The 72,089-nt window shown below is 40.4% G+C and overlaps 1 protein-coding gene across 1 annotated transcript; it reads right to left on the bottom strand.

The window, feature by feature from the left end:
* Window positions 1-13,243: 13,243 nt before the first annotated feature.
* LOC124147081 lies at window positions 13,244-39,279 on the bottom strand. The gene is made up of 5 exons (XM_046517694.2): window positions 39,107-39,279; window positions 17,127-17,253; window positions 16,862-17,007; window positions 16,076-16,211; window positions 13,244-14,412 (listed from the first exon to the last, which is right to left on the bottom strand). Exons 1-5 carry the CDS (start codon window positions 39,150-39,152, stop codon window positions 14,175-14,177), a joined length of 693 nt encoding a protein of 230 aa, XP_046373650.1. The 5' UTR covers window positions 39,153-39,279; the 3' UTR covers window positions 13,244-14,174.
* Between the last annotated feature and the right edge of the window lie 32,810 nt (window positions 39,280-72,089).

The raw sequence follows: 72,089 nt of genomic DNA, 5'->3' as shown, positions 1-72,089 counted from the left end.
CAAACGCATTTGTGTGACATGAATAACCAAAATTAGCGAATTGTGAGACGATGTTTGAACTGTGAAACCGCACGGCAATGGTCTCTTCTCTTCTCCTATCTTGGTCTTCTTGGCCTTTCTTTAACATCGACTTTCTGTGTTTTGTATTCACTTTAAAAGCAGGGTTTATACGGCAAAGTTACGGTAGTGTCGTCTATGTCGTCTATGAACATGCCATCTCTTTATTATTTCCCGTTAGACAACTTTCTTGAAGTTTACTGAGTAATAAAAGCTACCAGCTTATTATAACTTTGCACGCGTTTCTATATTATTATAATCTAACAGTCAGGTAAGAGGAAGGGGATTATCCGTGCAGACAACCCTGCCCTATGCTTTTTTAAGGTGTGTAACAGACAAATAAATATTATATATTTCGTTTCACCGCTGTACATTAAAAAAAAACATGCATAAAATAGACGTTTATACATAAAAATGATACTACAGTCATTAGGGACGATACAAAACTATGTGATATATACCGATAAAAATTCTTTACCTATATAACAAATGCTTTCTGTGCTGTAATATTAAAAAGCAGATTTTGGCAGGGAAATATACCTTATGTTTAAAAAGGACACACAATTTCTCATTACTTAACAGGTTTAAAAAGTTGGGCATTTTTGCCGTTATACTCCTTATAAGACCGTCTTGTAATGGACATTGAAATAAAACATGTTCTTCATTTCCAAAACGATCATTACATTACTCTGGGGCATACAGCTCTTGAAATAGTTTCCACAGCAACAACAATCTTTAAAAATCCTATACGAACGGAGTTTGCTTGTACCAGTATGAATATCATTTTTCCATTAAAGGTCCTGTCAGCTCATCTGATATTTCTCCATAAAACATCTTGTATTATGCTGGAAATAGTTTTCTTATTTAAACCAGTGGTGATGTTAATTATATGCTGCATGTGTGAGTGCAGCGTGGGAGGACATCATCTAAAGTGTTTACTCACTTAATGAGACATTAACAGTGCAGTGCAGTGCAGTGCAGTGCAACAGTGATTAATACAAGCAGGATTTGACATATTTGGGGATGTACATTTCAGCAACTGTTGTATTTTATCTTTGGAATTTGCCAGTATCATTCAGGAAAATATTCAACTCTATGTTTTAAACTTTAGACATAATATTATGAAATGATACTCATCGTCGATATCATCATCATATATATATATATATATATATATATATATATATATATATATATATATATATATATATATATATATATATATGTATGTATGTATGTATGTATGGATGGATGGATGGATGGATGGATGGATGGATAGATGGATCGATAGATAGATAGATAGATAGATAGATAGATAGATAGATAGATAGATAGATAGATAGATAGATAGATAGATAGGAGACAATCTAAGTAAGGTAATAATATATTCTTAAGTTAAAATATCTAAGTCCATTTCCTAACCAAAAACAGCTTAGACATTACTATAAAGAAAAAAGCTTTGATGATTTAGAGAGATAGTTTTCTATGTGTCGTACGTTACATAAGCTTTGTATAGACAAAAATTGGACATATACTTAAAGAGTAACGTCCATCCCTAAGACGGTAAAACATATATACATAAAACATAAGGGTACTGTTCATATCCTTTAGAAAACAGTATTATGCATTGTAATATATGGTTTTCTGATTTTAAAAGATGGATAAGTTTGTTTAAATCAATCAAATTTGTAAAGAAAGGGTGTGATAACATACAATGTTTAAAAAGTGTGTGTCTGAAATCTTCATGAAAAGGACAAACGGTTTTTATCTTATAAATACTTATTGACAAGTGATTGTAACATAGATATCGCCTCTGTTGTGAAATGTCCCTGTTTGAATCCGAAATGCGCGTCTGATATCTTAATATGCTTGGTAGTCCGTTCTCCAACACTGTAGCAAACAACTTAAGAAACAGATGTTTCGGTAGCATTATCCCCATGGGTCGTTTCAAGGCAAGAACTCAGATATGCCGTTGTTAACTTTAATACCGGTTTTAATACCGAATATTGTGGATAAATGATAAAAAATACCATGGACTCCACTTCGTTGTAGTTTTAACCACAGTCAGCTCCCATACCTTGTCAAAGGCTTTAGAGAAATCAATAAAAGCGGAATACAATTTTCTTTTGAAATTTCAATATTTGAGTGAGTTTGTGTGGAACAAAAACATTATGAAGTAGAAAAACCTTTTCGGAATCCTACATCTGTGGGAGTTACGATTTCATTTGAATCGATTCTTCTTTTGGAAGAACTTTCTGATGAATTCGGAAAGAGTTGTGACGCTTGTATTTTATCTAAGCCAATATGTAAGTAAACACAGAAATTTTACTCAAGCAACTTAAAATCTTTATTGGTCTATGACTAATGGGGTCCATGGCATTTCTTTTCTTTTTGTAATTAAGTTTAACAGAACAGAACAGAACAGAACAGAAGTTTATTCAATATTTTAGGCCATATGACCTATAGTACAGTAGTGTTTGTTTTTTGTATCAACATTGTACAGTCACGTGTAGGTAATAATAAGTTTACATAAAATATTAACGTCTAATTTCAAAAATCTTCTTCAGGAATATTGACAGAGATGATATTGTATTTGCATTGCAGGAGTTCAACAAATTTCTCATCAGTTGTTCATCTTTGTACATAGTTGAAATCATAGGGAGGTATCTATTTCTAAGAAACTGATAATGTTTACAAATGAGAAGTACATGAAACTCATCCTCAACATAGCCTTCATTACAATAACGGCATAAACTACTTTCTTTATCTTGTACATGTTTCTTTCTGAGATTGTTAACATTAAAATTATGTAATGATATACGTAGTTTACACAAAGATCTTCTCAAAGTTCTATCCTGAAGTACAGATACATATTTTTCAGGAACAAGTAAAGATTTTATATTCGTATAATGGCATAAAAACCTTGAGGATGATATTTGACAGTGCCAATCTTGTGAAAATATATCAACTAATCTTTCCTTAAGCATGAAGATAAATAGTTTATCATTTCCAACATCTTGAGATATCCATGCAAGAGAAAAACCAGACATACAAAGAATATTTCTGATATCAGACACCCATAAACAATATTTACCCTTTTCATCCAAGGCTTTTAACATATTATAACAATGAAGAGGAAATCTATTTGAATTCATACGAAGTAGCTTTATCCAATATTTAACTGCCCGTAGCTGGGATGAAACAAAAAGACTGGTACGACCAGTTTCTCCTAGAATGGCTTTGTTAGAGGCATATTTACCGACACCTAAAAAACGTTTAAAGTACATGGCATGAATTTTTTCAATGGAATCATTATAATGACATCCCCATATTTCTGAACCATACAGCAGAATTGGTGCTATTTTTCTGTCAAAAATTGTAATTAAGTTTAACAACCCCCACCATGAATCCGGGATCAGTCCTGATTAAAAGAATAATATTATAGTAATGGTGTTAGCAATTGGGAAGAATCAATCAAATAGCCATTTCGAAGAGATCAATACCCGATGTCTTTTTACTTAACAGAGATTTAATAACATGTATAAATTTCATCCTGTGTTATATCATTATCTCTATCGTCATACATATACATTAAACTACGTTTATAACGAACACGCTTACAACGAACTTCCGCATATAACGAACATTTTTTTGGTCCCGACCATTTGATATATATATCTATTAGTTATAATGTACAATCAAGTGAAAGGCAGTTATTTTGTATAGTCTGTTCAGGGATTACCACTGTTAGGGTTAACATCGTCAGCTGATACATGCTTCATGTCTATGTTATTGCGGTAACATTCACCAGCTGGACAGAGTTTACGGACCACAGCACCGGAGTTAGTATTGTTATCATTCCAAAGCTCTTCTGCTGAATGTTGCCTATTATTACGAAAGAGTTTTGTCGGACTTCGATCTCTATATTCAGAGTTTCAGGACAATTTGTCAAAATTAAAGGCAAATGTCATCTGAAGATTTCAGTATGTGAAATGCTGGACTTACTCATTGTTAACATGTGTGTACAATTCACGGATAAGACATTCAGACAAGAAATAGACATCTCAGTGGGCATGTCGGATTGGCAAAATCTAAAACGGGGCATTTGGCCAAGATATTAACTTAAGTTCCAGGTATATCGATGATCTGATCAGTTCAATAACAGTTCAATAGCCAATTCCCTTCCCCTGATTTACCCACCTGAACTAGAAGTAAAGGAGACTAGCGAGACCAATTCATCTGTTTCATACACTGAACAACAAAAGTTCCTGTGACATTGAATAAGATTTAATGCAAAGTTACGTTTTTTACCAAATCTGAAACAATTTCGGTTTGCAACAGATAAAAGACTCATGTAAGTGTTCAAATGGTTTAATTTGCCATACTGACTTCAGAAAATGCGTGATTTCATTTAAAAAAACACGAACATGCCAAAATGTCAGTTTACAAATCAATAGCGTGTGTGTCCACCTCTGGTTGTGATGCAAGCAACACATCTTCGTCTCATGGAATGGACGAGGCGTCGCACAAAGTCCTGTGGGATATCTGTCCCTATCTGCTAGAGCATGTTTCGAAGTTCCTGGAGTGTCCGTGGAACACGTGGTTGACGTCGAAGGCGCCGGTCCATCTCATCCCATATGTGCTCGATTGGTGAGAGATCAGGGGAGCGAGCCGGTCAGGGGATGACATTGTGAAGATATTCGTCGAAGGCCAGGGATGCTTCCTGCAGTCACTGTTGCTGGCTGGAATCGATTTCGTAGGTGTTGTTCGAATCCAGTTGTCTTCTCGATCATTGGTTACGCGTGGCCTGCCACTCCGAGGATCGTGTCTGACTGCATTCGTATGTTGCTAACGTTGCCATAAACACCAAATGGTGTTCTGTGGACGTTAAATTGTCTTGCAACATCACGTTGAATCGATCCTGCTTCAAGCATACCAATGGCTCGCAGATGCTCATTTTCGGACAGGCGTGGCATTTTGAAATGTTGAATAATTGGGTAATTTTGTTGTTTTTCTGAGTTGTTGTTGTCAGCACGATGCTAAACAATGCATATGGAATCCCGTTAACACACATGTTTTTATACCTATTCTTGGGTAGTGAAATGCATGGGGCTTGCATAAAAGTCAACTTTTGTATGGAATGCATGCTTTTCTGTAGCAGTTGCGTTTTTGTGACTTGATTCCATACATGAACTACAATATTGAAAACCAAATTTTACTTGTTTGAAAAATACACTAAAGTATTGGTGGACATAAGGAAATTGTCATCACAGATGTGAGTATGCCATGTTTCCGAACAGGTCGTTCCTGTGTGTTAGCAGTTCGCGCACACACTGCTTTACTTCGCGGAAATAGATCTAAAAAGCATGAAAAAAGCATGCATGTGTGCCACGTGTCGACAACCATGTCATTGTAATACAGTTTGGCATTAGGATTAGGATAGGCAACATCGTTCGACAGAGTAGTCATTTAGTGATGGGGATAATAATAGAAATTTGGAAAAAAAGAAACTTTGTAAATGTAAATTGAAGTACAACAGTAATTCTTGTCTGTATTAAAACCATCGTAAATAAATTAGTGTCTTTGCCTGTCTGTTGCACTTCTTCTATTTCTGCTGACCAATTGGTGTCACGGGAACTTTTGTTGTTGAGTATATTTAGATCGATGCATAAAGATTCAGAGTCTCCACAAGACTGTATGACGTGAGGGATGGCTTCATCTTTCAAACAGTCAACTTCCCCTTCATGTCGAGCAATATTCCTGCAGCTCCATCCTTTGATGTCTACATTTCACAACTTTTGAGGTACAATCGAGCATGCTCTTTCACCCAAGATTTCAAAGAACGTCATACGACTCTTGCTCAGAAGTGGTGTGGTCAGGGTTACAACATTCAATGCCTCAGTAAAGCTTTCAAAAGGTTTTATGGTAGACATCAATGACAAAAATGATGTTCGATGCAATTCCCTATTTTGACTTATAACATGACTTTTGACCACATGTTCCAGTGTTTTAGAAGATCGACACTTGACTTGCCTTTGCATGTGTTTGTGATGGTATACCAACGATTGGGCATGATACGCTCACTGTTTCGCAAACAACCGGCACCATCACTATTTGATAGTTATTCATAAACACATGCTCATGATATAGTGGTAATCGTACAATCGACTCTGCTTTTGGCACGTAATTCTTATGAATATGGAATGAATTGTGTGGCCTATACTGTTATGTTGCTATTGTTTCGTAAAAATATATTGGTTTCTAACGTTTTTCCTTTCATATTCATTTTTGCTTTTCGAACTTCTTTTCGTTTCAATCGACATGCAAGCCATTCCTTGTTTTCGGAGTGAGTATTACCTGTCCTCCATCTTAGTTTACCTTCGTCAGCGCTATCTCGTTTTACCCCAGACGTTGCACACGCAGTGTCTCGTCCACGATGGCAATTGATCGCCTAGAATATTTACTGTGGGGAGGTCAGGCTGGCCTTCCAGTGCAGGTTTTGTTAGCGTGTTTGTCTGTGTTTACCTCTCTATTTGCTCTGGGGGGCACGGGTTACCCAGTCGTCTAAGGCACCGCGAGTCGCCGTTCAGAGTTGCGTCCCTTGGGCACGTCAGAGACCTATAATTGTGGTTTCGAATCCCGGTTCGCCCCGATTATGTTTCTAGGTTTGTCAGCACCATACCCGTGCTCGTTGGTTTCGCCGAAGCGGTAAACGTCTGAGACCTGCATCACTTCGGTCTTTCCTCCCACATTAAGCTGACACGCCGCGATATAACTGGAATACTGTTAAAAGCGGCGTTAAACCCAACTCACTCACTCACACTCTATTTGCTCTGAACAAATCACCTGTCTTAGATTTCTTGGCATTGTTCACGTATATCCATATTGTTGCAAGTATAGTTAGTGCTAGCAGTAGGTCATTAGCAAAATTGTTTTCGGTGTAGCTAGTGCTAGCAGTGGGTCATTATCCATATTGTTTTCAGTATAGCTAGTGTTAGCAGTGGGTCATTATCCATATTGTTTTCAGTATAGCTAGTGCTAGCAGTGGGTCATTATCCGTATTGTTTTCAGTTTAGCTAGTGCTTACAGTGGGTCATTAGCCATATTGTTTTCAGTTTAGCTAGTGCTAGCAGTGGGTCATTATCCATATTGTTTTCAGTATAGCTGGTGCTAGCAGTGGGTCATTATCCGTATTGTTTTCAGTATAGCTAGTGCTAGCAGTGGGTCATTAGCCATATTGTTTTCAGTTTAGCTAGTGCTTACAGTGGGTCATTAGCCATATTGTTTTCAGTTTAGCTAGTGCTAGCAGTGGGTCATTATCCATATTGTTTTCAGTATAGCTGGTGCTAGCAGTGGGTCATTATCCGTATTGTTTTCAGTATAGCTAGTGCTAGCAGTGGGTCATTATCCATATTGTTTTCAGTATAGTAAGTGCTAGCAGTGGGTCATTATTCATATTGTTTTCAGTATAGTCTGTGCTAGCAGTGGGTCATTACCCATATTGTTTTCAGTATAGCTAGTGCTAGCAGTGGGTCATTAGCCATATTGTTTTCAGTATAGTCTGTGCTAGCAGTGGGTCATTATCCATATTGTTTTCAGTATAGTAAGTGCTAGCAGTGGGTCATTATCCATATTGTTTTCAGTATAGTAAGTGCTAGCAGTGGGTCATTACCCATATTGTTTTCAGTATAGCTAGTGCTAGCAGTGGGTTAAATCGATATTGTTTTCAGTATAGCTAGTGCTAGCAGTGGGCCATTATACATATTGTTTTCAGTTTAGCTAGTGCTAGCAGTGGGTCGTTATCCGTATTGTTTTCAGTGTAGTTAGTGCTAGCAGTGGGTGATTATTCATATTGTTATCAGTATAGTCTGTGCTAGCAGTGGGTCATTACCCATATTGTTTTCAGTATAGTTAGTGCTAGCAGTGGGTCATTATCCATATTGTTTTCAGTATAGCTAGTGCTAGCAGTGGGTCATTATCCATATTGTTTTCAGTATAGCTAGTGCTAGCAGTGGGTCATTATCCATGAGTGGATATCACTTTAAGGAAATGGTTATAAAGTTGGTTATGTAATCTGAATATAAAGGTAAAAATCCATTATTTCCAACTCGCGACAAAGTAGTTAGCATGAACGGGATTCAGTGACATAATCCATACACTTTTGTCTCAACATGTAGTACCTCCAACGTATTTATCATTTCTTTGTAGACAAACGATAACGTACTTTTATGAATATCCATTGATTTCAGCTCATTGCTGTTCGTTCCAGATATATCTTCTATATTTCTTTGTTTTAATAGTCCCATATTTGCAAGGATAGTTCCCGGATGGATATCTACATTTAATTTTTATCCTCTAACTCCTTCCATTCATATAATTGTCGTAAGAGGCGACTAACGGGATCGGGTGGTCAGGCTTGCTGACTTGGTTGATGCCTGTCATCAATCCAAATTGCGTGGATAGATGTTCATGATGTTAATCACTGGATTTTCTGGTCCAGATTCGATTATTTGCAGACCGCCGTCATATGACAGACAGACGGACAGACAGACAGACAGACAGACATGTTTATTCAGTAAAGGGCCAATGGCCCAAAATACAGACATGTGAGCATGGCATTTACAGGGCACAGAATTTATCATTAATTATCTTGTGAGCATAGTATAAGAATTTACAAACTAGAAATAATGTTTGCTCATTATAATTACTAAGAATATTTATTACACGAGAATTACTGTAATGAGTAGGCATAGGAAGATTAACAAGGTATTTTTGTCTTAGGGCAGAATATAAATTACAATTAAAGAGTACATGAAATTCATCCTCAATGACATTAACTCCCTTACTACTACAATAGTTACAAAATCTGAGTGAACGGTCTGTTTTACTATATCTGCCAGTTTCTAAAGCTATTTTAAAATTTGAACATCTGAATTTAGTAAAAACAATTCTTAAATGGGTAGGTAGTGGACATGACAAGTATCTTTCAACATTTAACATGGATTTAAAATGCTTATAAAGATCACATTTTGGAGAAGAGTTTACAGAAGCACTCCAGAATTGCTGTAAATTATCTTTGAGCCTTTGCTTAAAATGGAGAATAAAAGCTTCAGAGTTACCCACCTCTTGATTGAGCCATACAAAACCAAACCCAAATTGGAATAAAATATTTCTAACTTTAGTCGCCCAAGTTACCCGCCCAACATCATCTAAAGATTTAAGCATTAAATAGCATTGAGAAGGTAATCTGTGGGGTTGAAGATGTAAGAGCCTGCACCAATATTTAATTACTTTAGTCATGTAAGTGAGTTGTAAAGGCAACCTCCCACATTCCCCTAAAACCATATTTGAGCAGATTGATTTGTTTACTTTAAAATAATGCTTACAAGAGGCGATTTGGACAGATTCGTTTTTTTTACAATAGCAAGTACCCCAAATTTCAGAGCCATAGGTTAAGATGGGGGTGGCCATAGAGTCAAAAACCTTAAACAGATCTGTACAGGTGATATTACCAATTTTCCTTTGAAAAGAGTTAATGGCTAAAATTGCTTTGGTGGCTTGGGATGCTAGAGTAGTTTGTGCCTTACTCCATACAAGCTTAGGTGTAAACATTAAGCCAAGATATCTATAACTTGAAACAGTTTCAATAGGTTCACCATGATAAAACCACTTTTCATAACTGCGAAGATGGCCACCTTGCCTAAATACAATTACTTTTGTTGTTTTTTAAGTTAATTTGCATGCCTGTTTTATTACAAAATATTTCCAAAGCATTAATTTTCTTTTGAAGCTGGGCACAACTATCTGAGAGAGCAGAAACATCAGTATACAAGACCTGACTGACATGGTCAATCAGAGAGTCGGGCCCAGATCATAGACAGAAGCGGGTCTCTGTGCCGGGAACATTGGCCGCTCGGTCCCGGTGTCCGTTCTGTCACATTATCATCCACCTGTAACCTTGGGACTTATTTCAACCCATTACCAATAAACATGGCTGCTGTCGTCTGACACTTCATCACTTCCATCATCAACCTGAACTACCATCAGAGGGCGAAACAATGCCCTTGGACACTATTGTTCTCAAAAACAGGGATGTTGTGATATCCCGGGGATTTCATAAATACAACTTCCGTTCATATTGTAGCATATGAATATTGCAGCCTGGTGGTACCCTCACTGGGCTACAGACACGAAGGTTGCGTGTTCTATCCGCGGGAATATCTTGAAAATATTTTACATTTGATTTTACATTTCATTACATTGTGTTCAAATTCTACACTAATTTCTTGCTGGAACAGACGGGCTGATAAATCACAATGCTTTTAAGAATGTCTTTTCCAAGAACCGTATTCCAGCAACAGATATTTTACGCCGGTTTCCTAGGCTCATGGAAAGTGTGCTTGCAACATGTTGATAAATGTTGTGTTAAGTTTCCTTTTTCGGTTTTAAGTTAGTTAAAATATGTACCCTCATCCTCAGTTTTCTCCCTTGGATTCTGGTCTTAAGTATCATAAAAACCCTCTGAAGGTCTTATCCTACACATAAACTATATTGGTCAGACTTGTCTTCAATGGCCACCAGGGCGGTGTTTGTAGATGTATGGACATCGGGGTCCATGCTTACACATTCAGTCAGTAGTCATAAGACATTCTACATCATTATTATTAGCCAATAATAACAATAGGCAATTTATATTGCGCATATTTCCACTCCACTCGGGCATGCTCAAAACGCTATTATTACCCCGGCCACTGGATTAGTGTGCATTCAAGAATCATTCTCATCTCCCTGGGGAGTATACAACGCAAGCTGCCTGTTTTGCGCTGGAAGGTTAACATCTCATCCTACCGGGTACCCATTCACTGCTGGGTGAACAGAGGCACATTTCGAACAAAGTCACTTGCCTGAGGAGACGCTTCAATGTCTGGTCAATGTTTAGTTTAATCATAAATTTTGTCAGCTACTATAGAGTCAATGTTTCAGCGTTCAGTTTCATAATTATTAGTAAATAATTAAATATTAGTCAATATTCAAATGATCAGCATCAATTACAGATCGAAATTGTACAGCAGCACCCTGGACAGTAACCTGATCAGTACAGTGACTTGTTAACTAAACAATGTGTGATGTCTATCCATTTAACGGATGTAACATTTCTGTATCAAAACATTCGGTTTTTAACCACGGATTTCCGATTGGAGAATTGCTAATTGTGTAATTAGGATTTCCTTTCAAAAGTTAAAATGTTGAATTCAATGTTCAATTACATTTAAGTCTAAGAGGATATAGACATTTTGGCCTAGGCGGAACAGACACATGTGACAGAGATTATGTCGAGAGTTAGAGGAAATGGCTTCACTTAAACAACCGAGGTCGTTAAAGATACACCCGTGATGTTTAAGTTAAATTTGAGCAGCCTTTGCCGTCGGACCAGACCAAACACATGTAATAGAGACTATGTTGAGTGTCTAGAGTCAAACAGGTCTTAACTTTAACCAATGTGTTAATACCAATGCTTTAATACGAGAAGCTTATAAAGTGGTATTTAGGTAGATATAATAGTCTTTATATTTGAACACTTTCCATGATACATATGTGCATTGAGGGTGTTTTACACTTGAGATACATCCGATTGCCTTGACCCGCATTACCCAGGAAATACCCGGAATAGAAACAATTTTCATGACAATCAGGCGACCATATTGTGAGAGTTTCTCAATTTTGTATAAGCAGGTAAGAAACACTAAAATCATGAACCCTACAAATTGAGTGAGTGATTGAGTATGGTTTTACGCCGCTTTTAGCAATATTCCAGCAATATCACGGCAGGGGACACCAGAAATGGGCTTCACACATTGTACCCATGTCGGGAATCGAACCCGGGTCTTCGGCGTGACGATCGAACGCTCTAACCACTAGGCTACCCGACCGCCCCCCTACAAATTGATCAACACCGAGTTGCACATATGAAAATAATACGAAAATGTCGAGTGCTAACAAACCCAGGAAGAGTAGATCATGACTTTGACGGGGGGGGGGGGGGGGGGGGGGGGGGGGGGGGCGACTTGGAACAGAAAACTGCTGCGGCGACAGACCACTGGGCCACCGTACGTCCTTGACACAGACGTGTCAATGACTGTTTGTTGTTGAACGCCGCACTCAGCAATATATTCACTTATCGAGCCTGGACCAGCCAATCCAGTGATTGATATAATGAAAATCGATCCACGCAAATGGGATACGATGACATGCAACAACGAACACAGCGAGCCTGACCACTCGATCCCGTTTGTCGCCTCTTACGACAAGCATGGGTTTCCGAAGACCTATTCTAACCGGGCTCTTCACCGGTATCGCAATGACTGATCAAACTGTGTGGTTGAGGGTGACACCACGTTCTGTGTAGGCAACCTTCCACCTCGCGCAGAAGGAATTCCAAAGTCGCTGACACACAAAAAACGTAAAAGGATTTAAGATACAAATTTATTACAAAACGAAGCGTTGTTAATGAAGGTTATTCGGGACACACTGTCCCATAACGGGCAGACTCATTTTGAAGTTGAAGATGAAACTAAACCAAACTTTATCTACATGAATACTGTGAATGAGATGTTAAACAAAAACATGAAAGTAATACTTGTGACAGCAAGAAAAGGCTCATGAAGAAAGCACTACAGTTGACATTCACAACGAAACTCACTTGGGTCAAAGGCACATAAGAACAGAGCACGCATCACATGTATTGATACGTTCAACACCTACGTACGTAGCGCAAATGAAACAAGTATAGGTAGCACTGTATGGTTGCACAAGTAGAGCGCCATGCAATAAAGTTAATATGTAGCTCATTGAAATAAAGTCGACGTATGGTCGGCGAGAGCCATGAAATAAAATCGACATGTGGTCCGCGAGCGCCAGGCAATTAAGTCGACGAATGGTCGGCGAGCGCCATGCAATAAAGTCAGGGTATTGCGAAGTGAGGTTTCACAAAACCGGCGTATGCGGTGAGCTCTTGTCACGACTTAAGTATAAGACATTGTATAAGTATATGACATACAAGTATAATTGAGTGAGTGAGTTGGGTTTAACGCCGCTTTTAACAGTATTCCAGTTATATCGCGGCGTGTCAGCTTGATGTGGGAGGAAAGCCCGTGGTGATGCAGGTCTCAGACGTTTATCACTTCTGTGAAACCCACGAGCACGGGTATGGTGCTGACAAACCTAGAAACATAATCGGGGCGAACCGGGATTCGAACCCACAATCATAGGTTTCTGGCGTGCCCAAGGGACGCAACTCTGCACAGCGAATCGCTCATACAAGTATATCACAGATTATGGGGTTCATTGGCGCGGAACTAAACCTCTGTAAAATGTCTTTTTGTATGAAACGCGAACAATTGAAAATAAGTCTAGTTCACAATATATCCAAGTTATAACCAGTTCACGCATCCAACATGTACCACTTGTCCATAACAATAAACATCCAAATACATGTACACAATAAAAAACATGACATCAATATCATTCTGCTTGTGACGCAAACGTTAGCATTGTGACCATTACCTAAATGAAAATCATAATTTCCATTTGAATAAATTTAGTATTCTTTGCTTGGCATCCGGTTGATTTAGGGGGAACAAATTGTTGTTGCTTACCTAGAATAAAAACCCTCAATGAAATATCTGCAAAACAATGTGAACAATACTCTATGTCGAAACTGCCACTGAATATATATACTACTCAACATTTGCTAAGGACAAACAGTGACCTTTAGTAAAAGGTGTCTTTGACCTGTGAAGATCCATGGTCTTCAGCAACCCATGTTTGCTATAAAAGGCGACTATGCTTGTGGTAAAAGGCAACTAACGGGGTCGGGTGGTCAGGCTCGCTGACTTGGTTGATGCCTGTCATCAATCCCAATTGCGTGGATCGATGTTCATGATGTTAATTACTGGATTGTCTGGTCAAGACGCGATAATTTACAGACCGCCGTCATATAGCTGGAATATTGCTGAGATCGGCGTTAAACAAGCAAATAAACAAAACAAAAGGTGTCTTTAGCAAATGCTGAGTAGTATGGTTAACATTAGGGCGCCATCTGTAGATGTCTAATCGATCTAAAGCAACTTGGCTGCGGAAATGACAGCGATGATGGAGACGATGCTGTAACGGACGATGGAGGTGCCGCCAATGACGCTGGTCTCATACTCGGTGATGGCAGCCTGTCTCCTTACCGTGTCAAGCTTACAGTAGGGATATTTGACCCCTTCAAACACACGGCCGTAGATGACGCCCACGGGGCTACAGTCGTCCTGGAAGGGGTCGGTGAAGCAGCCGGTGAAGGAGTCGAAGAACCTGAGGGGACAACAAACGATATTTGTTTACTTGTTAATCTCGACCCGTGAAGATCCGGGTAGAATGGGCACTAAAAGGCGTCTATGTTTGTCGTAAGAGGCGACTAACGGGATCGGGGGGTCAGGCTCCTGACTTGATTGATGCATGTCATCGTATCTCAATTGCGTGGATCGATGCTCATCTCAATCACGGGATTGTCCAGACTCGATTATTTCCAGACCGCCATCATATAGCTGGAATACCGCTGCGTGCGGCGTTAAACAAGAAACAATCTTGTTGATCCCGTGTCGCTATATTCGTGTCAGATTACGTGCGTTTTACCAGAGGCGTGGACTATCACAAGCATCAGTGTTAAACCAAATGAAATACGACAGTGCATGTGACCACAGCCACATCTGGGATGTATGGTTGAGTCGGTGAATCTGGTTTTGTCCTGCTCAAAACCAATACAATGGGGGCTGACATCAAGAATGGGCTTGGCACATTGTATCCTTGGAGAGAATCGAACCGTGTTCCAGGCATACCAAGCTACCAAGTAGTTAAAACCCTCACACTGTTGCTGTTAGTGAGGCTAAAAGAATAATAGTCTTGGTTCTCAGCCACCGCCCGCATCATCCTAAAGTCCGCCGCATGATTCGTTTTTATTTCCATTTAAAAAAATAAAAAAATCCCCAATACTTAAAAACAATGCGTTCCAATATACCACACAGTTACTTCCCTTTACAATGTTGATGGCACACAAATGTTTATTTGTTACATACTAGTTTGAACAAGCAAAAAAACAAAACGAAAAACCGCCCGCACTATATTTTCAAACGTCATTGCCCGAGAACCAATTCTTATACTTTTAAAGCCTAATTGCAAAGCATAACGTGTACATAACTTCATTCTGAATATCATTATGTCAGTATCGAAACTAAGGACACTTAAATGGGAGTAGGTATTGCTGTTGAATGGTGACCCAAGTTCGCCAACCTATCCCAGGGATACCATGGAACCAGGCCCCATATAACTGACGGTTCAGGCACACAATAAACCACTGATTACAACATGGTTGTAACGATCTCATTGTGGTAGTGCCCCGTCGAGATTCTGTGTTAGAATAGGACCTCGAGCTGGTCGTAAGCGGCGATCAAATGGATCGGGTAGTCAGGCCCTGTCACTTGCTTCATTGCCTGCCATCGTACCCGATCGCTTGGACCGATGCTCACAATATCGATCACTAAATTGTCTGGTCCAGACTAGATTATTTACAGGCTGCCGTCAAATAGCTGAAATATTGCTAAGTGCAGCGTTAAACAAGAAACAAACAAATCATAGCAGTAGAAGTAGCAATACTATATTCATAACTGTATATATCAGAGCTCCGGAGTCCTTTTTGAGAGGCATTTAGAACTAAGTACTAAGTAAGGATAAGATATATTGATGAACAACTTCTTTATCTGATATCTAATCTACTGTATAAACACTGCCCCCTACATGTATATTTACAAATCAACCATACTCTGTACTTCACTTGCTTGATAACGGTGTTAGAACCTACACCGAAATGTGGCTCCTAATTGTAATAAGGAAGTTGTTCATCCATATATCTTATCATTACTCTGTCGTGCGCTCAATAGGACAACATATGCAAATAAAACTAGAGTGCAGCTAGACTTACTTGCAGACCATGTCCAGTCCAGACTTGATGTCAGTTGGTTCTCCAGCGTTGGTGATGGCAGCGACAGCGTTCTGTAGGCAGTCAAAGAAACTGGACTCCCCAAAGGCAGAGAAACAAGCTGCCTTCTCCACCAGAACTAGATCAAGAATGGTGAAAATGAGGCTCTGATATAACGCAACGGATACGATGTTGTAACTCACCTAAATATTGCAACCTTTAGAATCTCCTCAATGCAAAGAGTGGACGTTTTTGAATGCTATATACCCCACACAAAGGGCATGCTGATCATTAAGTTCTGCTTCACTATCACACTATGTAAGGCCAATTTTTTTTTGTTTCTTTGTTTGTTGATCACCGCACTCAGCAATATCCCAGCTATGTGGCGGCGGTCTGTACATAATCGAGTCTGGACCAGACAATCCAGTGATTGACATCATGAGCATCCATCTACGCAATACGATGACATGTATCAACCAAGTCAGCGAGCCTGACCATCCGATCCCGTATATCGCCTGCTACAAACATGGGTTGGTGTAGACCAATATTAACACTGGTCTTCACGGGTAGCCAAGGCTTAATATACCATATACCTTAGGTTAATGACAGATATTATTGCACAGGCCAGAGAGGTAATTCATCAGAGATGTTATTGCACCCGTAGGGGAGGTAATTCACAAGAGATGTTATCGCACATGTAGGGGAGGTAACTCGCCAGAGATGCTATTGTACATGTAGGGGAGGTAACTCATCAGAGATGCTATTGTACATGTAGGGGAGGTAACTCACCAGAGATGTTATTGCACATGTACAATAGGCCTGCCCTGGTGTCGGGGATGCTGACCAACAGATTCATCAGCTTCATCTCTTTCTGATTGTCGACACAGTCCTGCATGTGTCCTTCCATGCAGTCCACGATGTTGTTCATGTTGTCTCTGAAAGAAGGTATGCTTATAGTTATGCAAGATATTGAAGTCCATACATGTTTCACGTTTTACTTCAGAAGACAGGAATCTACGAGAGGTCGTGTGGGGGACAGGGTAAACCGACCTACCGGCAGAACGTTTGGATGGAGGCCTCATCCTTAGGGGTTAAACTTGGGTTGAAGAGCTCGGACTTGAAGAGGCACTGCTGAATCTTACCGCTGGAAGTGGAATCACAGATGGCGGAGACAGAAGATCCTATAAACAAAGCACCAACAAGGGTTAAGGGGACATTCAGGACTGTGACCACATGGTGACCACATGGTGACCACATGATGTTTGTTTGTTTCTTGTTTAACGCCGCTCTCAGCAATATTCCAGCTATATGACGACGGTTTGTAAATAATCGAGTCTAGACCAGACACTCCAGTGATTTACATAATAAGCATCGATCTACGCAATTGGGATACGATCAACCAAGTCAGCGAGCCATTCGTGACCAACTCGTGTTAATCCGGGACAAGCCGAATAGTGATTCGTGAACCTCTCGTGGCCATTTTTGCGACTGGGTTCCATCTAAGCGCAAACGGGCATAGATAAAAAAATTGTCAACTTGTTGTGTAATGATTCACGATTATTTCACCCATATATTATATATATTCCAGATGCTATTGAAAACAAATCGGGACTTACAGTATTATACAGTGTGATTGAAGACACTTTACTCTGTCTTGGGTATATTTTTAAATGCAAGACATATGTAAAATCAAAAGTTATTCCCGAGGGATTCTTTTGACCGTACCCTCAAAGTCATATGCGCATTTTGATTGTTTTGTCGTTTTTTCGCACATAACATTCATCGATAGGGGCACGAGTCTTCTTGTAGGTTACAGAAAGGGGGGGGGGGGGAGAGAGAGAGAGAGAGTGGTGACGAATGTCAGACAAGCATGGTCAACTGTTATGGCAAGCATTGGTTTTTTGTCTGAATACCTCTTCTAACCCTGATCTTCACAGGTCGACCACATGACCACATGGTGACCAGCGATGGTTTTGTGTGATTAACGAGTAACCCCGCTTTGAGCAGTATTTCCCATGTCACGGCATGACGTGTGTACTTTTATGTGAGATGGCAGTCTTGAGAGGTGTAGGTTGTACACAACTTTCAGTTCGGTGAACTCACTCCAACGGGTTTTCTGGTGATAAACCAAACATCGTAGTGGAAGTGATATCTGTGTGAGCACACCCCGACCTGTTATAATGTTCACCACAAACGTGATGATCTACTGGCGGAAATGAGCCTGTTTGCACCACCTCACTGCCAACGGAACCACCATGAAGTATCCCGCTGAATACCGCCGTTTTTAGCTGCAGATAGATACATTTTGTGGCCCTGGCACAATGGTCAGTATATGTTTTGCTTCATTGTGTGTTCTGAAATAGATTTCATCATGTTTGATAAGCGCTTTTCTCATATCCAACACAATTCTTCTGGGTTATCGGCAGCCATTGTTATATGCATCGATGCGTAGCCTGTCGATAAATTGATGTTTTCATACGCAAGTTTTTTGCGTTAAAAGGCATGTTAATTTTCAGGTATCGAATGGAGTAAGGTGTTTTTAACCCTATTTGGCTCTATGCATTCTTCAGTGTTGTGGTAAAATTGGAACCATCGTGATAGCAGAAGGTCAAAACGATTGTCAATGCAATGTTATTCCACTAAATGGGGATTAAGGTGGGCAATAGTCTGGACAAGATTTAAGCGGGAGACATGACGATGAACGTAGGCAAATTAGACAATAAATCGTTGACCTGTAAGGAAAATGGATCCTTCACGACAATAAGGAGAATACAACATGGGCTAATGTTTTATAATAATCATTAAATACGTCAGAAGAAATCAATCCCATTGTGTAGATGTGTCATGGGAATATCTGACTTCACTACACAACAGAGAAGCAAAACTGAAGACGCTATAACGGTTAGTCAAACATGAACAGTGTTTGATAGCTTGCTTTGTAAATACTGTCCATAAAAACGTCATTGCTTCAGCCCCAGAAGAGTTTCTGGGTCACAATGCCCAAGCAACCTATGTTTGTCGACTATATGGATTAGGCGATCGTACAGCAACTCTGGACAAGGTTTCTGCGAGAGACAATGAACATCATAGCAACATCAGTTAAAATATATTGATCTGCAAGCAAACGGACCCTTCACGACAATCACAAGACTACTACGGGGACCCTTCACCACAATCCCGAGACTACACGTCCAATACCATATGGCAAACATTAAATACGTCAGGAAAATATCAATTCCGCATGATGGTTGTATCCTCGGAATGTTTTACGTCTTTACTCTACAACAGAGCAGCTATTTGAAGATTCCATCACTCGCTACTCCGTAACTACACATGAAATATTCATGTATCACTTCGGGCTTTCCTCCCACATTAAGCTTACACGCCGCGATATAACTGGAATACTGTTAAAAGCGGTGTTAAAAACAACTCACTCACTCACTCATTACAACGTACGACTAACAGGATCGGGTGGTCAGGCTCGCTGATTGGTTGCGTAGATCGATGTGCATGATGTCATTCATCGGATTGTCTGGTCCAGACTCGCCGTAATGTAGCTGGAATATTGCTGAGGGCGGCGTTAAACAACAAGGAAACAAATACATTACAGCGCACCCGACGTGGGTATTCAAACTCTCAGATTCTTAACAATGCCAAAGTAACGAATATTTGAAAAATTGTATTCAATATCAAAGAGGCAAGCCTGGTAACGCTAAATGACGACCTTTTCACAAACATCCCACTGCCTGAGGTTCGAATTCGAAGACTTTATAGATCGGTTTGTCAGGCTCGGTGACTTGGTTGATTGTGCGTCATAGTACCCAAATGGCGTGAGACGTTGCTCACAATATCAATCACTGGTTTGTCTAGACTATTATTTATAACTATCCGTCATATAGTTGAAATTGTGTGAGCACGGTGTTAGACACGAAACGAACAACCATATAGAGATGAAGTGTTAAATGACCCCTACAAGTATGGACTCTGCAAAGAGGGCCTCCGACTTGAAGCCACGAGGATGACCATAGCTGTGGTTGTCGTGGCAGTCACGGACGCCTACACGAGTAAGTGAAACTTAGACAATCAGACTGCAATGCATGAGAGCTCTAAATATAAACATATTTTTTGCATAAACTGGACTGTAATTTGGTAGGTTTTATTGGTCGTGAGCCCTAATTCCTTTTGCTCTTTCTCAAGTCTGCGGTATAGAAAGGAGTCGAAGCAGAAACGGGCAGTTCGCCATGTGATCTGATTTCATGGCCTCATTATTTCAGGCAGAATCTATAAAGTATAGTGAGTGAGTGAGTGAGTGAGTGTGGTTTTACGTCGCTTTTTAGCAATATTCCAGCAATATCACGGCGGGGGACACCAGAAATAGGCTTCACACATTGTACCATTGTCGGGAATCGAACCCGGGTCTTCGGCGTGACGAGCGAACGCTTTAACCACTAGGCTACCCGACTGCCCCCTATAAAGTATAGAGTTGTGAGATGAACTCCCCTTAGGGCTACCACTATAGTAAATCAACGTCACAGTGTAGATGTTACGGCCATCGAAGGGGACACGGGTATCGACAGCTGCCGCATACAAATCACTTCTCAGGTCGAGATGTATTTCAGTCTGAGACGGGGACGGATCTGACAGTTGTGGGAAAAGACAAGCGTCTACAAGTGTTTGTGTTCCCCACTCTCCTGTTTGTTTCTCTCACTCACGTGTTGGTACATGCTTCCCTATGTGACAGAGGATGCCCTCGCATATAAACAGCCGGACACCAAGTGATGTAGCGGGACAACATGGTATCGAATGAGGTCGGTGTAACACAACACACTGTGTAACGCCGACTACGTAAGGCCTTCTGTACAGGTTCACTGAGCTTATTTAGGAGTCGTACATACTAACGCAATAATGCCTCACTTGTGGATCTACGCCCAACAGGTTCCACATTGTCTAGACATCGGTATTTCATACAGCTCTCGCGGAAAAATACACAACCCACAAGGCGTCCCTGCACTAATCACGGTTACTACAGTATACAACCCACAAGGCGCCCCTGCACTAAACACAGTTACTACAGTATACAACCCACAAGGCGCCCCTGCACTAAACACAGTTACTACAGTATACAACCCACAAGGCGCCCCTGCACTAAACACAGTTACTACAGTATACAACCCACAAGGCGTCCCTGCACTAAACACAGTTACTACAGTATACAACCCACAAGGCGTCCCTGCACTAAACACAGTTACTACAGTATACAACCCACAAGGCGCCCCTGCACTAAACACAGTTACTACAGTATACAACCCACAAGGCGTCCCTGCACTAAACACAGTTACTACAGCATACAACCCACAAGGCGTCCCTGCACTAAACACAGTTACTACAGCATACAACCCACAAGGCGTCCCTGCACTAAACACAGTTACTACAGTATACAACCCACAAGGCGTCCCTGCACTAAACACAGTTACTACAGTATACAACCCACAAGGCGTCCCTGCACTAAACACAGTTGCTACAGTATACAACCCACAAGGAGCCCCTGCACTAAACACAGTTACTACAGTATACAACCCACAAGGCGTCCCTGCACTAAACACAGTTACTACAGTATACAACCCACAAGGCGTCCCTGCACTAAACACAGTTACTACAGTATACAACCCACAAGGCGTCCCTGCACTAAACACAGTTACTACAGTATACAACCCACAAGGCGTCCCTGCACTAAACACAGTTACTACAGCATACAACCCACAAGGCGTCCCTGCACTAAACACAGTTACTACAGCATACAACCCACAAGGCGTCCCTGCACTAAACACAGTTACTACAGTATACAACCCACAAAGCGCCCCTGCACTAAACACAGTTACTGCATTAACCTACAAGGCGCCCCTGCACTAAACACAGTTGCTACAGTATACAACCCACAAGGAGCCCCTGCACTAAACACAGTTACTACAGTATACAACCCACAAGGCGTCCCTGCACTAAACACAGTTACTACAGTATACAACCCACAAGGCGTCCCTGCACTAAACACAGTTACTACAGTATACAACCCACAAGGCGTCCCTGCACTAAACACAGTTACTACAGCATACAACCCACAAGGCGTCCCTGCACTAAACACAGTTACTACAGCATACAACCCACAAGGCGTCCCTGCACTAAACACAGTTACTACAGTATACAACCCACAAAGCGCCCCTGCACTAAACACAGTTACTGCATTAACCTACAAGGCGCCCCTGCACTAAACACAGTTGCTACAGTATACAACCCACAAGGAGCCCCTGCACTAAACACAGTTACTACAGTATACAACCCACAAGGCGTCCCTGCACTAAACACAGTTACTACAGTATACAACCCACAAGGCGTCCCTGCACTAAACACAGTTACTACAGCATACAACCCACAAGGCGTCCCTGCACTAAACACAGTTACTACAGCATACAACCCACAAGGCGTCCCTGCACTAAACACAGTTACTACAGCATACAACCCACAAGGCGTCCCTGCACTAAACACAGTTACTACAGCATACAACCCACAAGGAGCCCCTGCACTAAACACAGTTACTACAGTATACAACCCACAAGGCGTCCCTGCACTAAACACAGTTTCTACAGCATACAACCTACAAGGCGTCCCTGCACTAAACACAGTTACTACAGTATACAACCCACAAGGCGCCCCTGCACTAAACACAGTTACTGCATTAACCTACAAGGCGCCCCTGCACTAAACACAGTTACTACAGTATACAACCCACAAGGAGCCCCTGCACTAAACACAGTTACTACAGTATACAACCCACAAGGCGCCCCTGCACTAAACACAGTTACTACAGTATACAACCCACAAGGCGTCCCTGCACTAAACACAGTTACTACAGTATAAAACCCACAAGGCGCCCCTGCACTAAACACAGTTACTACAGTTTACAACCCACAAGGCATCCCTGCACTAAACACAGTTACTTCAGCATACAACCCACAAGGCGCCCCTGCACTAAACAGTTACTACAGTATACAACCCGAAAGGCGCCCCTGCACTAAACACAGTTACTACAGTATACAACCCACAAGGCGTCCCTGCACTAAACACAGTTACTACAGTATAAAACCCACAAGGCGCCCCTGCACTAAACACAGTTACTACAGTTTACAACCCACAAGGCGTCCCTGCACTAAACACAGTTACTTCAGCATACAACCCACAAGGCGCCCCTGCACTAAACACAGTTACTACAGTATACAACCCACAAGGCGTCCCTGCACTAAACACAGTTACTACAGTATACAACCCACAAGGCGTCCCTGCACTAAACACAGTTACTACAGTGTACAACCCACAAGGCGTCCCTGCACTAAACACAGTTACTACAGTATACAACCCACAAGGCGCCCCTGCACTAAACACAGTTACTACAGTATACAACCAACAAGGCGCCCCTGCACTAAACACAGTTACTACAGTATACAACCCGCAAGGCGCCCCTGCACTAAACACAGTTACTACAGTATACAACCCACAAGGCGCCCCTGCACTAAACACAGTTACTACAGTATACAACCCGCAAGGCGCCCCTGCACTAAACACAGTTACTACAGTATACAACCCACAAGGCGTCCCTGCACTAAACACAGTCACTACAGTATACAACCCACAAGGCGCCCCTGCACTAAACACAGTTACTACAGTATACAACCCACAAGGCGCCCCTGCACTAAACACAGTTACTACAGTATACAACCCGCAAGGCGCCCCTGCACTAAACACAGTTACTACAGCATACAACCCACAAGGCGCCCCTGCACTAAACACAGTTACTACAGTATACAACCCACAAGGCGCCCCTGCACTAAACACAGTTACTACAGTATACAACCCACAAGGCGCCCCTGCACTAAACACAGTTACTACAGTATACAACCCACAAGGCGTCCCTGCACTAAACACAGTTACTACAGTATACAACCCACAAGGCGTCCCTGCACTAAACACAGTTACTACAGTATACAACCCACAAGGCGCCCCTGCACTAAACACAGTTACTACAGTATACAACCCACAAGGCGTCCCTGCACTAAACACAGTTACTACAGCATACAACCCACAAGGCGTCCCTGCACTAAACACAGTTACTACAGCATACAACCCACAAGGCGTCCCTGCACTAAACACAGTTACTACAGTATACAACCCACAAGGCGTCCCTGCACTAAACACAGTTACTACAGTATACAACCCACAAGGCGTCCCTGCACTAAACACAGTTGCTACAGTATACAACCCACAAGGAGCCCCTGCACTAAACACAGTTACTACAGTATACAACCCACAAGGCGTCCCTGCACTAAACACAGTTACTACAGTATACAACCCACAAGGCGTCCCTGCACTAAACACAGTTACTACAGTATACAACCCACAAGGCGTCCCTGCACTAAACACAGTTACTACAGTATACAACCCACAAGGCGTCCCTGCACTAAACACAGTTACTACAGCATACAACCCACAAGGCGTCCCTGCACTAAACACAGTTACTACAGCATACAACCCACAAGGCGTCCCTGCACTAAACACAGTTACTACAGTATACAACCCACAAAGCGCCCCTGCACTAAACACAGTTACTGCATTAACCTACAAGGCGCCCCTGCACTAAACACAGTTGCTACAGTATACAACCCACAAGGAGCCCCTGCACTAAACACAGTTACTACAGTATACAACCCACAAGGCGTCCCTGCACTAAACACAGTTACTACAGTATACAACCCACAAGGCGTCCCTGCACTAAACACAGTTACTACAGTATACAACCCACAAGGCGTCCCTGCACTAAACACAGTTACTACAGCATACAACCCACAAGGCGTCCCTGCACTAAACACAGTTACTACAGCATACAACCCACAAGGCGTCCCTGCACTAAACACAGTTACTACAGTATACAACCCACAAAGCGCCCCTGCACTAAACACAGTTACTGCATTAACCTACAAGGCGCCCCTGCACTAAACACAGTTGCTACAGTATACAACCCACAAGGAGCCCCTGCACTAAACACAGTTACTACAGTATACAACCCACAAGGCGTCCCTGCACTAAACACAGTTACTACAGTATACAACCCACAAGGCGTCCCTGCACTAAACACAGTTACTACAGCATACAACCCACAAGGCGTCCCTGCATTAAACACAGTTACTACAGCATACAACCCACAAGGCGTCCCTGCACTAAACACAGTTACTACAGCATACAACCCACAAGGCGTCCCTGCACTAAACACAGTTACTACAGCATACAACCCACAAGGAGCCCCTGCACTAAACACAGTTACTACAGTATACAACCCACAAGGCGTCCCTGCACTAAACACAGTTTCTACAGCATACAACCTACAAGGCGTCCCTGCACTAAACACAGTTACTACAGTATACAACCCACAAGGCGCCCCTGCACTAAACACAGTTACTGCATTAACCTACAAGGCGCCCCTGCACTAAACACAGTTACTACAGTATACAACCCACAAGGAGCCCCTGCACTAAACACAGTTACTACAGTATACAACCCACAAGGCGCCCCTGCACTAAACACAGTTACTACAGTATACAACCCACAAGGCGTCCCTGCACTAAACACAGTTACTACAGTATAAAACCCACAAGGCGCCCCTGCACTAAACACAGTTACTACAGTTTACAACCCACAAGGCATCCCTGCACTAAACACAGTTACTTCAGCATACAACCCACAAGGCGCCCCTGCACTAAACAGTTACTACAGTATACAACCCGAAAGGCGCCCCTGCACTAAACACAGTTACTACAGTATACAACCCACAAGGCGTCCCTGCACTAAACACAGTTACTACAGTATAAAACCCACAAGGCGCCCCTGCACTAAACACAGTTACTACAGTTTACAACCCACAAGGCGTCCCTGCACTAAACACAGTTACTTCAGCATACAACCCACAAGGCGCCCCTGCACTAAACACAGTTACTACAGTATACAACCCACAAGGCGTCCCTGCACTAAACACAGTTACTACAGTATACAACCCACAAGGCGTCCCTGCACTAAACACAGTTACTACAGTGTACAACCCACAAGGCGTCCCTGCACTAAACACAGTTACTACAGTATACAACCCACAAGGCGCCCCTGCACTAAACACAGTTACTACAGTATACAACCAACAAGGCGCCCCTGCACTAAACACAGTTACTACAGTATACAACCCGCAAGGCGCCCCTGCACTAAACACAGTTACTACAGTATACAACCCACAAGGCGCCCCTGCACTAAACACAGTTACTACAGTATACAACCCGCAAGGCGCCCCTGCACTAAACACAGTTACTACAGCATACAACCCACAAGGCGTCCCTGCACTAAACACAGTCACTACAGTATACAACCCACAAGGCGCCCCTGCACTAAACACAGTTACTACAGTATACAACCCACAAGGCGCCCCTGCACTAAACACAGTTACTACAGTATACAACCCGCAAGGCGCCCCTGCACTAAACACAGTTACTACAGCATACAACCCACAAGGCGCCCCTGCACTAAACACAGTTACTACAGTATACAACCCACAAGGCGCCCCTGCACTAAACACAGTTACTACAGTATACAACCCACAAGGCGTCCCTGCACTAAACACAGTTACTACAGTATACAACCCACAAGGCGTCCCTGCACTCAACACAGTTACTACAGTATACAACCCACAAGGCGCCCCTGCACTAAACACAGTTACTACAGTATACAACCCACAAGGCGTCCCTGCACTAAACACAATTACTGCAGTATACAACCCACAAGGCGTCCCTGCACTAAACACAGTTACTACAATATACAACCCACAAGGCGCCCCTGCACTAAACACAGTTACTACAGTATACAACCCACAAGGCGTCCCTGCACTAAACACAGTTACTACAGTATACAACCCACAAGGCGCCCCTGCACTAAACACAGTTACTACAGTATACAACCCACAAGGCGTCCCTGCACTCAACCCAGTTACTACAGCATACAACCTACAAGGCGCCCCTGCACTAAACACAGTTACTACAGCATACAACCTACAAGGCGTCCCTGCACTAAACACAGTTACTAGAGTATACAACCCACAAGGCGCCACTGCACTAAACACAGTTACTGCATTAACTTACAAGGCGCCACTGCACTAAACACAGTTACTGCATTAACCTACAAGGCGCCCCTGCACTAAACACAGTTGCTACAGTATACAACCCACAAGGAGCCCCTGCACTAAACACAGTTACTACAGTATACAACCCACAAGGCGTCCCTGCACTAAACACAGTTACTACAGTATACAACCCACAAGGCGTCCCTGCACTAAACACAGTTACTACAGTATACAACCCACAAGGCGTCCCTGCACTAAACACAGTTACTACAGTATACAACCCACAAGGCGTCCCTGCACTAAACACAGTTACTACAGTATACAACCCTCAAGGCGCCCCTGCACTAAACACAGTTACTACAGCATACAACCTACAAGGCGTCCCTGCACTAAACACAGTTACTACAGCATACAACCCACAAGGCGTCCCTGCACTAAACACAGTTACTACAGCATACAACCCACAAGGCGCCCCTGCACTAAACACAGTTACTACAGTATACAACCCACAAGGCGTCCCTGCACTAAACACAGTTACTACAGCATACAACCCACAAGGCGTCCCTGCACTAAACACAGTTACTACAGCATACAACCTTACAAGGCGTCCCTGCACTAAACACAGTTACTAAAGCATACAACCTACAAGGCGTCCCTGCACTAAACACAGTTACTACAGTATACAACCCACAAGGCGCCCCTGCACTAAACACAGTTACTGCATTAACCTACAAGGCGCCCCTGCACTAAACACAGTTACTACAGTATACAACCCACAAGGCGTCCCTGCACTAAACACAGTTACTACAGTATACAACCCACAAGGCGTCCCTGCACTAAACACAGTTACTACAGTATACAACCCACAAGGCGCCCCTGCACTAAACATAGTTACAACAGTATAAAACCCACAAGGCGCCCCTGCACTAAACACAGTTACTACAGCATACAACCCACAAGGCGCCCCTGCACTAAACACAGTTACTACAGTATACAACCCACAAGGCGCCCCTGCACTAAACACAGTTACTACAGCATACAACCTACATGGCGCCCCTGCACTAAACACATTTACTACAGTATACAACCCACAAGGCGTCCCTGCACTAAACACAGTTACTACAGTATACAACCCACAAGGCGTCCCTGCACTAAACACAGTTACTACAGTATACAACCCACAAGGCGCCCCTGCACTAAACACAGTTACTACAGTATACAACCCACAAGGCGTCCCTGCACTAAACACAGTTACTACAGTATACAACCCACAAGGCGCCCCTGCACTTAACACAGTTACTACAGTATACAACCCACAAGGCGTCCCTGCACTAAACACAGTTACTACAGTATACAACCCACAAGGAGTCCCTGCACTAAACACAGTTACTACAGTATACAACCCACAAGGCGTCCCTGCACTAAACACAGTTACTACAGCATACAACCCACAAGGAGTCCCTGCACCAAACACAGTAACTACAGTATACAACCCACAAGGCGCCCCTGCACTAAACACAGTTACTACAGTATACAACCCACAAGGCGCCCCTGCACTCAACACAGTTACTACAGCATACAACCTACAAGGCGTCCCTGCACTAAACAGTTACTACAGTATACAACCCACAAGGCGCCCCTGCACTAAACACAGTTACTACAGTATACAATCTACAAGGCGTCCCTGCACTAAACACAGTTACTACAGTATACATCCCACAAGGCGCCCCTGCACTAAACACAGTTAATACAGCATACAACCCACAAGGGGCCCCTGCACTAAACACAGTTACTGCATTAACCTACCTTCAAAATAAAGTAGGCGAGGTGAAACGTCGCGTTGAAGAATATTGCACTTATACAGCTTTGTTTGTTTATTTATTTGTTGTCTAACGCCGCACTCAGCAATCTTCCAGCTATTTCGAAGGGGGTCTGTAAACAATCCCATCTGCACCAGATAATCCAGTGACTGATACCATGAGCATCGACCTACGGTATTGGGATACGATGACATGCATCAACAAAGTCAGCGAGCCTGGCTATCTGTGACACCAATAATTTAGTGTGTTTTTCAAACAAGTAAAGTTTGGTTTTCAATAGTGTAGTACATGCATGGAATCAAGTCACAAAAACGCAACTGCTACAGAAAAGCATGCCATCCCATGCAAAAGTTGACTTTTATGCAAGCCCCATGTATTTCACTACCCAAGAATGGGTATAAAAACATGTGTGTTAACGGGATTCCATATGCATTGTTTAGCATCGTGCTGACAACCACACACACACACAAAAAAATCACCCAATTATTCAACATTACGAAATGCCACGCCTGTCCGAAAATAGGCGTCTGCGAGCCATTGATATGCTTGAAGCAGGATCGAGTCAACGTGATGATGCAAGACAAGTTAACGTCCACAGAAACACCATTTGGTGTTTATGGCAATGTTGGCAACAGACGAATGCAGTCAGAGGCCTTCCTCGGAGTGGCAGGCCACGCGTAACCAATAATCGAGAAGACAACTGGATTCGAATAACACCTACGAAATCGACAGTGACTGCAAGAAGCATCCCTGGCCTTCGACGAATATCTTCACAAACCGTACGTCGTCGCCTCAGATGTGCAGGGATTGTCGCCAGAAGATCCGCCAGATGTCCCATCTTGACAGGAAACCACCGTCAAGCACGTCTACAGTGGTGAAGACGAGTCTCGTTTTCACTTCAGCCACAGCGATGGACGGATTCGAGTGTACCGACGTCGAGGTGAACGTTACGTCAATCATTGTGTCATGGAAGAAGATCGGTTCGGGGGCGGCTGCGTATGGGGTGGGATTACAGCAAGACAGAGGACCCGTTTGATAGTGGTAGAGGGAAATCTCAATGGACAGCGCTACTGCGACGAGATCATCGGCCCTATTATTCTACCGTTTTTGCGTCGTCATGACCCGCGCATGACCTTTCAACATGGCAACGCCCGGCCTCATATTGCTCGACTTGTTCAGGATTCTCTTCAACAAAACAACGTGAATGTCACCCCCTGGCCGGCTCGGTCCCCTGATCTCTCACCAATCGAGCACATGTGGGATGAGATGGATCGGCGCCTTCAGCGTCAACCACTTGTTCCACAGACACTCCAGGAACTTCGAAACATGCTCCAGCAGATATGGACAGATGTCCCACAGGACTTTGTGCGACGCCTCGTCCATTCCATGAGACGAAGATGTGTTGCATGTATCGCAACCAGAGGTGGACACACGCCATTGACTTGAAAATTGACATTTTGGCATGTTCATGGTTGTTTTTTTATGAAATCACGAATTTTCTGAAGTCAGTTTGGCAAATTAAACCATTTGAACACTTACAGGAGTCTTTTATCTGTTGCAAACCGAAATTGTTTCAGATTTGGTTAAAAACCTAACTTTGCATTAAATCTGATTCAATGTCACAGGAATTTGTTGTTCAGTATATATAGAAAAAAAGTGAGGAAAAAAACTCTTTATATGCGAAGTACTTTCGTTAGTGCGTGTGCGTGTGCGTAGTTTCCATAAAATCTCAGGCAGGATGCATTTACGTGGGATGGTTGGTGCATGTCATAGAGCCTAATTGTGTGGATCGATGCTCTTGATATCAATCACTGACCGCCGTCATAAAGCTGGAATATTGCTGAGTGTGGCGTTAAACAACAAACAAACATTTACGTGGGAGGAAATTCATCCTTTCATATGCGAGCGTTCAGCTCCAAAGAGTTTCATCAGCTCTTACATAATGACTATAACTATCTATTCGACGTAGCAGAGAAGGATTGTTAGGAACGGCTTAAATCAAACCGGTTATAACTACCTAAGCCTAGAATCGAATTAATGTCGTATTTACATCACATCGTGATTTGTGTGTGCTGAAACTCCAGGTCACCTCAGTGCAAATCGTTACAAGATGGATGCTGCCATCGTCCCGTCTGGTACCCTGGGTATGCTGCGCTGGCACTTCACTGACCCAGACAATGACTGCACAGTGGCCGCCGCCACTTGACGAACAAACATGGCGGACACGACATGTAGAAAAACTATAGAAAAACGCTAGAACGGGTGGTTATAATTTTTCTTAGCATTTTCATGAATGCTCTTGCAATGTATACGTCACGAGAATAACGTCAATTGTTACTTTTAGTGAAGGAAAACATTATTTAATGTGTTTCAAGACTCGAAAGTGGTCGTCACATCGGTGAAATGAAAATAATGACACACACCATTTTCGACAGTGATATTTTCGTTAATATTTCGTGTCAGCTCACTGTTGTCACGAAATCGTACACATAATACATGGAATTAAAAGACCACGTTAATGGAATACCGTTAGCATCTTTATATTTAGCAAATCTGATGAAGCAAATGTCGCCAATTATGACCCGTTTTCTCCCATTGTAAAAAGGTGTTTGGAGGGGTTGTTGAACGCCCAGTATAATAACTAGAAAAAAACAAAAACACTTTTGATCCGTAATAATGGTATTTAATGATAGGGTCTGTCATTGGTTCTGACATTTGGCCTTTGGATTTTATTCACATGAAAAGCCATTTATTTGTTTTCTTATTACACAATGAAATAAATCATAAATAGATCTAATAATTTTGGAGAAATAATTGATTAATTCCAATGTCGTGTTTTTTTACAAAGTTTGTGCTTGTAAAAATGTCGGATCTGAATGGCATAATAAGGTTGGTTGGTTGGTTTGTCGCCGCACTCAGCAATATTCCAGCTATATGACGGCGGTCTGTAAAGAATCGAGTCTGGACCAGACAATCCAGTGATTAATATCATGAGCATCGATCCACGCAATTGGGATCGATGACATGCATCAACCAAGTCAGCGAGCCTGACCACCCGATCCCGTTAGTCGCCTTTTACGACAAGCATGGGTTGCTGAAGATCTATTCTATCCCGGAATCTTCACGGGTCGGCATAATAAGGAATATGTTGATTAATTTTGTACAGTGGGTTACACATTCATATGTTTTCTCTTTTTCACGGGATGACAAAAATAAAAATTTAACAGTAGTCACGGTGTGGCAATTAATCAACTGAAGACCCTTCCACGTGAGGTTGTAGAAAACTTTATTATAAATTTATAGGCAGGTTTCCAGTTAATATGGATAATCACTATACCATGAAATTCTACTATATATCATTGCCTTGTTTGAGATCCAGACACCCAAACAGTTTGTGCTGAAAGTGGCCACTGATTTTGACAAGAAAACCCAGAGGAATCTATGTGTGAAGGGACTTTCAAGGGCTGTAGTTTATCAAAGACATATTTGGTAAAGAGCAAAGCAGTTAAAATTTAATAATGTTCCCATCTGTCCATTGTCATAAACATTATATAAGCAAATAACCATAACTTTCAAGCAAATTTAACATATTTGTAATTTAAGATGATTCTACTGACCAATCTACACTAACTCCAAAGGGTTTTCAACAATCAGATATCTGAGAAAATTCCATCTAGTTTTTTTACAGCAAACTGAACCAGGGATGTGAGCAGGTTTTCCCGAAAAAAAGAGGAAAAGTCTAGGGGGGTCTGGGGGCATCCCCCCCCCCCCCCCCCCTCAGAAATTTTTAAAACATTTGATTGCATTTAAAGCAATTTCGTGCAGTTTGGACAACATTCACACCAAGAAATGTAATAAGTCAATGGCAAAAGTCAATAAGTCAAATAAACAAGATGGCAGATGCAGTAAAATTTCGAAGTTAAATCAGTAGTTTTAAAAAATCGGACATAGCTTTCGCACCCCTGGCTACCCGCCAGGTCTGGGAGCAATACTGCCATAAACTTCAACCCCCATCCCCCAGACACAAGGACAACTGTCACAAGCGTGCAATGTCTGACCCTTTCCCCATGTTGAAGCATATTGAAAAAAAACTTACCTTGTACTTACTTACCTTTTGATGAAAAAAACAAAACTCCATTGCAAACATAAGACATTAATACAACATATTTCCCCATGTTATGGGGTTTTGGACGCTGAAGAAACATTCATAGTTTTCTCGCTAATCACATGAACAACTGTAAAACATCTCATTCACTTACAGGCTAAAACACAACTTTATCTTAAAAACAAGCCATCAACTGACTCTGAGTATTTACAATTTCTGTGTGACGCCACACCCCACGTTATAGTGCAAGTATTCGTGATAGAAAACGTATGATGTCCGAATACCTATGCTGGTGAAAGCTCTGATCGAAAACAGGACAATCCGCGATGGTTGTCCGGTTTTCGATCATATTTTTCGGAGTTTTTTTCAAAAAAATTATTTAATTTTTACGCGGAAGATGATTTTTTCCGAGGACTACAGTTTTTAAAAACGGAGATTTCACATCCCTGTGAACAATCTAAACACATGCAAAGCTGATGGACATGATGTCCTGAATAAAAGCAAAAACAAAAATTAACATAATCAGATTTGGAACTTGTTAGTATGTAAACAAGCATGAAATACTCATATCCCCGGCCAATATGACATGTCCGGTTGTGTGCAATGCATTAGCTCCTGTGAACTATGTTCACTTGGCCTTTTTGTAAATGGCCTAATTGCAGCACTAACAAGTCCAACTTGTTGCAATGGAAACGTAAAAAATAAAAATTTCTTAAATTCCTAAATAGCAAAAGGCAGTTCAGTATGTGTCTGGTAAACATGCATAGTTTTGTTAGAAAGTATTGAATGGGTTTTGAGTTATGCTCCAGAAACAAACACTACCCAATAGAAACTAAGTCCAACTTGTTGCCATGGAAACGTAAAAAAATAAAAATTTATAAAACTCTTAAATAGCAAAAGGCACAAGTTCAGTATGTGTCTGGTAAACATGCAATGCTTTGTAAGAATTTATTTAACGGTTTTTTAGTTACGCTCCGGAAACGAACAGCCCCTTATAGAACCTAAGTCCAACTTGTTGCAATGGAAACGTAAAAAATAAAAATTTATAAAATTCCCAAATAGCAAAAGGCACCAGTTCAGCATCAGTCTGATAGACATGCAAAGTTTCGTAGAGAAATATTTAACGGTTTCCGGAAACGATTTCGGGATGCACACACGCACGCACGCACATACGGACGGAACCCATTTCTATATCCCCCGCCAACTTCGTTGGGGCGGGGGATAATTACAATGTAAAATTGGTCAACAAGTTCAGTACAAATTCTCCTGAATTCAAAGATTCGGTGTTGAACCAGGCATGGAAGAAGTACTGTTAAAGAGTTAGAGTGAAGCAAACAGATTCAAATGCATCATTTTTATCCACTGGCTGAATAAATGTTTGTTTGTTTATTTGTTGTGTAAGGTACACTCAGAAATTTTCCAGCTACATGAGAGCGGGGCTGATGACATATTACATGTATGTGATGTATTACTTTTGTCAGATCTACATGTATATCATGCGCTGAATGATGTCAGTGTATGCTTGGATCCTGGCTTTAAGCCCCAAAAACTATGGTACACATAGTCAAGACAGGTTCCATTGCTACCCGGTAATCACCACCCTTAATTCAACACTTCACACAAAAATATTGGAAAGTACTCCAGCTTTCATCCTCAAGTATTACATTTTCTGTGCACTTTTAATGTTATGTATTACCATCATGATCATATTGGTTTTCTTTTCCTATGCTTGAGCAATAATGTAACTTAATTTCTTTTATTCGAGTAGTTAATCTGTAGATAATATCGTACACAGATATTTCGTCTAACATAATGATTATTATCATAACTATTTTTCAATAATAATGGTATGCACACTTCATTGCGTTGTTCTGTACACGGATTCCCCAATGGCTATATTGCATCAAATAGAATACACATGCATGTGTATGCCACTGTACCAAATTAATTCAAAATTATGAGCATAATCCTCATTATAATCCCATTCAGACGCAACATTTTTACAAGCTCACACAAAGTTCAGAAACACTTGACTGAAATTAATCCAATGTTTCCAAAATTATTAGATCTATTTATGATTAATTTCATTGTGTAATAAGAAAACAAATGCCAAATAAATGGCTTTTCATGTGAATAAAATCCAAAGGCCAAATGTCAGAACCAATGACAGACACTATCATTAAATACCATTATTACGGATCAAAAGTGTTTGTTTGTTTTTCTAGTTATTATACTGGGCGTTCAATAACCCCTCCAAACACACCTTTTTACAATGGGAGAAAACGGGTCATAATTGGCGACATTTGCGTCATCAGATTTGCTAAAATAAAGATGCTAACGGTATTTCATTAACGTGGTCGTTTAATTCCATGTATTATGTGTACGATTTCGTGACAACAGTGAGCTGACACGAAATATTAACGAAAATATCATTGTTGAAAATGGGGTGTGTCATTGTTTACATTTCACCGATGCGACGACCACTTTCTAGTCTCCAAACAGCTTAAATAATGTTTTCCTTCGCTAAAAGTAACAATTGACATTATTCTCGTGACGTATACATTGCAAGAGCATTAATGGACAATGCTAAGAAAAAATTATAACCACCCGCTCTAGCATTTTTCAATTGTAAATACATTTGGTGTAACGACGTGTTTGTTCGTTAAGTGGAGGCGGGCCTTGTGCAGTCATTGCCTGGGTCAGGCTGAATCAAACAAAGGCTTCAAAGGCTAAAACGGCACCGCAGCAAAACGGCTACAATGTGTCGGGCCAAAACGGCACCTGTATTTTAAATAACGATAAGAGCGATTTGTGTAGTACTATATATGGTTTATCTGGTGTATTTGATGTATCTAAATACAGTTTGAGCTTGACATCGAGTTTAATTGAGTAAATTTAAGGTACTTAAAGGGGATCTGATCTAAAGCAATTCCCCGGGACTGGTTGTTGCCTTTGTTATTATTTTTTCCCGTGAGTATCCGGATGATATCCAAGAAATCTAGACTAGTTTGCGACTTGTGCTGCGCCATTCGTAAGCGCATTTGTCACCTTTATTGATAGTATAAGGGCGGATGCTCACATTGATCGACAAAATGAAATAGCTTTGGGAAATAATAAGGAAATGTAGGTATCTTTGTGGGTAGCATCGGTAATGGTGACGAAGTTTTGATAAGTCACTTGCTTGGTAATTGTGCGATTTTCGTGTACACTATTATGACTTGCAACACAAAGTAAATATTTCACCTGAGCATTGCTTATTTTATAGTGTTTATATTTTAACAGTCAAAATGTACAAAATTCTCACTTAGGAAATTTATTAAACGACTAAATATTCAGTTATTTTACAAACTGACTGAAAAATATGTCCATCAGTATTATGATAACAAATTCCAATACTTTTTATGTTTAATATCATCACCAAGTGACTGAAAATGTTAGGATTAAAAGTACACGTGTATATTGTTTGGCTTCTAATCCTAGCATTACTAATCTACTGTGCTGTTTATAAGCCCTTTTGGTCGTCTTAATCATTTTTAGTCATTCTCTTAAATAAATGGACACATTGTTCAGTCAATTTGTAAAACGACTGAAATATTTAGACATTTCATAAATTGCCTGAGTAAATCACATTTTACAAATTGACTGTAATATATGCATGCTTACAAAGGAAAATACGTCTTTCGCGCATCGAAGAACTTCCCAACCGAGACGTAGATGAACAAGAACAAATCTGTTCAATGCTGCAGCAAATGAAGAAAAACAAAATGCAAATATCATAATTACAACCTATCAAATTAATATGTATAATTTTAGGCAGCTTCCTTGTTCGGGGAATGTATCCGTTAATATCCACATAAAGGAACAATATCCCACACATCTGCAGCTGTACAAAGAAACTTTTTCGATGTCACGTGTCTGTATCAATCAAATATTTTAAAATATATATATCGTTTCGGGATTTTATAAACTGTGTTCGTTTCTCAACTGATCACTTAGATTGTTTCAGGTGTTTCACATTGGTGTCAAGTCTCAAATGTCAGCTGAGAAAGCCCACGTGACAACTATTTCCATAATGTCCACGGTTCTTACAAAAATCCACTGCGTTAGATGACAATGAGCAATCAATCAACCTATTATCCGTTAACCCTTTAAACAAAGTTTGTTGTTTTTACATCGGCACTTCACGACATGATTAAGTGTATTCCCTTTGCTTTAGTAAACCTACACATGTAAACACTTACTTTCTGACATATCCACTGTGCAAGATAACAGTGATAAATCAATCAACGTATTTTCTGTTGATCCTTTGATGGCTCAGTTGATTTACAAAAAAAAACACTATAGATAATTTACAAAAAAGTAAATCAACTGATCATTCATCTCTTGCTGGGCTGCCACGTGCATATCACATAACACACATTTCACCTCACTTTAACCCTGGATTTAGATTGAATAATTACCCCAGGCACAAGAAATGTCATATGGGAACCTTTATCGGGTAATGTGAGTGGTGCTGCCACTAATAAATCCATTAACTGAGCATCTATTGAATGACGACAAATACACAAGTGTAGGACCAATCAGAAAACGTGGATGACAAGGGGGCAGTAACCGTATTATCCACACAATCCGAAATCCGAAAATGTTTTCACTGCAGGGATACTTTTTTATTAATAAACTATAACCATCAGGGGTATTTCCAAATGACGACATCCGATGAGCTTCCGCCGTTCTTTTTGTCTGTTTAGGCTGTAGAAATTAATCAACATGCGCCCTTTGCCGAAATCTTCATAGATCACGGGTAACCAACAAGTGTTAAAAAATGCGTAAGAGTTGTCTTAACAGACGGTAGCCCAGTCTCTTGTCACTCTGTTGCGTTGGCGAGCAAATCGACTCACGGCAGCTAATGAGCCAGCCCCAGCGGCCAGTGTCTAGACAGCCGTGAAAGCAGCCAGAGATTAGTGCTCCTTTAAAACTTCAAAGCGTATAATGTTTTCACCATAAGTTAGCTGCGCCTCCTAATTAGAGTCGGCGAGTAAATTGGAATAGGGGGGCTAATTTCTAAGGTAAACCTGTTTTAACATTTCACAATTATTTGTGTTGGTAAGAGACGATGTGGGTGTGATTTCATTTATGTTACTGCAAAGCATGTTATGTTTTCACAATAAGTTGAGTATAGGCTAAGTTGGAATATAGTTGGAGGTGCCGTTTTAGCTATAACCCGTTTCATAGACATGCAGTGAATTCAGAGAACGTCTCCATCTCAAGGTCGGCCTTAGGCGCCAAGTTAGAGCGGAATCCACGACGGCTCTTGTCCTGCCCATGACGTATACCCCCTGCATTCCAGGGGTCACGGTCCTTTGCACACACTGATCAAGAATGCGACACAGATTGTGAACTTTTGCAATATACGACATGACGGTCTGTCTTTGCGTAATGGAATGCTGTGAATTTTTATGTGATAATTATAAACTACACGTACAAAATATCATATTTGGAAGAAAACATTAGAGAATGCAAAATGTTCTCTTTTATACAACATTCATAAATTAGTTATGATATAGCCTCTAGGGCAACACATGAATGTTATACAGTCTGTCACGAACTAACTGCAGCCGACATATTTAGTTATTTTTCTAGGCACCTGCCAACAGGGTCATCCATGGCTTCAGATTACCAGGTAGGGCTGCTAGTCGGCCGACCGCTCCATGGCCTGGTTAGTGATAGTAACCCATATAATTATGAAACGATAATATAAAACTCAAACATTATTTGACTAGAATGTTTTTCGGGCATACGCGTGCACGTTTCAGAGTTATAAGGGTTGTTCCCCACAAGTAAAGGTCCCGGCGTGAAGGCTGAACAAACTACAGGTAAACTACCTGTTGAGAACGCTACGGTCTACATACCTCCAAACAGCACAGAAGCCAAAACTGCTACAATATATCCGTTCATTCTGGACAATTCAAATGTCGATCTGTTTCACGAGTGAAAGTTCCCCACGTGCTCGTCTGCAGCAAATAACTTGGGTGTCGATCAGCCGCGGGTTACTTTAAAGTTGCATGCCGGGAAGATGTCGCCAATCAAATCGAGGCGAATAACAAAGGACAAATAGACGTATTGTTTGGCACGACAGTTACAGCGGCCTTTCGTGCCTACAGTATGGGCGCCGCAATTAATTTTAACTGTGGAGGATATTCACAAATACAAATTACTGCTCATAGCTGCCAAATGGAATTTAATCATACTGGAATATTGCTGATGCAGCCTTAAGTCACCTTCTTGCACCTCCTCTATCACCCCTACAAAAATAGAATAAAATTTCATCTTGTTGCATAATGTTCTCGAAGTCTGTTCAGTCAGTAATAAAATGTCAAAGTGGGTCGGGGCAAAAAGTATCTGACATATCATCCCCAAACATTGTTATTTTTTCTGTTTCCAAAACCTGAGTAAGTGAGTATCCAGTAATATCACAGGAGGGGACACCAGATATAAATCAATTCTTATATCTAGAACAGGCAGATAGATTGTGTGTTGGTTCAATTAAATATTTCTGATTTATCTTATGGTCAGATATTAGTGAGTGCCTGTGATGCAGCTATCTAAAATCACCTGGATTCCTCATATTAAACAAAGAAAAACAAACTAAAATTTTCATGTCTTTATTTCTCAGAATATAAGCTTGTTTATCTTCAGTTATACAGACATTTCAAAACTTAACATGGCCCAGGTGTCTTTGTCAGTCAAAAGCACCTAATTAAATTCCAGGAGTAAACAATTTTCTTGTTTGTAAACAAATGGTGCAATGTGCTTTTTTAGAACAGTTAAATTCAAACATCATGAATGTGATAAATATTGGCCCTGTTGTTGAGTGAGTGAATAAGGCTTTTCACTTCCTCTTCCTATTTAAGTGAAATGTGTCGCGGGAAGCACATTGTAACATCCATCACTGCAGATGGTTTCAGCTTCAGCATATATCTCTTCCGTGAAAAAAGGAAATCAACAGAGTGGATTCTGTAGACTGTGTAGATATTCATTGTGTTGAGGCTCTGGACTCAAAGGGTGAAATAAACAATTCAATAATTTGGTAATAATATTTCTACTTCTATGATTTTTTAAAAATAAACAATGCAGTCACCTTCTCACAAAATATTGCTTATTCAGAAAACAACATTCTTCTAAAACAGAGAAATATTACATGCTACTTTAGAACAATCTTGAAGGTATCAATTCATCTGATATGCCTAAAAACCAAACAGTATCTTCTGTGTAAACACAATAGACAGGTTTTGATATTTGTATTATGTATTTAATCATGAAATACTTTGTTTGGTCTGACCATACTGAAAACATACTTTCGCTTGAGTGAAATAAATAAGATTATTAAAATCAGGTGAAATATCATGTTTTGTCACACCTACAGTCAGTCTGCCTCATTGACACTATGGTTTTCCAAGTAAGGTAATGAAGATCACAATGATAATAGAATATGAATGTTGTTTAGTCAAATGAAATGTTTATCTCACCTTGTGGTTTACTAAAGTTGATATTTTGACTTGTGGCTGTGACACTCATGAAAATATTAACTTTGTCAGATCACAAGATGAGATAAATGCATGCTTTCATCTTTATTTGACAAGGAAAACAAATTTCCATTATGTATTTATACATTTTTATATTTCTTGTCTTGATTGAATTATCAAAATGATCACACCACTTGACTTGATTAAAATAAAGTTCTAAAGATTGTTAACAATACCAAAATATTACATCATAATATAATTATTGCACACTGTAAGCACAACTATTATCTTATATATGCACGTAATATGATTAATAATCAATAATAAATTACATGGCATTGCTTGCACAAGAGAAATTATTTTTTTAACAGCTTCAAAACATGTTTGAGTACATAAAACAAGATGGATTTCACAATTAAACAAAGGGAATAAATGAGTTATGATTGCAATACCCATGGGAATTACACAACATTCATAAAAATAATTCTGTTTATAGAAATCTCAATCTCAGTTTATGAATTTGAAATATTTGAATACAGACTGTTGAAGAGTTATCTGTTTCTGTACATTACATAAAAATCACAGGTAGATTTACTGGCCATTAATTAGTTGGGTTCTTCATTTCATGACATGATTAATTTGGTACAGAAAAGTAAAAATCATTTTGGTAGAAATATTGTTTACAAAATTGCAGATCAAACTGTACTTCACTTTAAATATTTACACACCCTTTATGTAATAATTCAGTTGAAATTTTACATCTCATGCTATCTAGTCTGTCAACATTGATGATTAAAATAACTACTGTTCACAATCACAGCAGCACTAGTAGACCTAGAGGTTAGGGCTGGGACAGGTCCAAATTTACTACCCGGGTACCCACCTCCCTATTACCTGACCCTACCCGCGTACCTGCTGTAGATTTTTAGAGATAGGTACAAACTGTCCAATTTGGAAAAGTTTTACCGTAGCCCTGGCAAAATGTATTTAGATACACGTGTAAGACGATCCGCTCATGCATACACTGAAGTTTAATGCATGAAGTTTTATCTTTATTCAAATATATAAAAGTCAGTAGGAATGAGTGCATTGTCAGAAAGAAATGGGATATTAGTGACTTATAGTGTAACCATAGAGTTTAAGATAACTTTTGTCATCAAACAATATATATCACGTGACTAACTACGGGTCCGGGTAGTCCTGTGGGTACCCGGGTCCTTACTCAGGACCCAGCCGACCCGGGTACCCGAGTTACCTGTCCCAGCCCTACTAGAGGTCTAATATTGTAATTGGAATGTCCAATTTGAGTCCATTACAGTTAACATCAATTACACAACTGATGCAAAATTCTGATTTGTTTATGACTGTGAATTCTCAATAGGTTACAATAAGATAAATATAATCAACATATCAATTTAGTTAGTTTCTGACATCTATATAGATATGGTCAAAAGGTCAATATTTTCTAGACTTCAACTACAACTAGGCCTACAACTCGTTAACTTATTCAAACTCATTCCTTGACTAAAACACATAAATATATAGTTTGGGTTAATGGTGTGTAAACAATGAATTATTCCTTACATGATCCCAGTAGGATTTGTATCAAAGACGCTGGACACAAAAAGTGAAACCCACTACAACCCTCTGAGATATAACATGAAGAGAGAGTATAGTATACTTGTACCGAATAAAACAACAACAATACCTTTCCATGCTATATTTTGTTGTAGGTGGTACCCACCTATAGTGGGGTAGGCCTCAAATAACATGATTTACCATCACTATAAAACATTGCTTAAGCTGACTCCTTGAAACACATTAACCTAATAGTGTTATTAAACTTACTTTGTAGTATTTATTACTATTTATCTTAACTACATACAAGTCGAGAAACAATTGAGTGTAAATAGCAACATATTTAATGTGGCTCGGGTATCAAAGGAGAAATAACTCATGTAAATAGTTATTTAGAAGATCAAAACCCACTACAGAGTGACCATTTTCACACATAACGTACAATATCCACCAAGCAGCATATATTTAGAAAAAAATCTGTAGGTCTCCATGCCAAATATTGAGTATTTGCATGCCAAAAAAAAGGCGAGGGATGCCATTCCTGAAACCTGAAAAGGGAGATAACTCATTATCTAGATATGATCAATCACATATTATGCTTGTCATTGAGTGTTGTTTACCGGTAGATAACATAATAGGCAGATTTGATGTTCTACAATGCTCTCTGTTTATCCATTTATAGCAATTACTTAATCATAAATAGCCATGCCTCTCGTTCAGGGAGGAGAATAAAATGTGCCAAGTTACTAAAAAATGTGTAGGTACGCTACACACTGTTTTCCCACTGCATCTGAAAATTCAGAAATGCATTGGAACAGTTATTTTTATTACTTATCGGCTCATGTTTGGGAAGGAACATGTTGCAGGTTTCCACAATCATAAAAGGACATCATGTTGCTTCGACCACCAATTTGCGTAGGAGACAGGGCGCGTCAAGGGAGGTAATTCATCACGGTAAACTCGCGTGCAACGGCGTGCTGAGGTGCGCATGCACGAACTATTGTATCCAACGTCTAAGTCTGTTCAGCTACCATAAAGTGCACTGGGAGTTACCAGGTGGCCATGGATATTTGAAATTGAAATCACAACAGAACGGCCAGACTCACTTCCTAATTTTATATCAGTAACGAGGCCAGATAACAGTGGAATATTTTGTCAGTGATCGATAAGAATAATGTTCAACACTTACGATAAATGTTGCCGTGATAGTACTGAAATGGTTAAATTGTCACTGTTTGTCCCGATTGCGTGCCTTGTTGACATCTCCATGTGTAGCATGTGCCATCCAGCATTCACCTTCTGCTCTCCAAGTCTCGCTTTAAAACCGGAAGTAGCGAAGTGTGAAAAGGCATTCGTGACCAACTCGTGTTATTCCAGACAAGCCAAATAGCGAAAAATCTTCTGTGCAGGTTACGGGAATGGGGGAGTGGTGAAGAATGGTGAAAAAGGTCTATAAGAGTGACAAGCTCCTTCCCAGCGCGTGCCACCTTCGTTACACTCATCAACATCGCTGCCACCAGTGTGGACGCGGCCATTACAAGAATTGAAATTTGGCCTCTAACCCCAAATGTTGTTGTTGGTTTGTTGTTTAACGCCGCACTCAGCAATATTCCATCTATATGACGTCGGTCTGTAAAATAATCGAGTCTGGACCAGACAATCCAGTGATTAATATCATGAGCATCGATCCGTGCAATTGGGATTGATGATGTTACAGCTGGTTAGACGCCAAGACATGACTCGCTGTGGGGTTGTGATCGGTTTTATTCAGATATGGAAATGGAGAAATGGCCCTGAAACAATTACAATAAAATAGTAACGGCCATAATTTATATCAAGAAGCTTACAAAAAATATATTGGTACTATGGCATCTTACAACACATGTAAATTGTTACACATTTATCAATTAGTCATGACATATGTTATCACGCCAAGGGAGAATTTCCCACCAAATACAACATTTTACCCACATACTTAAAACAATATTTACACATATACCTAACATACACATCATTCCACAAGTAAGATGACGTACATTTAAACAAGCATGCCGTAACCCTCAAAGGTTACACAAAACGTGTACATGAAGAAAAATATATTTAAACATGCTAATAAGCCTTACCTATTTGTGGAATTGAGCCATGTAATTGGACGTGGTGACTCACGCTCGGTGACCATAGATTGCCTGTAATTCACAAACACCATCATACAACATTGTGACAATGCATTCACCATCACTCAGGGTCTCCGCTCACACAATTCAAACAAAACCAATTGATATATATACACAGAACCAACTGACAAAAGCTGACGTTTAATAATTATTTTTAACTCTAATCAGAACATTTGTTGCAACTTCTACACTACCACATGGACTTTAGGTTTGACTTAGTTGACAAACATCAGATACTTTAGATACTTAAATACATTTTTCAACATTATCATATTTATCAAGATACTAAATAACATTAATTTCTAAGAAACAACATACTTAATGAACATAAAAGAACTAATAAACCTAAACATAATTTAGTGTTTAAGTATTTAACTGACCTGTTTAATCCTATTGCCACCTTGCTGTTGCCTCATGTGCTGTGCTGTGATTGTGAGGTGGTTAGATTGGTGCAAAGAAGACTATCTTAGTTTTTAAATGAGCCAATGAGAAGCTAAGAATTAGGGTCAGTTGATAAACAACTTTCATCCTGAATTGACAATACTCTTGATCCAGCATTATACTTTACATAGCTCTGATGTCATAACCATTCAGATGAATGAAATTCATATGTACTAATAGATAAACAAAACCAAATGTCAATCTAACTGACATTCGCTTAAAACCACAAACATTAGAATACTGCCACCAACCATCAATATTTTTAACAACCTTTTTATGACTCATACATTATATTTATTCTTATTTTACCTTTAAACCATAAATTATAAAACACCATGTTACATCCAATAATTGTAAAATAGATATATACAAAGAAACCAAGTAAACAAATAAATACCATCCAAATGTCACTGCTACAATGACATGCATTAACCAAGTGAGCGAGTCTGACCACCCGATCCCGTTAGTCGCCTTTAACGACAAGCATGGGTTGCTGAAGACCTGTTCTACCCCGGAATCTTCACGGTTAAATGTTGATACTAGTGTTTAAGTCTTTGGGATTGTAACCATAGTGAATTTAGGAAAGGTTTACGACGGACCATATTTCCCAGATTTACTTCTTTTTTAGTATTATCAGATTGGTTCGGGATTGCAGACGAACGGAAAATCAACCAACTTCTTCCTTACATTCTTACTATACCAATTACATGATAGTTGTAACGAAACAGAAATTCAAACTGACAAACAAAGAAAATAATTTAGCAGGGGTATGTTCTCGGCGTCACGGCAATTATCACTTGTTTGAAAACATAACGGTCAGTCGGTTGAGAGTTTAACTCCATGCATGGTTGTGGCCACCTTTCACAATGGGGAGTTTTGGCTGGGGGCAGCGACAGTTATAAAGAGCTCCGTGAACGGGCTATCGTTGTGGGGAGCTTGTAGGAGGGACATTGAAGGGACATAACTTGTAATAGCCTCTTGTTGCGTTACAATCGAGTCACGAAATTCAAGTTCGGCAAGGTTGGAAACCGGACTTTTATAGTCAGGTAATTCCCTTTTCTCGGGAAGATGGATTTGGTTTGCAATCGAAAGGCCAATACAATGGGTCAAATATATTCTTTAAAAAAAGTAGGGGACCATGAAAAATACGTGTGAATCCCAAGTATTAGAACAAAGGTTAGTGTTGACGACAGGCACCCTGTGGAAGAACGTGTATGTCTGTTCTGTAAAACCTTACATCAAAACACATCCTATAGTTTGCACATACCTCACGCAGTAGCGTCACACACGTGCGTCGGTTGTGATATCTGATTTTGACACTTTCAAAGAAGGAAGATTAATCTCTGTGGACAATTATGTCTGTCGACCGTATTGATTCTGCTTATATGTAGCAGGATTGCGTCCGACGCACACAGACCACAGACGCTACCTTGTTCTTCAATGGCCAATCTTTATTCCCAGATAGTATGAACGTAAAAAAACCCACCCTGAAACAATCAGGTCTACAATATGACACACATAAACAATATACACGTATTATAAACACAGATATACACATACAATTCATACGCATACTAATAAGATTGTTCGTTTGTACGTTGTTTAACGCGGCACTCAGCAATATTACCGCTATATGGCGGCGTTCTGTAAATTATCGAGTCTGGACCAGACAATCCAGTGTTTGACAACATGACCATCGATCCCCGCAGTTGGGATACAATGACATGTATCAACCAAGTCAGCGAGCCTGACCATCCGATCCCGTTAGTCGCCTCTTACGACAAGCATAGTAACCTTTTCCGGCAAGCATGGGTTGCTGATGACCCTATCTACCCCGGATCTTCACGGGGCACTAATACGATAAGATACAGTACGTAACGTTGTTGTGAATGCACTTCCTAGAATGTATTTATATACTAGTACATTACAAAAGTATATATGTCTTGATATATAATCAAATGCATACACTAGAAAGACTATATACACAATTAATAAATTACATATAAACGACATGTAAACCTACCAGGTGTGTGGGCCTGGGTTGATGTCACACCTGGTGACGATGCCGCACCAAGTTTCTACACAGTAGTGCAAAACTCGTCTGCAGAGGAAATAACAATACATATATACAGTACATGCAGACATGCCAATAAGAACAAATATAGAACTTATACCTTCTATGATATATACAAGCATACATGAAGAAGGACAAGTTCTATGGGTGAACAACATCTTTATTACAATTAGTGCGACGTTTCGGTGTAGATCCTAAAAAAGTACTCACGCAAATGGAAAAAACCCTGTTTTTCTCAATTTAAAAATCGACACAAAGTGTTACGTCGCTGTAAATACGAAATAACAAAACAACTCGAAAAGTACTAAAAGTCTGGATTTGCTAGTTTGATCTCAGTGAACAATACAAAATGTACTTTACAGGAGGTAATTTGTCGTCACTTTCAACATTCAAAAATAAAACTAAGTCCAAATTGACATAGCAGAAACAGACTATAGGCATTATGCACCTGTTCTCACCTGTCGTCAAGGTGTCATAGGTCATGGACATTCACCTTGATCTACTTACACCTGGTTATGCCCTGTTTCACAATAGTCTGTTTTATTCACATTTTTACACACTTTTCCTTATAAAAAGGCATAAAAACCTTCGATACGCTGTATTTGAGCCAAAGCCCAATTAGTACTAATTGAGTTGTTTGAATATTTACATATTTTGTATATTAACTGTATTTATTTAAGATCTGAGGTCGAAAAAAGTTTTTTTTCATTTCCGTGAGTACTTTTTTTTAACACCTTTATCAAGCAAGTGATGGATAGTGCTTACTTACTTACTTACTTACTTTGGAGATTTAACGTGCGCTTTCCGACTGATGCGTATTTCGCACACGGGCCCGGCCAGGCCATTTAATGTGTTTCCGAAAGGGGCGAAAGTGGTCTGTGCAACCCAAGAGGGGGCTTTAGGGGTTGCTTATATAGAATTTGGGAATTTTGAGATTTGGAATAGATGCCGATGGGGTTTGGGAGGAGAACTAAGGGAGCTGGGTATGGTGGATGTTTGTTGTTTATGTGATTTTGATTTGGTAGGTTATTGTGTTTTTAGATGCGTTTTATTAGTTCCGTTTTTATTAAGAATACGCCTAAGGCCTTGAAGTTTTCTAGTTTATTTTGTGGGTTTAGTATTGCTTATAGAGTGAGAGCCTTGTTTAGATTGAGGGTGGTTTGTAATGCGGTTCGATGTGTTAGGTAGTGTGTGCAGTGGATGAGTGCGTGTTCTGGGGTTTCTGGTTGTTTGCAGTGTGGGCAGTTACCTGTAGTGTGTGTGTTGTTTTTTTTAGGTGGTTATTTAGGTTGGTGTGTCCTGTCTGGAGTTTAGTGATTACTCTGTCGATTTTTTTGATGGATGGAGAATTTTTGGTTTGGTTAGTGGTTTGCTGAGCACTTTTTTGATTTGGCTATTTGAGTTTAGATATAGGTTATGCCATTTTTTGTGATTTTTTGCTTGTTTACACTTTTAATTTCTGATTTTGAGATGGGTAAGTTTAAGCTTATTTCTGGGATTTTGAGGGATAGTTTAGCTGCTTTATCGGCGTTTTCATTACCGTATATTCCTACGTGGGCGGGTATCCACAAGAAGGTTATTTGTTTGCCTGCCTTAGTTAGGTCGTTGGAGCTTTTAAGTATTTGATTTATTAATTTAGGTCGGTTTTTGGTATTTTTGTTTTGGAGGGCTTGCAGTCCACTTAGGGAGTCGGTAAGTATTAGGATTTTTTTGTGGTTTTTGGATTCTTGATTATGGAGGGCTGAGGCCATGCCCATTAGTTCTGCCGTGAATATTGATTGGTTGTTTGGGAGTCGGAAGGATTGTGTGGTTTTAGTTGGTTGTGTGGTATGGACTCCGAAACCTGTGTGTTTGGAGGTCGGATCTGAGGATCCGTCCGTGTAAATGTGACACCAATTTGGCCAATTTTCGTGTATGTATGCTAGTGTGGTAGTTTTAGCTATGTTTGGGTCGGTTTGTTTATTTATTTGGCTAGCTAGTGTTGTGTCTATTTTGGGTATTTTAAGTTTAGGGGTGAAGATATTTGATTGTTTGCAGTTTTGTTTAAGATTTTTAATTTGGTGTTCATTTAGGTAGTTTGTTATTCTTTGGGATATTGGGGTAAGTAAGGGGTGTTTACGAGCTAGAGCTTGGTTTTTGGGGCTGATGTTTTGGTTTATTAAGTTTTGGATGAGAGGGTTTGATTGGGACGCGGCCCAGAAATTTAAGCTTAGCTGTTCCCTGCGTAGACTTAGTGGCATTTCTCCTGTTAAGGCCTGAAGTGAGGTGTAGGAGGTGCCATGTTGGGTGCGTGTAATTAGTTTGAGAGCCTGATATTGTATTGAGTCAAGTTTTTTGGATAGAGAGTTGTTTAGGGTGTTGTATATGGCGCAGCCGTAGTCTAGTTTTGATCTAATTAGTGATATGTAGAGAGAGAGGAGGGTATCTTTGGATGCTCCCCAGTTAGAGCCAGTTAGGCATCTTAGGGTGTTTAGGTCTTTACTGCATTTAGTTGTTAGGTTTTGGATGTGAGCATCCCAGGTGAGATGTTCATCGAAAATAAGTCCTAAGAATTTGGTTTGTTTTTGAAATTTGATTGTTTGATTGTTTAGCTGGAGGATTGGGGAGGCGGGTTTCATGTTTTTATGTTTGAATACTATTCCTGTTGTTTTTTCTGAGTTAAGGGAGAAGCCCCATTTGTCAGCCCATTGTTGTATTTTATTAAGAGATTTTTGGAGTAAATTTTGGACCATGTTCATGCTTTTAGTGCGGATCCAGATGGCTCCATCATCCGCGAATTTTGATGTGTTTACTTTAGGGGATAGGCCCTCGAATAGATCGTTTATCATTATATTGAAGAGGGTGGGGCTGAGGATACTGCCCTGTGGAGTACCATTTTCTAGGGGACATTGGTCCGATAGAGTTTGGTCTATACCCACGGTTATTTTACGATTGTTTAGGAAGTCCTGGATGTAGTTTATTATCTGACCTTTGAGTCCTATTTTTTTAAGTTTTTGTATTAGCCCATCGTGCCATACCATGTCGAAAGCTTTAGAGAAGTCTAAGAAGATGCCTGTGGTATATTGTTTATTTAGTTGTCCTGTCTTAATATCTTGTTCTAGTCGGGCGAGGTTATCTAGGGTTGAGCGGCCAGGAGTGAAACCGCTTTGATCTGGGTTTATGATGTTATTTTGGGTTAGGTAATGTTGTAATCTATTTTTAGCCATTGATTCCATTACTTTACATAAGTTTGAAGTTAGGGATATTGGTCTATATGAGTTAGCTTGATTAGCTGGTTTATTAGGTTTAGGGATTGGTATGACTAGGGCCTGTTTCCAGGGAGTAGGAACCTGTCCGTTTAGGTAGATGAGATTGTATAGTTTGAGTAGTGCCTGGAGTAGTTTTAGGGGGAGTTTTTTAATTATTTGGTAAGAAGTTAGGTCTAATCCTGGGGCTGTGCCCTTTTTCCTGTTTTGGATTACGTAGAGGAGCTCCTCCATTGTGTAGGGTTGATTTATTTCTAGATTGTTATTGTTTGGTTCTTTTGTGGGTTTGTTTTCTGTTTTAAGTTTATCTTGGAATTTTTTACTGAAGTTGGTGTTACTGCTAACGGCCGAAAAGTGGTTGGCGAGATTATTTGCTTTTTGGGCGGCGTTGGTTGAGTTGTCAATGTTAGGGTTTTTTTTATGTCGTTTTAAGCCTCTAATGGCGTGGATTTTGCGCCAGACCATTCTGGCATCTGTACGGTTATTTATACCTTCGCAGAATTTTTTCCAGTCTCTACTTTTGGCTATTTGGACTAGTTTTTGAACCTGGTGGTTTAGTTCGTGGGCTATGTTTAAATATTTGTAGTCGCGTTTTGCTTTATTGAAGGCTGATTTACGTTTTCGTCTAGTCTGTTCTATTTCCTCATTCCACCATGGTACCGTCGGTTTGCCTGTCTTAGATGTTTTGAAGGGGATGGAGGTTTTGGCTGCGTTTATTATATAGTCTGTTAGGTTTTTACAATAGGTTTCTGGATCATTATTTTCTATTTCGTTTAAGTTAGCTTCGTTGCAGATATCTTGGAATTGGTCCCAGTTAGCTTTATTGTAATGGAATTTTGGTTCTTGGTTTTCTGTTTGGATTGGTACGTTTGTATTTCCTATGGTTATGTTTATGGGGAAGTGGTCACTACCTAGCGGGACGTCGTGCACTTCCCATTGAGTACTTTGGGCTAGATCTGCGGTGCATATGGTTGGGTCGATAGCCGACATTTTTTGGTTTATCTTATCGTACCTCGTGGGTTGGTTGCTATTAAGGAGTACTAGGTCGTTTGTTTCTATCCATTCGGAGATTAATTTGCCATGATTATCTATTTTATCATCTATGCTCCATGTAGGATGGTGAGCGTTAAAGTCTCCTAGGAATATAGTAGATTTATCGCTTATTTGGAGTAGTTTGTTTAGATCCTCAGGTTGGACTTTTTGTTCCGCCCAGTGGTAAATATTTATGATGTTTATGTTTCGGTTATTTAATGTGATTTTAATGCCGTTGGCTTCTAGGTTTGGCGTGTCTATTTTTATTTCTTCGTAATTTATATCTTCCCTGATAAATATGATTAGTCCTCCTGCGGCTCTTCTTGTTTTCGGTTTAGCTCTGTCAGTTCTAACTGAGTTGTAGTTAGGTAGTGTGAATTTGGATTTTTTTGAGAATTTGGTTTCCTGTATACAAGCAATGTGAGGGCCTTTATTTAGTTTAAATTTAGTTTTTAGTTCATGGCCGTGGGAGGTGAGTCCGTTGGCGTTCCACTGAAAAATATTTAGTCCTTCGAATATTGGGTTCGGGTGATTGGTGATTTATTTTTTATTTTTTATTTTATTCGGTGAGTTCTTTTAGATGGAGGTTAAAGAGGAAGAAGGGAAGATCGGTTAATTTTAGATTGAAAGCTACTTTGTAGAAGGATTTCATGCTAGCTTTTGGTGAGTTTTGACTATACATGTATGCTAGGAGTAAGGTGAGGTTATTTAGGTTTTGGGTGTTGGCTGGTTGGGGAGTTTGGTTTGTTTTAGTTGGAGTAGTGTCTATTGTTTCCTCAGTAGTGGAGAAATCTTCGTCATCGGTTAGATTAGGTTTAGCTGATTGAGTTTCCATGGGGGAGGCATGTGGTGTGGAGGATTGTGAAGGTGTTTGTGGGATGGGTGTAGCTGATGATTTCTTAGTGTTTGTGTTTTGTTGTTGTGCTTGCTTGTGGGAGAGCGTTGTTACCATATGGGCTGTAGGGTGCTTGGATGAGGGTCGTGTTGTGGTGGTCATTTTGAGGTTTGTTTTGCATGCGGGGGTTGATGTTTTGGCTATGTGAGATGTGGGAGGGTTCGTGGTTGGTTGAGTGGCTGCTTGTATGTGTGAGGTGGGTGCGGTTTCTCGGTAGGGGCCCCAGACAGAGCTGTCGGTTATGGGTGTGGTGTTTGTTTGTGGGATGGTGTTTGGGTGTGGTGTAGGGAGGAGTGGTTTAGATGCAGGTGTAGCAAATTTTCGTGTTTGGATTTTAGCCGTGTCTATGTTTATGTGTTTGTTGGCCTGCTGGGTGAGTGTGTGTCTGTATGGGCATTGGTTTGAGAGTGAAGTGTGTTGGGTGGATTTGCAGTGGATGCACCAGGGTGTGCATGTGCCTGGGCAGTCTGTTTGTGCGCATTTTTTACATTTAGTTTTACGGTATGTGCATTGGGAGGCAGTGTGGTTGTATTTGAGGCACTTTGTACATTGCTTAACCTGCTTTATATAGGGTTTGACTTCTAAGTTGGTGTGGGCTCCGAAGGATATGTGTTTGGGGGCTTCAGGGAATTTAGCGGTCTTTTTGAAGTTGATTATGACAATGGAGGTTGGGACCGTTTTTCCGTTTCTAGTTGAGGTTATTCTACGCGTGCTGGTGATTAGGGGTTGAGGGTTTTGGTCTTGGTTTATGTTAGCTTCTAGAGAGTATAATTGTAAGTCCTCAGTTGTTTCCCTTGGGTTAACCCTAATTACGCCTCGTGTATATTGTTGCCAATTAGGTGTTTGTTTGATTACTGTGACGTGAAATATTTGAGTTATTTTATTTGCTGCGTTGTAAGATTCTCGGTTAGGGAAGATTATCTGGTATCCTTTGTTGGCTTTTTTAATATTGTTGTAATTTATTTTTTCTCTTTTAAACCAAAGTCCTATTTTATCTGCCGAAAGTTCTAGTGAGAGAGTGGTACCTGAGCCTGCTGAGAAGAAGTAGAGGGCGAAGGTGGTGAGGAAGGCGGCCGGGGAGGGTGTGGGCGATGGAGGTGGAGTGGATGTGTCGAGTTTGCGTTTTTTGGTGTTTTGAGGTGGCGAGTTAGCTGGTTTGGTGGGGGTGGTGTGTGTCGTGTTTTCGCCATACTCGGTCGGGACGATGTTTTCGAGTGACCTCCCGGAAGTGTTGTGCGAACAACATAGGTATATATACTTATTAACATCAATGTTTATACAGTAAATTGATTGATGGACACAGAGAGCTGATTAAGATAATTGGAAGCCATTGAATGACTAATGGGACAGGGTAAACAACCACCGAAGCTGATTGGGATGATTGGAAGCCAGTGAATTAGAAGCCACTGAATGTCTAATGGACACAGAGTCAGCAAGCAGACTGAGAGAGATGATTGGAAGCCAGTGGATTAATTGGATGGACATAGGGATTTATCAATTAGGTGATGGTAAGCAGGCGGGATGTATAGTCTGGAAGGTAATTTAAGGTACCGACGTTTACTACAATATCTGAAAAACTATCGGATCTACTCCAGTCAAAGTTGGTATGAGATTATTCATCATCATCATCTTTTATTCCAATAAGACCGCTCACAGCGGTACATGGTGTACAGTTACAATATGTAGCAAATATATTACAGAGGCTGTTGATATATGTTTACAGCATTAAATATACAATGGATAAATTTACTCAATTTTCTTACAGTTGAAATCTTTGGGCAAGTCATTAACTGTTAAAACTTATAATAGTTTGGATAAGTATAGCAATATTCTTGGAGATATTGTTCTCGTTCATTACTAAAATATGGACATTTGAGCAGGTAGTGGTATTCATCTCCCACAGAGGAATTGCATAAATGACATGGAGTCTTCCAAATGGTATATTTTTCCACCTCCCTGTTTCTACAGGTAGACAATGATTAGTTGTTCGAAATTTTAGCAAGGGAATAGAGATATTTACGCTATAAGATAAATATTGTTCTAGACTAAAGTTGGGTTTTATACAACTATAAAATAAACCTTTTGATGATCCTGTTTTGGCACTGTGCCAATTTTGAAGAAAATGGTCCTTTAATCTGTGTTCCACTAGATTTAATAATAACTCTTTACTGTTTACTGTCTGGTTGTGCCAAACATAACTTAAACCACAGCTATCCAGAATGTTTTTGACATATAACAACCAAGGTGAATGAAAAATGTCATTACAGTGTTTTTGATATAAAGTCTTATGCATTACAACAGAGAGGTTATTTACATTTTGTGACAATATCAGGTTGCACCAAAAGGCCAATACTCGTTTTTTAACAATAATATCGAGTGGTAGGCGACCTGTCTCGCCATATAGCATATAAGTGGGCGTGCTCTTACGTAATCTTAAACATAATTTTAAAAATAACTTGTGGACATTTTCAATGATAGAAAAGTTTGTAAAACCGCAGACTTCACAACAGTATAGAAGAATTGGGACAACCATGTGGTCGAACGCAATAAATAAACAATCTAATGGTAGATTTAAGTTTGTAGCTTTTGATAACAAATAATACATAGCTTTAAGTCCTTGTTCCTTAAGAGATATTATGGCTTGGTTAAATTTTCGGTTCATGTGGAACTTTATACCTAGATAAGTGTAACAATCACAATTATCTAGTTCAACATTATGAATTTTAAAAACATACTTTTTCTTACGCAGAATAATTGCAGAAGTGCCAAAGATAATAACCTTTGTTTTCGCATATTTATCTTGAGTTTCCATTAAGTGCAGTATTATTTTAATTATCTAAATTATCTAAACAGTGCTGTAGACCTTCAGGGGTTTCAGAAAAGAGCACCGTATCATCAGCGTATAAAAGAAGGAAAAGTTTAAGTGTGCCAATGTTGATACCATCACAATTATTAGATTGCAAATAGGTTTCTATGTCGTTCAAAAAAATAGCAAATAACAAAGGCGACAGATTTTCTCCTTGACGGACACCATTATCACAGTTGAAAAAACCAGATATTTGACCGTTTAGACAAATACATGACTTAATATCATTGTACATATTCCTTATAAGAGTAAATAATGTTCCTGAAATACCATAGCTTACAAGTTTAAGCCACAGTCCGTTCCTCCACACATTATCAAAGGCTTTTTGAAAATCGACAAAAACACAAAATAATTTTTTACCTGAATATTTCAATAGTTCAATGATACTATTCAAAACGTAGACATTATCAACAGTAGAGTATCCTTTACGGAATCCGACTTGAGCTTCAGATAGTATTTCATTACTTTCAACATAACGTGTTAAACGCAGATTAATTACACTTGTAAACAATTTCCCTAGGCAGGATAAAATGGTTATTGGTCTATAGTTTTCTGGTTTGGAAACATCCCCCGTTTTCTTATAAATTGGTTTGATCATTCCCATTAACCAGGGTTCAGGCAAATGTCCTGTCTGTAAAATTAGATTAAACAGTTCGCAATACAATTTTAAAAGAATAGATTTGGTTGAAATAATATATTCATTTTCAATCATGTCTATACCTGATGCTTTCTTATTTTTAAGTTTATTAATTGCTTCTTCTATTTCTTTAGTGTCAAAGCTTTTGTTGAGATCATTATCAATGTCGTTTGGCTGTGTTACAAAACAGTCACTTTCATCTGTAGCACTATTAATGTCTTTAAAGTAATTATAAAATTCATCAAATGAGACATTCTTGGAGCTAGGGCCAGGTTTATCTTTAAAATATTTCCAAAAACCTTTCACATCGTGACGGGCCATATAAGAAAACTTGCCTTTCATAAAATGCACATAGTTTAAATACTTTTTCTTTAAGATTCTTTTGTAGTCTTTATTAACTTGTTGTAACACAACCTTATCTAGAGGGTTTTTGAAACTTTAAATTTTCTTCCTTTTTTGCTGTATATTCTTTTCATATTACGACAGTCTTGGTCATACCATTTATGAAAGTTATTTTTAGGCTTGAACTTATGAGCTGTTTTTTTTATAGTACCGAACTGTATTCACAAACAATGTGGTTAACTCTGATACAACATTATCGATAACAGCAACTGGGTCACCTCGACCATCACGTGCAGTACTTGCTTTTTCTGTCATGCTGTTGATGCGCGCGAGGTCAACACCTGTCACTAACTGGTGTCGTTTGTCCATATCGAATCGTCGTGGCTTCCCCTCGTTACAAGGTGTGTCAGGTAGCTCTTGCCAGGTGTCAGCTGCCTGTACCTCAGGTAGTAAAGTCAGCTGGAGGGGACAATGAGCATCACTATATAAACAATCAAAGTCCAAGATTTGAAAGTCTTTGGTTAAAGGGACAGCTTCATACGATGACACGACATAATCAATAACACTACAGTCTTTACAGGTGACAGCACCGATGTTTTTATCTTTTCCCAATCTTCCGTTTAATATAAGAAGAGGTAGAGTTTTACACATTTCAATGAGTTGACGACCATGTCTATTTGGTTCAGACCTGTCTTGAGAGATTCTTATTGGCGACACGTCGTTTAATTCAAAAATATCATTATTGTTAAAGTACTCCATCTCAGAGTCGTCTACACCAATGGAATGGCTAACAGTGGTGTTGATGACACATGTATCTTCAAGAATACTCGCATGGGCATTAAAGTCTCCTAAAAGATAGAAATATCTTGTAATATCTCATATATTAAGAATATCACTTGACAAATCCTGAAAATGACTGTCGCTTGCGTACCTAGAGTTTACAGGTGGGATATAAACAAATCAAATACAAAAATCACTATCTGTACTTATCATTACCTTATTGATACGTATCCACAAGGATATATCATTGTCAGATGGGACAACAGTAACATAATTCCTAGACCTCCTAACCTTCGACCTGTCGTGTTTCTATTTTTGAGAATAACAGTATAATCTTTGATGTTTATACTAACATCCAACTCATCTGTTTTGGTTTCTTGTAGACCAATAATATCACAGGAATTGAGTAGTTTATGAAACTCTGGATATTTTAACTTACTACGAAATCCACAAACATTTAGAGATAAAACTTTCAATTGTTTGTTATTGGGGTTACTTTGTACATTACTTCACTGGATATTAATCCATTTCTTTCATCCTCGCTACTGGTATCAAAGACTGTATTAACACTTGTATTATGGTAAACTAAGGGCAAGTTATTATTTCTATTAGATTGGTTTTCTGATTGTTCAGCATTGACAGTAGGCCTTGGGTAGTGTCCGCTGTGAGTGTCCTATGTTCTCGGGTTCGAAGTATCCATTGAAGGGTGTACACTGAGGGGAGAACGGGTGGCCATGGTGAACTCTTTCCTGGGTGGGGGTGGTCGGTATGGGGGAGAGGTATCCATTGAAGGGTGTACACTGAGGGGAGAACGGGTGGCCATGGTGAACTCTTTCCTGGGTGGGGGTGGTCGGTATGGGGGAGAGATATCCGGAAAGAACTGTTTGCCATCAATGTAGATTCTGTCCACAACAATACGGCACTTCTTGTTATCTGTTCTGGCTTGTCTCATCAAAGGGTACAGAACCAACTTCCGGTACTCTCTCACGGCATAAGGGAACTGCTCTGCAACTGTGTATGGAGAACCTTTCAATTTTCCATATGCAGCGTATCTCACCTCGTCTCTATCTTTGACTGACCGAAATCGGGCAATGATTGGTCTGGGCTTGGGATTACCTCCCTTGAATCCCCCCCGACGGTGAACTTTCTCTATATGAGCATCAGATATATCAATTTTTTGTTTAATGAAGTCCGTCAAGACAGTAGTTGTATCTTCTGTAGGGAAGCTTGTTTCAGAGATGTTCATGAATAGTAAATATTAAACAGTCATACATAACTGGATATTACATTTAAAGACAATCTGTGCATGAATAAAAAATCTGTCTATTTAGCTATCACTATATTTCATCAACAACCATACCTGTTCGTCACACGTGGAACGAGCATTCATTGAAACAGCCATCTGCATAATGCTACCCCTGCGTCACAGGGCCATATGACACAGTTGAACCAATCAACTCAACTCGAAAGGGTGCACGGGAATCACGCACGCACGAATACGGTGTTAGTGTTGGGCGTCTCAACGTGCGTGATTCCCGTGCACCCTTTCGAGTTGAGTTGATTGGTTCAACGATCCTTGTGAATAACAGGTGAGAAAATAATATCTTTATCCTTTGAAAGGTATATGTGGAGTGACCACAGACCTTCTCATGTGTCCACTATACAGCATGGCTGGGAACCCAAGCTGTAACTGCCAAACATACAGTTGTGATTTACTGGAATTCAGTCATTGTTTATGTATGAACTAGCGATGAGGCGTCTCCGGAGCGTCTACGGGCATGCTTGAAACTGGCAAAAGTCGGCGCGCAGTTGATTGGTTTGTTGTTTAACGCCGCGCTCAGCAATATTACAGCTATATGACAGCAGTCTGTAAATAATCGAGTCTGGACCAGACAATCCAGTGATTGATATCATGAGCATCGATTTACGCAATTGGGAAAAGATGGCATGCATCACACAAATGCAACAACAACAACAACAAAACACACATAAAAATGCAACAAGAAACAAACCAAACACACACACACACACACACAACCTCACACACGCAAACATACAAACAAACAAACAAACACACTTGCACAAACCATACTAAAATAATGTGCAAACACAATGCCAAATGAATTAATGGGGCTAGCGGTATTTTAGTCAGTATAATAGTTGACCAACCAATAAGAATTTCCGCGACATGCGACATGCGACATGCGACATGCGACATGCTATTTCAAAACCCCAAATTCCAAGTCATATTGGTATACGTATTTATGAACAGAATACAAATTCCTACCAGGTAAAATCTTTCATTTGAAATCAAAGGTACTAAACAGATTTCCTTGGGGTAAAGAGTGCATCTATATGACCATTCCAAGATATTTCAAGAAAGAACGTTCAGGCTAAAACAAAATAATAGTCTCGGTCTCAGGCACCGCCCGCGTCATCGAAAATTCCGCCGCACGTGTCGTTTTTATTTCCATTTTAAAAGAAAAATATTCCAACGGTAGTCAAATACTGTATTCCAGTATTTTACTCATTAAGGAATGTATTTATGTAGGGAGGCACTATTCCAGGTTGGTTGCACACAATTGTGTACTTGGTTACACAACTGTACATATGGTTACATACTAGAAGGACTGGAAGGGTGGCACAACAAGATAAAGAAACTTGCCAAGAAGTGCCACCCGAACATCTACGAGGTAGTGAAGCTATTTCAGCGAGAGCAGTCACTCAAAGAGGTTGCAGTCCTGAGACTCTCTCACTAGTGGTCAGAACCTTCACGAAAAAAGAAGTACAAGGCAATCGATGCACGTATTGGGTCTCTCAAGATCCAGCTCCTGAACCAACACCTGAGTGAGATGGAATATGCTGACCACGTGGGCGACCTCCTTCATCTGCAGTAATGACATTAAATCCATTATGATATTCATATGCTATTCATATTCAACAATGTAAAGTTTTGATGAATATGTTATCCTTGTTGAATAAAAAATGAGAAAACAAGACTTGTTTTGTTATATACGGTAACCTGTTAGAATCACAAAGCATGTTTTGACAGCATAGCCGCGAGAGCCACATTATACACTCACGCAACCATAACCATTGCCGCGAGAGCCACATCAATTTGGGCTATCTATTTTCGAAATGTGGCTTTGCCGGCCTGTAACCGTTTGAACACACGTTGCGCTGATCACAGTTGGTGACTTTGTAATCTCAGTTGGAATAATGCAGTTGTTGACTATTGGGCTCAACATCGTTAGCAATTGTAGACCCTCATTTTCTGTATTTACTAGGGTTCTTTTTCCGTAACGTTCACACATCTCACAGGAATGTGCCATGTGTTGTAGTCATAGCTATCTAACTTTTTTTTATTAACGCGCGCTGTCCATTTGAATTGGACCCCGATAGTCTTTTTAGTTTTGTCAGCATCATGCCCATGTTAAAGCGTTGAAATGGTCAGTTACACCCTAAGGACCGGAGCCTGAAAAGGTTTAACCTATTTAAGCCATGATTAACATTCATTCAAAGGATCCTAGCACCTAAAATGTTTAAACAAAATTGTTTTTATATATGGTTATGAAAACACATTCAAGAACGCCATGCTAAAGGATGATGTGCACCAATATCAAGATATATAGTGTCTTTGTGCATTCACATCAATGCAGTAATGTGTCTATTATACTGTGAGGACAATTTTACCAATTTACTTCGCCTCCAATCAAGATAGCCACCTGTACGAAGGTCGGGTGTTATTAACCTACCGAAGAGTACAACGTGAGTACACTGAAGAGGCTATTTCGATTTAATATTTATTAAAACGTATTTAAAACCCTGCTTTTGGTAGTATTCTTGTAAATAAGGGGTGAAGCCCAGAAATGCGCGGGGAGAATCGAACATGGACTTTTCCTTGACGAGCTAACGCTTTAACCACTAGGCTAAACCCCATTGCCCCTGAAACCAAATGCCTTGCAAGAAATAATTAGTTTATCTAAAAAAACGCGACCAACGGGCACACGGGGCCCAGTGGTGTAAATAGCGCCGCCAATCGCACGAGTTGTGTCGGGTTGCAGGTTCCAAACCAAGATTAACTTGGTTGATGCATGTCATCGATCTCTATTGCGTAGATCGATGCTCATGATGTCAATCACTGGATTATCTGGAATATCGCTGAGTGCGGTGTTAAACAACAAACAAACAAACAAAACGTATGGTACTAGTGTGAATATATAGCAACGTTTCAAATACGATTGTAGTACTTAACATAAGCAATGTATTTTTATCAATGGATAGGAATGTATACTACTATAATACCTAATGCAGTGAATTACCCGGAGACTGTCTGCAAGTGCAAGAGAAATTGAATGAGACTGGTCATCAGGAACACAATTGGCTTTTTTTTGCAATACATATTCTGGAACTGTTATGGAGAATGTTGTCATGCTTATTTCTGTATGGTATATATCAAATATATACATGATATATTCTTATGTTACATAATCACATAGTAACGTGACGTAGATCTGGGTTAGAATAGGTCCTCAGCAACCCATGCTTGCCGTGAAAGGCGACTATGCTTGTAGTAAGAGGCGACTAACGGGATCGGTTGGTCAGGCTCGCTGACTTTGTTGATGCATGTCATCGTATCCCAATTTCTTGGATCGATGTTCATGATATCAATCACTGGATTGTCTAGTCAGGACTCGGATTATTCACAGACCGCCGCCATATAGCTGGAATATTGCTGAGTGTGGCGTTACCCAACAAACAAAACAACAAACTAAGGACCCTGGGTCGAGATCTTGCCCACACAAAGTATCGACGTGTACAGACGTATTCAAAACTAGTGTTCCAGGATACTTTTCAGCATGTCATCGTATCCAAACTGCCTGGATCGATGCTCATGATGTCAATCACCTAATGGCTGGTCCAGACTCGATTATTTACAGTCCGCCGTCATATTGTTGGAAGATTGCTGAGTGCGGCGTTAAAAATATACAAACAAACAACACAGTAACGTCCAATTAAGATTCTGCAGATGCAAGCTCTTCGAGCACAATTAAACAGGTGCTTGACATTCTTACTATAACAGTAAATCATTATAATGTATTTGTGACAACTATCTGCAAGGACAGGGTAGACCCTGAGATACACGATATGTGCTACAAAATATGTACCATAGTATCTATCTATTAGTTTTTAACGCCGCACTCAGCAATATTCCAGCTATATGACGGCGGTCTGTAAATAATCGAGTCTGGACCAGACAATCCAGTGATTAATATTATGAGCATCGATCCACGCAATTGGGATCGATGACATGCATCATCCAAGTCAGCGAGCCTGACCACCCGATCCCGTTAGTCGCCTTTTACGACAAGCATAGTCGCCTTTTACGGCAAGCATGGGTTGCTGAAGATCTATTCTACCCCGGATCATCACGGGTCCCATAGTAAGATTGCTATACCATGAGACGGTGTGTAATATGGAAAACGTTACACAACATACAATTACATCTGTTCCAGAGGCCATGTAAACAGACAGCTTTGATTTCATATAAAGGCTTCTATGTGCAGTTTTAGTCGAAGCCATGCTCATTAACAAAGCCAATAATATATAGCAAGGACGAATCCCACCTACAGAAAACCGTTAATTGTACCATTGTGTCAGTTGCTGTATATTCGTCAACAATTTATTTCAGGGGGAGGGGTGATAATGACTTGTAGACTGAGCTACCATGACCAGTAATTGCCTTGTTAATCCATTTCCCGAGGGAGGTTCACACAAAGGTAACATGACCTGCCGTGATTGCACGGACTGAAACGACGGGAGAAGCAGAGATGTGGTATTGTTGAAGAAGATCAGAAAATTCTTACATTTTCAGATGAAATCTTCTTATTTTCTTACATTTTCAGATGGAATTTTCTTACATTTTCAGATGAAATTTTCTTACATTTTCAGATGATTTTCTGATTACATGAAGAGATGTGTATAGCTCACTATGATGGGTACCTTATTGTGCGATCCGTGAAGATCCGGCTTAGAATAGGTCTTCATCATTATAATCACCTCATTATACATACATTTATTCATACATGTGAAGTTAGATGCAGAACTGTAATTAGTTTAAAGGTAAATAGCTCCAGTTTATGTACACATTATACTTAGGTAAACAATGGGTTAAGTAACATCCACACGAGAATGCTATTACAGATTAGCTATAATAAACATACTTACATACGTGAAGTATTTAAGCAAACCAAGTTTTCCTACATTTGTTTGAATCCGATAACTGATGTGATATATATTTACCATACCTAACATTATGAATATTAATACAAGAAGTTCAGAAATCATACATAATTAGAGTAAGTGAGTGAGTATGGTTTTACGCCGCTTTGAGCAATATTCTTGCAATATCACGGACACCAGTAGTAGGCTTTACACATTGTACCCATGTCGGGAATCGAACCCGGGTCTTCTGCGTGACGAGTGAACGCTTTAATCACTAGGCTACCCGACCGCCCTTGCATAATTAGAAAATCTTTATAATACCAAAACACTAAAAAAGAACACATAAATATACAATTCACACATAAACTCACCTGTGATAGATGACGATTTTATCCAGCGGTGAAAAGTGAACTTGCTCCAAAGCAGACGCAAATGCAAGTATGAATATAAGTTATTAACGCTAGATGAGCATAATTGGTATTTTGAATTGTGGAATGATAGAGGTTTACAAAATGGAAATAAGCTTCGTACTTATAGATAGATAGTTCAAACATTCGCTGTCAGCTGAACCCTAAGTTACATGTATTTTGAACAGGTCCCATCGTAGTATCCTTAGCAAGTTACGCTGCGGCACATTACCCTTACAAGTTGAAGTTGGTAGATTTGCTAAACCTATCACACCTTTACAGGATAGAACTTGTAAAGTATGTGATAATTACGCTGTAGAAGATGAGATGCATTTTCTTATTAATTGTCCATTTTATTCTGACTTAAGATATGATTTTTATGTTTGAGAATTATTAAGTCCGATCCTACATTTATTTCATTCTCTCCTGTGGACCGTGTTCTTAATGAATTGTTACACGTATATAAAACCTCTTGCCGAAACTTATTTAAAAAATGTTTGCACGTGGGCAACATTTTAATATTTAAAATTGTAATCCTTTTTACCGGGTTTAGCAATCCTGTAAGATATACATCTATTATATGAATAAAGTTTTTCGTTGTTCATTGTGTCTCCTAGGCCTTTAATGTCCTGATGTTGTACGTATTTTATGCAAGTTTTTTTATGTCTAATGTGTACACATACAACATGTGACACATAAATAAAATATTTTCTTCTTCTTCATTCTTCTATAAAATGCAAGCTAGCCCAGTGCCTGTCACTGAATTCAAGGGAATGAGGATGAACAAACGAGGCTCAGAGATACAATAGAGGATGCAAGCGCAATGGTGACTGTGCTATTGTAATAGTGAAGCAGGTTAGATCGGGTGGTTGAGCAAGGACTAAGACTAAAGGATTAAAATAAAAGCTGGCATTAAAATAAACTTGATGATAATACATAATTACATACTACTACATATATATTGGGTTGCATTTTTCAATAATAGGTTGCACTTGTACATATTTTATATAGCTAAATCAAAGCCAGGGCATCCACATCAGTACTAGATCGGTGAAATAGTTCCAATGAGTTACAATGAGTCACACATCATGGCGTTGACAGTCGTGCGGAGGACAACCAACTGGTGACAATTACCAGGTCAAAAGTTTAAAACTCAGCCTTCTGCAACGAAGGCAAGAAAATAGTGTTTTCTTTCAGCGTCTCCTTTCCGAAGTCGGATTGTTGGTTTACTCTGCATGTGTGACAACAAGGACACAGTTATTGTTGTATAATATGTACTTTCGACGCCTGAAAAAGTAAGGGCCCGATAGAAGTTTGCAATTACCATGCAGTATTAAACCGGGGTTTCACTTTCGGTTCCAAAGCTGTCCAAAGGCATGTTTACAGACATTATACATATATGCAAATATCAGGCTACGAAAGACCGGGATCAATGTCAGTCATCTTCACAATCAGAAACCCGAATTCATTTGGCTGCGGGATACTTGTTTGTCAAACTAGGCCAATGGGGTTATTTCCAAAATTTAATAACGGGATCCGGGGAACCTCCACCGCCCCTTAAAGAAAACTTGCGACCTTTGTTACGTCGTATTTTTCAGAGATAATGCGCAAACCAATCAGCGTTCAGAAATGCGTTTAAACAGTGTCCTAAAGTCTATTCACCCGTCCTTACAGTAGATTCTCACAACAGCTCAAGGTCATTGTCACTGGTGAAGATAAGTTCTCTCTCCCCGTCGGTAACGTCGTGCATGAACACGTCGCCAGCCTCATCAGTGCAAGGCCGGTCGCCTTGAAGTTCAATCTCAACTCTCAGCCCTTTATCCACGTGTCACAATAATCCCAGTTTGATAGTACACTCCGAGTTTGATAATACAATCCCAGTTTGATAGTGCAATCCCAGTTTGATAGTACAATCCCAGTTTGATAGTACAATCCCAGTTTGATAGTACAATCCCAGTTTGATAGTACAATCCCAGTTTGATAGTACAATCCCAGTTTGATAGTACACTCCCAGTTTGATAGTACGCGTGCGGCACTTTAGTCACAGCTGATCAAAGTACAAATTATGGCGAACCCGATTATGTCAGATAGGTATATGATATGTTGAACATTTCTTTAACCTATCCCAATCAGTATAGCACATGTATATGTAGGTATAGTACACAATCAAGAAAACAATAATCAATTTAAGTTCTTTATTGTCTATAAAAATTCTACCGATTTACTCTTTTGTTAAAAAGTGTAAAAAGACACAGATCCGGGTTTTGACAGTTTTCTCAAGAGACTTGTAAGTTTAAGTAACCATTTGAGTTAAAGTAGCCGTGCGTGTTTAAGTAGCTATGTGAGTTTACGTAGCCGTGTGAGTTTAAGAAACCGTGTGTGTTAAAGTAGCCATGTGAGTGTAAGCAGCCGTGTGAGTTTATGTAACCATGTGTGTTAAAGTAGCCATGTGAGTTTAAGTAGCCATGTAAGTTTAAGTAACGGTGTGTGTTAAAGTAGCCATGTGAGTTTAAGTAGCCATGTGAGCTTAAGTAGCCATGTAAGTTTAAGAAGCCATGTAAGTTTAAGTAGCCATGTAAGTTTAAGTAGCCATGTTAGTTTAAGTAGCCGTGTGGGTTGTTTTCTATATATAAGTTTAAGTACCTTTGTAAGTTAATGTAGCCATGTACGTTTAAATAACCTTGTAAGTTTAAGAAGCCGTTTCACTAGCCGCGTAAGTTTAAGTAGCCGTGTAAGTTTAAGTAATCATGTGAGTTAAGTAACCATGAAGGTTTAAGGAAGCTGAGTGTGCTGAGCTTAGGGGCTAATTTGCAGTAAAGAAGTTGAGATTGAGGAGCATTGGGTCCTGCATGGTTTCGTTATTCGTGGATCGTATGCCATTTGTCCATTGTAGAGAGTGGTAACTGCTGTCATTCAACCAAACCCGTTAGACGTAAGATATCTGCAGAACATAATACTGTCAACAATAAAATACTTTATCTAATACAGTATTGTCTATCGATGATAAAAGGCATGAAATATGTTCACACCTGTTTTGTTTTTGTTTTTGCTTTTTGTACAAACATCACTTTTAATTAAATATTACATTTTTCAAGGGATGGAAACACATAGTAGTCGGTTGGTATACACTCCAGGCGGAGAGTGTCGTACACACTACATTCTCCCTCTCTGACTGCCCGCTAGAAGTCAGTAAAACACGGAGACAGAAATGATTTAACAGCTGTTTTAGGGGAAACGTTTCTCCCAGCAACTGTGTTTATGAGCATCGTTGCTAGGCTACGGTGGGCCATGAAGGGTCCTGTCAACTCAGGTCCGTCTGGACTGTAGGTCAACATGTGACCACCCGTTACAGCTGGAACAGAGGTACTTGAGACTCAATAAAGATAAGCGAGACTTGTAAAATATATGATTTAATTACTTGGTGGAGCGTGTAGGGTGGGATGTTGAGATAAATACAAGATAGTTCGGCCCCAAAATAAAGATAATATAACAATTTAGCATGTACCTCAATGCATAAAGATTCCATTCAAATCTTCAACATTATCAATATGGACAGTAATAGAATGGCACCAGATAGCAATAATACTAATAATACATATGGATTTTTAACTCATTCTTTTGTCATACATATTTGAACAAATCCTCTAGATACAACAGGGGGCACGGGTGGCCCAGTTGTCTAACAGCAATTCGCTGTTCAGAGTTGCGTCCCTTGGGCACGTCAGAAACCTATGATTGTGGGTTCGAATCCCGGTTCGCCCCTATTATGTTTCTAGGTTTGTCAGCACCATACCCGTGCTCGTGGGTTTCACCGAAGTGGTAAACGTCTGAAAACTGCATCACTTCGGGCTTTCCTCCCACATTAAGCTGGCACGCCACGATATAACTGGAATACTGTTAAAAGCGGCGTTAAACCAAACCCACTCACTCCAGATATAACACATTACACTTTATTTCGAGTTAACCATGCGCTATTTACAAAACATAAATATCATACCTCGTCTCGGGGACTCAGGCTAGTATCTTTCTAGTCCGAGATGCAGTCAATAGCACCTAGTAGAATGGAGCCGATAAGATGCCCTCAGAAGATGAATAGATTAATATGCCGCTTACCAGCTGCAGAGGTTGTGGCGAGGTTATTTAACATAAGTGAAGATATCACACAGAGAACAATTACGATCTAATCACAGACCAAGCCTTCGACCAACCCAGTGCCGATAAATATGTCCTTCGTAAAGAAGAAGGTGATGCTTACAGACAAGTATTTAACGAAATAAATGTTAAATATTTAGGTTTAGATTATCAATTTAATTCAGCCTTATTTAATACAATGATGCTTTAAAATCCAACACTATTTACAGGCCACTCCTACGTCATAAATTACCGTTACACGTGTAAACACCGCCATGACGTTAATGAGAATCCATGTGATAAAGTTGTTGTATAGCTGATGTTCCCTGTCGGCATTACATGTTTCTCGGGTACTCGAACAATTGTTGGGCAGAGTTATGACCCGAGTTGAAAACGATATTCGGGTACCGGGAGAACTTTAGAATGACTATTTAATATGACCATTCCTGTTTTGAGACCCATGAAGATTCCGGGGTAGAATAGGTCCTCAGCAACCCATGCTTGCCGTAAAAGGCGACTATGCTTGTCGTACAAGGCGACTAACGGGATCGGGTGGTCAGGCTCGCTGACTTGGTTGATGCATGTCATCGATCCCGATTGCGTGGATCGATGCTCATGACATTAATCACTGGATTGTCTGGTCCAGACTCGATTATTTACAGACCGCCGTCATATAGCTGGGTCGCTGAAGACCAATTCTAACCCGGATCTTCACGGGTGGGACCATGTGGAATCATTCCAACATGCAGGGAGAAGTAGAGCACTTAGCTGTACAAAGTCGTTTCTGAATCAATGCCTCACGTGCAGTTCATTAGAGGAATTCTTCATGATATACTTGTTGACAATGTCTTTCGATTCAAGGACCAATGACCGGCATATCTTAGATGAATTGATGTCAGAGGCCAAAGATGAGTGAGTGAGTGAGTGAGTATGGTTTTACGCCGCTTTTAGCAATATTCCAGCAATATCACGGCGGGGGACACCAGAAATGGGCTTCACACATTGTACCCATGTCGGGAATCGAACCCGGGTCTTCGGCGTGACAAGCGAACGTTTTAACCACTAGGCTACCCGACCGCCCCGAGGCCAATGATGAAAAATGCATCTCGCAACTGTTTACACACACTTTGCATCATAAGAACGTTCCTGTATTCTTGTTAGTGCAAACCTATTTTCTTGGGACCAGAATTCTGAGATATCACACTCATAATGGGACCTTGTTTAATAATCATTTTTGACCGCCTATGTGGTCTAGTGGTAGAGCGTCCGCTCGGAGAGTTCGATCGGATTTCGATCCCCGGCCGCGTCATACCAAAAGACGATAAAAGATGGTACTTGTTATTACCCTGTCTGGCGCTCGGCATTAAGGGGCTAAAACAAGGACTGGTCGGCGAGGAGTCAGTATTCTGTGTCTGAGTGGGGTATTCATGTTAAACTGAGGCGTGGTATCTCAGTGGGCAAGCACTATAAATCGGCATCAATCCGGACTAGTACAAGCACACACGCACGCACGCACGCACGCACGCACGCACGCACGTACGCGCGCGCGTGCATGCACGTCGCTAGAAAGTGGAATAATCTTGGACGCGACGTTAAACTCCATTTCACCACCAATAATCATTTTATTCGCAAGACCATATTCCCAACCAGAGCTGACCTCACCCAACTTCATACCGCATCGCCTCACCTCCCAAGAACACTTTTAGAAAGCTTTATTTCTTTCATGAACTCCATGCACGTACAGATCTCAGGTATCCTGACATGTGCTCCCCGAGTTTCAGGCCTGCACCCAGATATTACGTAACACGGTGTGTGTTAACAAACTGTTTCAATGTGGTGAGGTCAAGAGCATGCCGGGACTGAGAAGAGCGAGTTGGGTTTAACGCCGCTTTTAACAGTATTCCAGTTATATCACGGCGTGTCAGCTTAATGTGGGAGGAAAGCAAGAAGTGATGCAGGTCTCAGACGTTTACCACTTCGGTGAAACCCACGAGCACGGGTATGGTGCTGACAAACCTAGAAACATAATCGGGATTCGAACCCACAATTATAGGTTTCAGGTGTGCCCAAGGGACGCAACTCTGCACAGCGAATCGCGGCGCCTTAGACGACTGGGCTACCCCTGCCCCTACAGTGTTGGAGAATTTAGTAAAACATAACAATGATTTGGGCAAGAATATTAGTTTTACAGTGAAACATGGCCACGCTAATAAACAAGATAGACAAGACACAAAGAAGTGAAGACCAGTTTAAGGAAAAGAAAATCCTGAACTTAAATCTTTCATAGAAGAACAAAAAAACAGATTAAAATTTGTTTGTTGTTAAACATCGCACTCTGCAATGTTCCAGCTATATGAGGGCGGTCTGTAAATAATAGAGTCAGGAACAGACTGTCCAGTGATCGATATTGTGAGCAAAGAGCCACACAACCCAATCAACCAACGTGCAGTCTGAACAACTTACATCAAACATGCCAAGATGTTTGAGCTTGTCCCCATAATAAACTGCATTCCATCCATACACTAGGAGGTGATGGTTTCTCAGTGCCTACACGATGCATGACAGTGGAACACAGATCGAGAGCTCACCGTAACAATCTAGTGATTGTAGTCTATAACAAGAGACCGCCTCCGTGGTCTTGTGGTAGAGCGTCCGCCCGGAGAGCGGAAGGTCCGGGGTTCGATCCCCGGCCGCGTCATACCAAAAGACGTTTAAAGATGGTACTTGTTGTTACCCTGTCTGGCGCTCGGCATTAAGGGGCATTAAACAAGGACTGGTCGGCTCGGAGTCAGTATACTGTGTCTGAGTGGGGTATTCATGTTAAACTGCGGCATGGCACTATAAATCGGCATCAGTCCGGGCTAGTACAAGCAGCCACACAAACATATACACGTGCATGCACGTCGCTATATAAGTGCAATAATCTTGGACGCGACGTTAAACCCAATTTCACCTCACCTCACCTATAACAAGAAAGGGGCGGTCGGGTAGCCTAGTGGTTAAAACGTTCGCTCGTCACGCCGAAGACCCGGGTTCGATTCCCGACATGGGTACAATGTGTGAAGCCCATTTCTGGTGTCCCCCGCTGTGATATTGCTGGAATATTGATAAAAGCGGCGTCAAACCATACTCACTCACTCACTATAACAAGAAAATGAGGATTACGGTGGCGATAGCTTCATTAATGTGATGGTTGGGTGGAGAGACATTTCGACAGAAAGGCTCGGCTTAACGCTTTCATGAAAGCAAATCGATGGAGAAATGACATTTCCCATTTACCATACTGATTGTTGCCATGTTATCATTGCCATTTAATTAATCAGCAGGGACAGAACACATTGGTGCGGGCCTGCTTCGATGCTATGGCTGCGTGTTGATAAATCAGCATGTACAGAACATATCAATTAGGAGGATTCATGAGGTACCGAAAACAGACGTATTGAGATATAGAATTCATAAGACCATTAAGGGAATCAGAACACGGCGAATCACCGGTAAGCATGTCTCAGTAACTTTCCACTACAATGCAATCGCGTGTTGATGATGTGGTATGTTGTCTTAACGAATGATATATTGGGACATGTGTCAAAGATAGGTCAGGCCCGAACACTTTTAGAAAGATACTCTTAACACTAGCAGAGTAGAGCGGGCTTTGCAGTTGACTGATGCATGTCGCCATCATTCCGTTTTCCCACTCTGTGACGAGCCTCCCTGTCCTGTTTAGAAGTTGTACTTTGAATGATGGACTGTAGCCTGGTACATTTATGAGATCGTAAACCTGATGTGTGTTAATTCTTGCGCGCGTGCGTGCGTGTGAGTGTGTGTGTGCGTGTGTGTGTGTGCGTGTGCGTGCGTGAGTGTGTGCGCGTGTGTGTGTGTGTGTGTGCGTGCGCGTGTGTGTGCGCGTGCGTGTGTGCGTGTGCGTGTGTGTGTGTGTGTGTGTGTGTGTGTGTCGGGGATGGGGTGGGGGTGGGGGTGGAGTTGAGGAGGTACATGAATTCTGATGAGGACATTTTGGAGTAAACGCCGATAGATAGACCAATCACTCATTGACTTAAATGCCCCTATCCTGACCAGGTAAGTTGTAGAGTCAAGTACATTAACCATGACGAAACAGAACGGCAATATGTTCAGGTAACTGTAGTAGGGTCCCTTTGAACCTAAAACGCAGTTACGACAACATCATGATCATTGATCAATGCAATTGGGATACGATGATATGCATCAACCAATCCACCGAGTCTGACCACTTGATCCCGCCAGTCGCCTCTTACGACAAGCATTGGTTACTGAAGACCACCTAACCCGGATCTTCACAGGGATTAACAAGATCTGAAGACACAGCAGAAAAGAACGAAGTACCTCACGTCGAAACAAGATGTTGAATTTTTGGTGTAGTGGGCGATATAAGAGAATTGCCCACCCAGAGCACAGGTGTAAGGGTCTTTGAAGCAACACCATCGGTTTCATGACACAGAGAATTTCCAATTCGACACAGTACACAGGAAACTATACCAGTGGCAAGTTCAATGCTACGAACGG

This window comes from Haliotis rufescens, unplaced genomic scaffold (assembly GCF_023055435.1).
Source record: "Haliotis rufescens isolate VD_foot unplaced genomic scaffold, xgHalRufe1.0.p SCAF_1, whole genome shotgun sequence".
NCBI lineage: Eukaryota > Metazoa > Mollusca > Gastropoda > Lepetellida > Haliotidae > Haliotis > Haliotis rufescens.
Note: the sequence above shows the minus strand (reverse complement) of the source record. Positions and strands in the feature narration are given on the sequence as shown.

What these genes read in the sequence shown, in the direction of transcription:
- LOC124147081 (XM_046517694.2), bottom strand. Translation starts at nt 39,152, where the DNA reads ATGAACGGATATATTGTAGCAGTTTTGGCTTCTGTGCTGTTTGGAG. An exon ending in GGCTTCTGTGCTGTTTGGAG is followed by an intron (nt 17,254 to 39,106) that starts GTATGTAGACCG and finishes CTTTGTTTATAG; the next exon opens with GATCTTCTGTCTCCGCCATC. An exon ending in GGACTGGACATGGTCTGCAA is followed by an intron (nt 14,413 to 16,075) that starts GTAAGTCTAGCT and finishes TTGTCCCCTCAG; the next exon opens with GTTCTTCGACTCCTTCACCG.